This window comes from Phacochoerus africanus, chromosome 9 (genome assembly GCF_016906955.1).
Source record: "Phacochoerus africanus isolate WHEZ1 chromosome 9, ROS_Pafr_v1, whole genome shotgun sequence".
NCBI classification, from domain to species: Eukaryota; Metazoa; Chordata; class Mammalia; order Artiodactyla; family Suidae; genus Phacochoerus; species Phacochoerus africanus.
In genome coordinates, this window is record NC_062552.1 from 78,438,191 (window position 1) to 78,509,512 (window position 71,322).

Below are 71,322 nucleotides of genomic sequence, written 5' to 3' on the forward strand. Positions count from 1 at the left end.
CTTTCACTTTAGGAGCCCTCTAATGTGTTACACGCTGGCTGACAATAAAAGTTAGAGGTGCTTTTCAGAGTTAGGAAAGTTATGTCTCATTTGCCAAAAATAGAAAAAGAAAAGGGACCAATGCAACCTATCTCATAGGGTTTGTGGTATTTAAATTAGACCGTGCATCCGAAATGCCTACAACAGTGCCTGACATATACTAAGCTCAATAAATATCAGCTTTCTATTTTCTTCCATCACCTGCCCTTCCATCACTGCCCTGGTCCGTGAACTGTTACCTGCTTGTTCTTTTCTTCACATCAGTTCGATGCTGGAAGCTTCTCAGAGATTCACTTCATCATGTATTTTCCTAGAGACAGTCACTATTTCCACTATCCTCCTGAGGTCCCTATTCTCCTAGTACATTGATACACTCAGGGTGCTAAAAGGACACAGATGGAACGCTCGGATGAGGTTTTATTTTCAATTCCCTGATGAATAATAATAATAAGAGTTTTGTGTATTTATTAGCTGTTGGATATCATATTTCTGAATTGGAGCTCCAAGATTTTGTCATTCTTATGAACTGCTTCTATTTTATTTATATGAGCTCTAATATAGTCTGCAATTGAGTCCTTTTTCAGAAATGTGAGTTGCAAATATAGTTTACTAGTCTGCACTGACTTTCTATACTCTTAGAAGTCTTTTTTTTTTTTTTTTTTTGCTTTTTAGGGCTACACTCATGGCATATGGAGGTTCCCGGGCTAGGGGTCCAATTGGAGCTGCAGCTGCTGGCCTATGCCACAGCCACAGCCATACCAGATCCGAGCCGCATCTGGAACCTACACCACAGCTCATGGCAACACGAGACCCTTGACCCACTGAGCGAGGCCAGGGATCGAACCTGCATCCTCATGGATGCTAGTCAGATTCGTCAACTCCTGAGACACAACAGGAACTCCAGCAGTCATTTTTTAACAAAGACAATTTTAAAATATACTTTCATGTTCATAAGAAGCTAGCTTGAGTTTTGTTTAAGAGATGAACAATGCTTTCTCTTGGTGACTTCCATTGCTTCTGATGTGAAGTCAGTATCACTCTTAGTGATGTTTCCAGAATAAAATACATCCATTTTCCCTGGGTATTAGCACGGTTATTTCCAATTAAGTAGTGCCTTGGATTTGCCCTCAATGCCTTGCAAATACAGTGGTGAACTTGCAGAATTCCTTATTTGTCTTTACGGCATTCCACACAGCATTGCTCTTCAAAAAGGAGCTTGTTTTATAGGAAGTCAAGCATAGCAGTGAGTGGAGGTGCTTGCTCTGAACAAAAAGGTTAGGGAATGGTTAATGGAACAGGTAGTTATAAATGCCAGCTATAAATAGGTGGTCACTTGAAGAAAAAAATAACTATAGTAGTAATGCAAATTTATTTTTCATTTCGATATGATTATACTTATGTATACATTAACCATTTTCAACACACCTCTCCTGTTTGTCAACATGTAGTAACATAAAATGTACTAGTATAAGCTAATCTTACATCTCTTTTATCTCAGTAGTTAAGACACAGGATTCAACAGGAGAGTGTGACTCTGCTGAAGAGGAAAGAACATGACTCCAAAATGGAAAAAATGAACTTGGTATACTCTTGGCAGGAGAGGGTTAGTTTGTTTTTGGTTGAATGGGAAATAATTGCATCATACTAGAAGGAAGTATTGTTTTTTTTGCTGTCTTTACCTGAAAGCTGAATTGTTAAAAGAGGTACAAATGGATGGATGGATAGTAAGTTGACAAGGAGGATACTGTGGTAGCTTTTTTTTTTTTTTTTTTTTGACTGCTCCTGCTGCATGTAGTATTTCCCGAGCAAGGGACTGAACCACACCAAAGCAGTAACCAAGCCACAGCAGTGACCACACCAGATCCTTAACCTGTTGCATCACCAGGGAATTCAGACAGTGTGCTAAATTAAGTATATAGAAATCTATTGCCCCAAATGTCCTTGCCTGTATTGTTCTGGGTAAGGGTTGACCACACACACACACACACACAAAAAAAAAAATGTGTATGGAGTTCCCGTCATGGCGCAGTGGTTAACGAATCCAACTAGGAACCATGAGGTTGCAGGTTCAGTCCCTGGCCTTGCTCAGTGGGTTAAGGATCTAGCGTTGCTGTGAGCTGTAGTGTAGGTTGCAGACGTGGCTCGGATCCCGCGTTGCTGTGGCTCTGGCGTAGGCTGGCTGTTACAGCTCCGATTAGACCCCTAGCCTGGGAACCTCCATATGCCGCGGGCGTGGCCCAAGAAATGGCAAAAAGACAACAACAACAACAAAAAAGATGTGTGCAAGATTTGGAATGTACTTGTGATGAAGTAGCCATACTTTTTATGTTCTGCTGGTTGGTGCAGGGCTCTAGGCACCATTGCAACTCACACACTTTACTGTTGATCTGCTAGCTCACCCTGTTGTTGACTCACAACTCCTCTACTTCCGACCAGATCTCCTTCTCATTTTCTCTCTGTCTGGTCAAGCATGCATGTAGCATGATGACAGATGACACTGACTTCTCCTGAAGGTCAACCCACTACTGTGAGACTGAAGAAGGTGAAAAACAGACAACTTTTATTGTGTCCTTGTGGGTTCCAATTGTCCTTATGGTTCTAGTATGTCTTTATGAGTCAGTTTGTCCATGCTTTTTCCACATCCAACTTTTCTTCTCAAATGATACTCTAGTTGACTTATGGTGAACTGTGGCTCAATACCAGATACACAGGTAACAACTTTGTATAGACTCACCCTCCAGCTCAAGCAGTTGCATGAGTTCTAATTCTTATAATTAACCTATTATTCTACACCACTGCTTCTCTGATTATACCCCGGCTGACAAGAAGCCTAAGAGGAAAGTTATAAGGAAATGATTTTCATGTTGCTTCTGGAAAAGTAGATCCAGGTTGTGATGTGAGCGACCTTAGGTGACACTGCCACCGCAATTTATAATGGGGCAAGTATTCAACTCTATACTTTGACAAGTTTATGCAAGTTTTATATGACGGATTTAAAGCAACAAATTCAAGATGGAGACTGTATTAGTAGAAAGATACTTGGGAAACCTGCTTCCAAATGACATAAAAGGAGCTTTTATTCAGAAAGAAATCTTCTCATCCAGACCACAGATGAATCAACCACAGGACGACCACTTCTTGTCTGGAGTCTGCAGGTGTGCATTTCAGCTTGGGTCCTGCAGCAGGGGGGCTCTCTCTTATTGAGCTCTGGGGTTTTTGTTCAGCTTTTCCTATTACTTCAAGCACCGTGAGATCTCGGAGAGCACAGAAGTACATTGCAGAATCTTCTAGTTGTAAGACTGAAATGGTGAGACTGATGAAATTTTGTGCTTTCTGGAAGTTTACGGAGTAGCGGCCATCCCTTTCATTCTGTTTACTAGAATACTGACGAATAAGGAAAGTCATCTCTCCACTGGGAGGCTGTTTATACCAAAAAAGGTAGTAAGTGGTCTGAGATGTTTCATACCAACAGTTTAGGGTGACTGCCTCCCCCATTCTCCTGGACACAGCTGACTGGTCCTGAGTAACTTTCTGGGCCATGTCGGATCCTGTGGGAAAAATCAGAAAACAGAGATAAGCAGTGAATAAAATAATGGAGGAATTAGACTACTTTAGGACCCAAAGACAAGCCCAGTTGAAATCATAATATGCTTGCTTTCCTGCTATCCCCCTTCCTCCCCAAGTCCACGTGAAGCACCCGGGCCTGTGTGCAGTCCTTTCCCCCTGAACCTTCCCCCCATGTGTGGGACCATCCCTACCAGAGAAGACGGAGGCCAGGAAGAGCCAGAGCAGGCTGGAGAGCGGCATGTGGCCCGGATTCCCCTGCACAAGTGTGTTTTGGTGTGCCTCAGGCTGAGCGTTCAGTGTCTTGGAGTGTCTGGCAGCTCATATACATAGTCCCTGGGTTCCTGTGTGACTCCCCCAGACAGGAAGCAGGGCTTGTTATGTTCATAGCCCACGTGTCATATGCACAGATGAGAAAAAGTCTGGCTCCCCACAAACCTTTACGTGGTCTACTTGTCTTTCCCTGGTCATGAATTAACTGGTCACTAGTGACCTACCCAATATACAAAAAGAAGCATGGAAAAGGCCGTTAGTTCTTATTAAAGTTTAAGCTGAAGAGAATTGAAGATTAAAGTTTACATACATTGACAATCATTCAGCAGAAGAATTTTGCAAGTCCATTTATTTATTTATTTTTGGTCTTTTTGTCTTTTAGGGACACACTTGCAGCATATGGAGGTTCCCAGGCTAGGGGTCCGATCGGAACTGTAGCCACCGGCCTACATCAGAGCCACAGCAACATGGGATCCAAGCCACATCTGTGACCTACACCACACCTCATGGAAACGCTGGATCCTTAACCCCCTGAGCGAGGCCAGGGATCGAACCCGCATCCTCATGGATGCTAGTCGGGTTTGCTAAACACTGAGCCACAATGGGAACTCCTGAAAGCTCATTTAAAAAAGAATTAAGTATAGGCTGTGAGCTCTTCTTAGAATCTACTTATTGGTCATTCAATTAACCTATACTTACTTTTCTCCACCCAGAGTCTAATGACTCTTTAGAAACTCACGGCCCTTCAGTTTTCTTGGTGAAAAGCAATTTCATCCAAGTAATTAATATTTCTCTTTTTTACTGGGTTCTAGGGCTCTATTGAGGTTTTTCTATAACTAGGTTACTTCATCAGTGATAAAAAAAAAAAATCAGTCCTTCTGACCTTCAGAATCTTATCAGTTATGTTTTTGTGAAATTATAACAGGATTAAAATATTATTCTTTTGAAATCTGACATTGAGTCATACTTATTAGACTTTGAAGAGCATCAGGATATTTGGAGATGTTGCCTCCACAAGTATAATTGTACTTACTAGATCATATGTCCTGGAACTGTCCTCATCTCACATTTTCTATCCCATTGGCCCAACTTGTTAGTCTCACTTGTTGGTGGCTCATTATTTCTCTCTTTTGAAATAAAATCAAAATAAGCATGTCGGATCTTTCTGTGACACAGTGCTACAATGCACTCCTACAAAATGTGGTATCTACAGGCTTCAAACACTCAGCCCATGTCAACACCACAGAAGTTGGTGACTAAAATTTGGTAAACTGTTACATGATCCTGTGGAATGTAGCTGTCAATCTTCCATTTGGCTTCATTGTTTTAATGAATGAATTATTTAAAAAGACCAAAGACAAATAGACAACCGGAAAGGAAAGTACAGACCAGGTCCCTAAAACAGCCAGTCCTTTGATTTTAAGGTCAAAAGAACTCACTAATGAGTGATGCAGGAGGAGAGTTGATATTTGGTTGAGACATCCCTTCCTCTGTCCCATTTCACCTCTGAGAGCTGACAGGCAGCAGATGTCCTAGTATGCAATGTTTTGTCACTAAGCAGAGGAGACCTTGAATGCCCACAGCCTGGAGAGCAGCATAATAATACATATGTATATAGCAGGAAATTGATATTGATGAAATTTTGTTAAGATACTGAACTTACTCTGATTCAACTGTTTTTATACGTGATTTTTTTATTCATAGCTCTATGAAATTTATCACATGTTTAAGTTCTTGCAACTTCCACTGACATCAAGATACAGAACTCCTCCATCACTCTGAAAAACTCCCTTTGCACATCCTTCCTACCCCTGCAATCCCTGGGAGCCCCTGGCAATGACTGATCTCCTTTACATGTCTATAGTTTGTCCTTTTGAGAATGTTGAATAAGCAGAATTGTCCATTATATATGGAATCATATTAATTCAGTTAAGTGTTGGCACATACTAGGTAGCCTTCTGAGACTGGTGTTTTTTTCACTCAGCACAACATCCTTGGGATCCATCTAGTTTATTGTATGTATCAGTAGTCTTTTCCTTTTAATCATTATAGAGTGTGCCCAACTAATGGTAGTCCAATTTAAGATCACTGACTCTATAGTGGTGAGAAAGCTATATGCACTCAGTTGAAACCATACTTTTAATTTTGAATTTTGATCTCTTCCAGGGCCAGCAGCAGGCAGTATATTTTCTGGTGCTGCTGAGCAGCAGCAGAGAACTGAACTCCTGGACATTCCCAGGATCATGAGAGTAAACAACCATTCTGTGCCCACACAACTGTTCTTATTTTCACTTTCAGCACAGCACTCAGTAAATTACATCAGATTTTCAACACTTTAGTGTAAAATAGACCTTGTGTTAAATAATTTTTCTCAACTGTAAGTTCATGTAAGCGTTGAGCATGTTTATGCTAAGCTAGGCTAGGCTATGACGTAGGCTAGATGTATTAAATGCATTTTTGATTTATTATGGTATTTTCAATTTAGTATGGTTTATTAGGGATCCAGCTGCATCATAAGTTTAGGAAGTTCTGTAAATAAAAGGTCATGGCACCACAAAACTCCTAGAAGAAAACATAGGCAAAAAATTTTCTGACATAAAATGTACCAATGTTTTCTTAATAGATGGAAAGATATACCATGCTCATGGATTGGAAGAGTTAATAGTATCAAAATGACTTATACTACCTAAGGCAATCTACAGATTCAATGCAATCCCTATCAAATTACCAAGGACATTTTTCACAGAACTCGAACAAAATATTTTAAAGTTTGTTTGGAAGCACAAAAGACCCAGAATAGCCAAAGACATCCTGAAAAAGAAAAATGGAGCTGGAGGAATCAGGCTCCCAGGACTTCAGACTATACTACAAAGCAACAGTCATCAAAACTGCATGGTACTGGCACAAAGACAGAAATATACATCAGCGGAACAGGATAGAAAGCCCAGAATTCAACCCACGCACCTACAGCCAACTCATCTATGACAAAGTAAGCAAGACTATACAATGGAGAAAGGACAGCTTGTTCAGTAAGTGGTGCTGGGAAAACTGGACAGCCACATGGAAAAGAATGAAATGAGAACACTCCCTAACACCCTACACAAAAGTAAACTCCAAATGGATTAAAGACCTAGATATAAGACCAGACACTATCAAACTCCTAGAGGAAAACATAGGCCAAACACTCTCTGACATAAACGACAGCAACATCCTCTCAGATCCACCTATCAGAGTATTGACAACAAAAACAAAAATAAACAAAGGGGACCTACTCAAACTTCAAAGTTTCTGCACAGCAAAGGAAACCCTAAACAATACAAAAAGACAACCCACAGAATGGGAGAAAAGCTTTGCAAGTGACTCGACTGACAAGGGATTAATCTCCAAAATTTAGAAACACCTTCTGCAGCTCCATACCAAAAAAACAAACAACCCCATCCAAAAATGGCAGAAGATCTAAACAGACAGTTCTCCAAAGAAGACATACAGATGGCCGAGAAACACATGAAAAGATGTTCAACATCACTCATTATTAGAGAAATGCAAATCAAAACCACTATGAGGTGCCACCTTCCACTAGCCAGAATGGCCATCATCCAAAAGTCTACAAACAAGAAGTGCTGGAGAGGGTGTGGAGAAAAAGGAACCCTAGTACACTGTTGGTGGCATTGTAAATTGGTGCAACCACTGTGGAAAGCAGGATGGCGATTCCTCAGAAAACTAAACATAGAACTACCATTTGATCCAGCAATCCCACTCCTGGGCATCTACCCAGAGAAAACCATGACTCGCAAAGACACATGTACTCCAATGTTCATTGCAGCACTATTTACAATAGCCAAGACATGGAAACAACCTAAATGTCCATCGACAGAGGAGTGGATCAAGAAGATGAGGTACATTTACACAATGGAATATTACTCAGCCATTAAAAGGAACAAAATACCAGCATTTTTAGCAACATTGATGGACCTAGAAACTATCATGCTAAGTGAAGTCAGCCATACAATGAGACACCAACATCCAATGCTTTCACTGACATGTGGAATCTGAAAAAAGGACAGATGGAACTTCTTTGCAGAACAGATGCTGACTCATAGACACTGAAAAACTTATGGTCTCCGGAGGAGACAGTTTGGGGGGTGGGGGGATGTGCCTGGGCTGTGGGATGGAAATCCTGTGAAATCAGATTGTTATGATCACTATGCAACTACAGATGTGATAAATTCATTTGAGTAATAAAAAGAATGGAAAAAAAATGTTTTCTTAGGTCTGTCTCCCAAAGCAATAGAAATAAAAACAAAAATAAACAAATGAGATTTAGTCAAACTTACAAAATTTTGCACAGCAAAGGAAGCCATAAAAACAATGAAAAGGCAACATACAGAATGGGAGAAAATACTTGCAAACAATGGAACCTACAAGGGGACTAATCTCCCTAATGTATAAACAACTCATAGAACTCAACAGCAAAAAACCAAACAGCCCAATCAAAAAGTGGACAGAAGATCTAAATAGACATTTCTCCAAAGAAGACATACGGATGGCCAGTAGGCACGTGAAAAAATTCTCAACATCACTAATATTAGAGAAATGCAAATCAAAACTACAATGAGGTATCACTTCACAGTGGTCAGAATGGCCATCATTAAGTCTATAAATAACAAATACTGGAGAGGGTGTGGAGAAAAGGGAACACTCTCACACTGTTGGTGGGAATATAAGTTGGTACAACCACTATGGACAACATTATGGAGGTACCTCAGAAAATAAATATAGAAATACCATATGATCCAGTAATCCCACTCCTGGGCACATATCTGGACAAAACTTTCATTCAAAAAGAAGAATGCACCCCTATTTTATTGCAGCGCTATTCGCAATAGCCAAGACATAGAAACCAACAACAGATAAGTAGATTAAGAAGATGTGGTATATATACAATAGAATACTATTCAGCCATAACAAAGAATGTGATAATGCTATTTGCTTCAACATGGATGCAAATGGAGATTCTTATACTAAGTGAGGTAAGTCAGAAAGAGGCCAGGTACATATGATATCACTTATATGTGGAATCTAAAATATGGCACAAATGATCCTATCTACAAGACAGAAACAGATCACAGACACAGAAGAAAGACTTGCGGTTGCTGCCATGGGGTTGGGGGGAGGGGAGGAAGTAGGATGGATTGGAAGTTTGAGGTTAGTAGATGCAAACTATTACATTTAGAATGGATAAGCAATGAGGTTCTGCTGCACAGCACAGGGAACTATATCCAATTACTTGTGATAGATCATGATGGAAGATAATATGAGAAAAATAATGTATTTATATATATGACTGGGTCACCTTGGCTGTACAGGAGAAATTGACAGAACATTGTAAATCAACTATAATTTAATTAAAATTTTTTAAAAAGAAAAGGAATGTATATATAAAAAACGATAATACATCATTGTATGAATTACTACAGTATATTTATTTATTTATTTATTTTGTCTTTTTTGTCTTTTTGCTTTTTCTAGGGCCACTCCCGCAGCACATGGAGGTTCCCATGCTAGGGGTCTAATTGGAGCTGTAGCCGCCGGCCTACACCAGAGCCACAGCAATGCAGGATCCGAGCCGCGTCTGCAACCTACACCACAGCTCACGGCAACGCCAGATCCTCAACCCACTGAGCAAGGCCAGGGACCGAACCCGCAACCTCATGTTTGCTAGTCGGATTCGTTAACCGCTACACCACAATGGGATTTATTTATTGATTGATTCACCCAATGAATACATTTGGGTAGTTTCCAGATTTGGCTGGCAGAGATATAGCCACTATGAATATTTATGTAGAGATTTTTGAGTGAACATAAATTTTTCATTTCTCAAGCATAAATACCCAAGAGTCACACAAGAGTGTGACTGCTGCGTTGTAAGGTAGGTGGATATTTAAGTTTATGTAAAACTACTGAACTGATTTCCAGAGTGACTGTACTATTCATGGATGAGCAATGTATGGGTGATCCACTTTCTCTGCGTCGTTGCCAGAATGTGGCAGTGTCAGTATTTTTAATGTCAGCCATTCTGATAGATGTGGAATGCTATCTCATTGTGGCTTTAATTTGCATTTTGCTAATGGCTAATGAAGATGAACATCTTTTTATATGCTTATTTATATGTTTATTTCTCTGCTATACATGCTCTTTGGTAAAGTGTCTGTGTGAATCTTTTGCTCATTTTTCAACTGGCTTGTTTGTTTTCTTCCTGCTGGGTTTAGGAGCTCATTGCATTCTGAATACCAGTCTTTAGTGAAAAGATATTTTGCAAATATTTCCTGCCATTCTGTTATCTTTTTCATTCTCTTAATAGTGTCTTCCACAGGAAAAAATTTGATGAACTCCAAGTTATGTAGTTCCTATTGTGGCACAGGGGAAATGAATCTGACTAATATCCGTGAGGATCAGGGTTTGATCCTTGACCTCACTCAGTGGGTTGGGGATCCAGTGTTTCTGTGAGCTGTGGTGTAGGTCACAGACATGGCTGTGATGCAGGCCAGCAGCTGTAGCTCCAACTAATCCCCTAGCCTGGGCCATCTCCATATGCCACAGGTGTGGCCCTAAAAAGCAAACAAAACAAAACAAACAAAAAAAATTGGGGGAAAAAATCCAAGTTGTTTATTTTTTATGGATTGTGCTTTTGATATCATGTCAAAATCTTTTTTGTAAAACCTTAAGTTATATATGGATTTTCTTCTGTTTTCTTCTAAAAAGATTTGTAGGTTTACATCTTACACTTGAAAGTATAATCCATTTTGAGACTATCCTCAGATTTTTGTATAGGGTATGAGATTTGGGCCATGTTTCAATCATTTGCCTATGAATATCCAATTGTGTCAAAGTCTTTTGCTGATAAGACATTTCCTCCGTTGAATTGTCCTTGCACTTTGTCAAAAATAAGCTTTCTCCATTTGTGTGGGTCTACTTCTATACTCTTACTCAGTGGCATAAACTTGTTAATGATGTTCTTTTGTTACTCTCTCAGCATTGCAGAATCTATGTATGGTTTTCTTTTACATTCTTCATCTTTATAATTGTGCTTACCTTCATTTAGAATGTTGATAATTCTCTTGATAATTCTAGCTAGGAACAGATCAATTTTATTAATCATTTTAAGAAAATTAACCACATATTTCATGGTTATCTCTATTAGTGTTTTCCTTAAGCTTTGGCAATTTTAATTTTTAATTTTTCCTTCCTTTAGATTATGTTGAGTTTTATTTTCTTCTTTTTCTATCTTCTCTTGTTGAAAATTTAGATAATTGTTTTTCAACTTTTTTCCTTTGGTAATAGAAATATTTAAAAAGATAAATTCCTTTTCCTGTATTCTTTTAGCTGTGCCTCATACATATTTATATGTATGTGTTCTCACTATAATTTCTTTCAAAGTATTTTCTAATAGCCATTGTCATTGCTTTTTTTACCCTATGACTTATTTTAAAACTTAGTGCCTAAATTCCAAATCTTAAGATTTTCTAGAGACATCATGTTGTGTTTTTTCCAAATCAATTCCCTTTTGGTCAAGTAATAAATTCTGTATAATTTTAGTTTTCTTAAATTTACTAAGACTTTTTACAGCCAAATGGAGTGTGTGTGTGTGTGTGTGTGTGTGTGTGTGTGTGTGTGTGTGTGAGAGAGAGAGAGAGAAAGAGAGAGAGAGAAAAACTGTTTCATCTACACAGCAGCGTTTGGCTGGAGCCTCAGCTGCAGGTTTGGGTACAGGCTGCAGGTGCCTGGAGAGCACTGTGCACTTGCTGCACAGAAGTAGGTGGCTGAGTCTCCAGGCTGGGAAGCCTTGATGTGCAAGGACACATGTTTGGCACTTTGACTGAGGGAAACTCTCAATCTTCCATCTTCTTTTGCATTTGAACCAGAACGTATGGCGATCAATAATTCAGGTCCTTTGCCAGGATGTTGCCGGTACCATGGGAAGTAGTCGAAGGCACTGTTCTCATAAGTACAGTTCAGAATTGAAATGTCTCCTTCCTGGACTGTCAAAGGTTGAGAGCTCTGTTTCACCTGCTGCTGGTCCCTTTTTTCCTTCTGCTGGCCGCTCACCCCTGTTTAAAGAGATAAAATACCATCAGGTCCCCACATTGATATTTCCTTTTTAAAGTTTCTACTTGCATGAATTTTTCTTATTCTCCCCAATTGACAACATATCCTAGGGTTTCTTCTTTGCAACTCACAGCCTAGTTGAAGCCACAGAACCAAAAATGATGCTCCCAGAATCTTGTCCATTGTTCCTGGCACCAAGGCTCAGTGACAGCTCAGGTGATCATCTAGTCTTCTCAGCCAGCTTGAACTCTGACTTTAAGTTCACATCTGCTATAATTCTTTCAACAGGCCCCACCCTCTCACAAGTCATTTCACCTAAAGCTATTTCTCAAAAGCAAGCATTTCCCCCTTTTGCCCTAACATAGAATTTGGTGAAAATCATTTTCGCCGAAAATCAGAAATCTTCTGCTTACACATGAATAAAGAGCAGTTTAGAATTTCTCTCCCATTCCCACCTCTTCCTTTTCCTGACACCTCCTAGAAGGTTAAAAATCATGTATCAGGACCTCCTCTTGAAGTGTTAATAGGGATAACATTATTTCATTATGAGGGAGAAAACTCCCATGAAGTTTTATAAGTTAATCCCAAGATTAACATATAAAGTATCACTGCTTTTTTATTACAAATACTAATTAAAGTCTATTGAAGACATGCAATGGGCATAATACACTGTTACAAGCTATCATGGATCAGAACAGAGAGAATGTATATGCCTTTTGCCCTCATAGAACTTGAATTTTAACACGATCTTTCAGATATGTTCATAGTTTACATGGACCTAAGAAATGATAGAAGGTTATTAGGACAATGTTAATGTCTTTGTGTTTCTGCTAAAATGTAAATCCGTCAAATGAAATATTTCTAAGAACATACATGAGGAAAATTAATTAAGAAGCACTGAAATTATCTGTTCTGTAGGAGCTTTAATTTCTAAATGGATAAGAGAGCCTAGAAAAAGTTTTCAGAGTTCAGTATATGGAACCATGACTGTTCAGGAATGCAATGTTTTTGGTAGTTCTTTTCCTGAGTTTGAACATTTAACATTTTCTTCACAGTTTATCTTCATAGGAAAAATAAAAAACATAAAGAATAAATTTGGCTTTCGATGCTAACACAGCAGGATATAGAGTCAGAAATGCAGGATAAATTCCAAGGCAGCCCGAAAAATAGTAGTGATCTACATTATAAATAATAGAAGTTAAAAGAAATAAGGAGCTCATTTTTTTTTGAAACACGGAGAGAAATTTTCTGTTTCTATATTTGGTGTCATCTTAAATCCAATCAAAGAAAAACTCTGAGCTCTTGTCATGGCTCAGTTGTTAACCAACCTGACTAGTATCCATGAGGATGCAGGTTTGATCCCCAGCCTTGCTCAGTGGGTTAAGGAGCCGGCATTGCTGTGAGCTATGGTGTGGGTTGCAGACACGGCTTGGATCCTGCATTGCTGTGGCTGTGATGTAAGTCAGCCACTACAGTTCCGATTCAACTCCTAGCCTGGGAACCTCCATATGCCACTGGTGCAGCCCAAAAAAGACAAAAGAAAGAAAGAAGGAAAGAAAGAAGGAAAGAAAGAAGGAAAGAAAGAAGGAAAGAAAGAAAGAAAGAAAGAAAGAAAGAAAGAAAGAAAGAAAGAAAGAAAGAAAGAAAGAAAGAAAGAAAGAAAGAAAGAAAGAAAGAAAGAAAGAAAGAAAAGAAAAGCCCTTCATCATCCAACCGGACACAATGATAAGACAATGATAAAATATAATCCTATCTACTCCGGTACTCTAAGGGGATTTTTTCAATTGTTAAACTTTTGATGTTTTTTTCACTTATTAATTTTTTAATTTAAATTTTAATATTTTTCTTTTTATGGCCACAGCTGCAGCATATGGAAGCTCCCAGGATAGGAGCTGCATTGGAGCTGCAGGTACAGGCCTATGCCACAGCCACGGCAACACCAGATCCAAGCTGCCTCTGGGACTTACACCACAGCGTGCTGCAATGCCAGATCCTTAATCCACTGAGAGAGGCTAAGGATCGAACCCCCATCCTCATGGATACTTCAGGTTCTTAACCCACTGAGCCATAATGGGAACTCTTCACTTATTCATTCATTAATGCATTTTTTCAATATATTTTTAATGAATGTTGCTACCTGCCTACTAATAGGTCAATACTTGGGTCTCATTAATGAAAGAGACAGAGTCCCAATCTTCAGCCAACTGGGTTCCAGTACTCAAGTACAGTCAGATAAAAGCTACCAAAGAGAAATGTGCATTTCTGTGATGTGACAAAGAAAACAGTAAACAACTGTACTTCTGGGCCCAGAATGGTTCTGATGGAGAAGATGCTTGAAAATTAGGCTATGTTTGGCTGACAATATCATAAATTTATATTATAGAAGCTAAATGTGGCCATGACTGTGAGGACAACATGTATTATTCAAAGAAGCATTGATTTCCAAAGCCATATTTTTCAACCCATTAGATTAGAAAGTATTCAGATACTACTTAGGTAGATATGTTTGGATAGATGCATACATATCTAGCCACCCACATACATATTTGACAGAGATTTAAATTGAAGCAAAGTAGGAGATAATAATTTATTAGATTGTAAAGGATAATTTCTTGAAGATGTGTATGTGGGACGAATGTTAATTTTCTTTGAAGCAGCATCGCCCCCCTGTGGCCATACGAGAAGTCACTCTGTAAAATTGTGCACAACATCTTAAAAATTCAGAGGACTGAATGAAATAAGGCAATTACTATCTCAAGTAAAGATTATACCTGGGCAATTTACTATTTTTTTTGAATGAAACAGCTTGTTTATTATAATAAAGCAATATAACCAATGTTCAGGAGTTCCCGTCGTGGCGCAGTGGTTAACGAATCCGACTAGGAACCATGAGGTTGCGGGTTCGATCCCTGCCCTTGCTCAGTGGGTCAAGGTTCTGGCGTTGCCGTGAGCTGTGGTGTAGGTCGCAGACGCGGCTCAGATCCTGCATTGCTGTGGCTCTGGCGTAGGCTGGCAGCTACAGCTCCGATTCGACCCCTATCCCGGGAACCTCCATATGCCGCAGGAGCGGCCCAAGAAATGGCAAAAAGACAAAAAAAAAAAGTTCATTTTTCCCATGAGTTGTAAAATTCCATAAAAAACAATTTGAGAAGGAACTACTACTCCCCTATACCACTTAACTACTGTTAAATAACTGAATTATATATGCACTAAATATTTGTACATTCACTCACCATTCCTTAATCTGTGTAATACCAAGAAAATGCACATAGAAAAATTTATTAAGTACTAAACTTAGAAGGTACATTTTTGTCATTGATATCTTGCTGTTATCTAAGCCATGGAAATACCACCCATCCAGATCAGAGCTTAAACATTCTGGGTAAATATCACTTGACCATTGTATGAATTTTTCTTCATGTATGTTTACAAGTAAAATTATTTCGTAATTTTTTGTTGCTATTTGTTGTTCAAGGGCTACTCTACATCCAGTTTTATTATCAGAATTACATTTGTCTTTTAGTATGAATGAAGAGCTCTTCTACAGGATTTTTTTCCTTCAGGGGTAGTTTATAAAATTATCTTGTTCTACGTGTTTTAAAAGTAAATAAAAATAATGATTTTTTCCAATTGGCTGTTTTTTAACTCTCAAATTTTAATAATTTAAGATAATGTTTTCCTAGAAAATAAACTATATGTTCAGTATTTAAAAACTGCATCTAATACAGTTTGTATATTTACGTGACCTTTAAGAATTCCTCTAGAGCTCTCAGAATGTCAGCAACATCAACGGAAATCGGCCCCTTGTTTGGCCTTTTCCCCTTTTCCTTTTTAAGTGCAGGAATCCCTATCTCAAGCTCTGAGCCTGGGGAACAGGATCTGAGGTAGTATTTAAATAACTTGTCCATTATTTTCATTTGTGAGAAAATTGTAGTACTTCTCATAATTATAATATCTTCAATAGACATGACAGTATTAAACATTGTAAAAATTAACACTAATAATGTTTTCAGTTAAGGAATTAGTATATATGAGTTTTAGTCTTCCTTTACTATGGATAATAGCTCTAAGCACAGCTAGTGTTTGACTTAAGAAAAGATATGATGTTTCTGTTTTTCATTATTAACACTCTCAGAATACAAGGGTTTGTACATTAAAAAAAAAAATTTTGGGATTCTTTTTTTCTCTTTTCTAAGGCAGCACCTGCGGCATATGGGAGGTTCCCAGGCTGGGGATCTATTCGGAGCTGTAGCCACTGGCCTACACCACAGCCACAGCAACGCAGGACCTGAGCCACGTCTGTGACCTACATCGCAGCTGCAACCTACACCAAAGCTCACAGCAATGCTGGATCCTTAACCCACTGAACGAGGCCAGGGATCAAGCCCGCAACCTCGTGGCTCCTAGTCGGACTCGTTAACCCCTGAACCATGACAGGAACTCCCCTAAAAAATTTTAATTTATTTAATTATTTACTTCTTTATTTTTTGCTTTTTAGGGCCACATCCATGACACATGAAGTTCCCAGGCTAGGGGTCAAATCTGAGCTGCAGCTGCAGGTCTACATTTCACAGCCACAGCAACACAGGGGAGAGCTGCATCTGCACCATATACCACAGCTCATGGCAACACCGGATCCTTAACCCACTAGGCAGAGTTGGGGCTCGAACCCGCATCCTCATGGATACTAGTTGGGTTCGTTTCTGCTGAGCCACAATGGGAACTCCACAAGGGTTTTGTTTTTTGGTTTTTGGGTTTTTTTTTCCGTTTTATTTTTTAAACTTTTTTTATATTACTCAAATGAATTTATCACATCTGTAGTTGTATAATGATCATAACAATATGATTTCACAGGATTCCCATCCCACAGCCCAAGCACATCCCCTCCACTCCTCAAACTGTCTCCTCCAGAGACCATAAGTTTTTCAATGTCTGTGAGTCAGCATCTGTTCTGCAAAGAAGTTCCAGTCTGTCCTTTTTTCAGAGTCCACATGTCAGTGAAAGCATTTGATGTTGGTGTCTCATTGTATGGCTGACTTCACTTAGCATGATAGTTTCTAGGTCCATCCCATTTTTTGTTTTTTAATAATGGTAGTATATGATGTGTTTGAGGATATTTGACTCCAGAAGAGGAAGGAGCTGTGGTGGTGGAAACAAGAGGTAGGAGTGACTCAAGAAGGGGTCGTGAGCCAAGGAATCCAGGCGGTCTCCAGAAGCTAGAAAAGGCCAGGAGATGTTTCTCCCTTGGAGCCTCTGGAAGGAATCAGGCCTGCCAAGACCTTGCCTGGAGCCAGTGAGCCTGATTTCAGATTTCTTGTATCCAGAACAGTAAGAGAAAGTATTTGTTTTAAGTGACCAAGTTCATATTAAACACTGAGCACACACTTCTTGTTTGCTTTGCAGCACTAGCAGGATGGGATGTATTTGCAATTGCCCCTTGGGACACATGTGGTGAGGCAGACCTGAACATTCCTGACACCCAGCTAAGCTGGATAGCATCTTTACTGGAGTGAATTTTCTTTTTTTTTCTTTTCTTTTCTCTTTCACTTTTTACCATTTTGGAGTCCAGCATATTGTGGTTAAATATTCACTTTCGTTCTGTTCTCTTTCCAGCTACTCTGCTAGTTCCAAGTTAGAAGTTTCTAGAGCAGAAGGAGATTCAGTTTGAGAAGGAAGTAAAAGACCAAAGTCCCAAATCCCTAGGGCTAAGTGTCAGTGGCTAAAACTGTACCAGTGTAGGTGAGGAATAATGAGCAATGTGAATGCCCTGTAGTGGCCCCGTGGTGTGACTGTGGCTGGAGGAGGGGCTGAGCCCTGCGGAGGGTTCCTGTACAGGCTGCAGGTGCCTGTGGAGCGCTGTGCTCCCCAGCACAGAAGTACGTGGCTGAGTCTGTGATCTGGGCAGAGGAAATGTACAGCGAGCTGCGGCGTTCTGTAGCGACTGTCGTGGCGTTTAATCTTCCATTCCGCTTGGTCCCCGAAGGAATGAAGAATAAGTGGACCAGGCTGCCACCTCGGTACTGAAGATGCCACTGCACACTGTTCACATTCATGGAAAAATTGCACCAGAGCGTGGGGCTGGCTCCCTCCTGGACACTCAGGGCTGGGGGGCTCTGCATCACATCCACTCCTCTCACACCTGATGAGAAACAGAGCGACAGTCACAGGCAAAGTTCATTGTAACTCTTACAAAACCCTGAAAGTGCCCCCCTGGAAGATGAGAAGGATGTGCAGGACTTGTCATCGTTCCCCCAAGCTCCTCAACAGTACAGCAGCTTCTCAGTCCTTGAGATCCCCCTGTGGGGCAGCCCCAACTCACAGCAAACCTGGGCCAACAGAAGCCCCAGCACAGGGCCCACTAGCCTCTTCATGACTCCTCCTTATTGCCAGGAAATATTCTCCTTCAGATTAACAGCTGAACCCCTGGGTTGGGAGTGGCATGACTTGTTCTGGAAATGTTCCAGTTCCTGCAGCCAATCAGCTCATCTAACAAACCCTGCTCAGGTGACACTCTGACATGAAGCCCCACCCTCTGGCTCAACTGAACTGAGAATGGGCTGGAGGAAGGTGGAATGGGAGTAGGGGTTAAAAAAAAAGAGGTAATTCTCAATGGTTTAGATGTAATTTTGAACATGTGACATGGAAGTTCATATTTTTCCCCTGCTATATAAATCCTAGGCAATAAAAATAAATAAAAATCAGAAAAATCTCATGTTTATACTTTGAACTTCTTCATCCTCCCTTTTGTTTATGACTCCCCGCTTATCCAGGAGTCTTTTCTGAGAGATATGGATAAAGATATAATAACATGAATAAAGATAATAATAACAATGTAAATGTAGATAATGCATCCCAGCCATAAACTTGAATCAGGGAATAAGGCAAAGTTATTAACTGAAAGGAATATTCAGCTAGGAACATGTTTTCCACGTGCTGATATGATTAAGTTTTTCTCCGCACACCATTATTCTCCCCTCTTTTGCTATTCTTAGCCCCATTTGTTCACCCAGGATTTCTCAAATACTTTGTTGAAAAAGAAATTTCAAACGAGTAAATCTGAAGATCGAATTGGCTTTATTAGGCAATTCATGAATCAAGCAGCATCCGTCTCATCCCACCTAGCATAGAAGGGTGCTCTGAGGGATTGTACGAAATGGAAGGTCTTTCTAGGAAAAAGGATGGTACAAGGGATCTATTAGGAAACAAAAAGATTATTTTTAAGCCGGGACGTCTTCTTTTGGTGGGGAAGGGAAGGGCAAGGGCTTTGTCATGCACCTTTATCGCCTCGTCTTCCTCTGGAGGATGGAGAAAGGAAGGTCAAAACTGCAACTGGTCTAAATGTTAAATGTAGGAAAGGCATCACAGGCTTTTAGCACAAGTGATGCCACTTGGGGCCCGTGTTTTTCATGTTAACACTTTCAACAGCTATTCTCAACAAGGTCTCTCAGGATAAGCCCTGGGTTTAAGTCCTATATTGCCTTCAATGGGCTAAAACCTTAAGAAAGGAATACTTCTGGAGTTCCCATTGTGGCTCAGCGAGTTAAGGACCCAACTTTGTCTCTGTAAGGATGTGGGTTCCATCTTTGGCTTCGCTCAGTGGGTTAAGAATCTGGCATTGCTACAAGCTGCAGTGTAGGCTGTAGATGCGGCTCAGATTTGGTGTTGCCATGGCTGTGGTGTAGGCCTCAGCTGCAGCTCCAGTACCATCCCTAGCCTGGGAACTTCCATATGCCTGTTTTTTCAAATTTATTTTTATTGAAGTATAGTTGATTTGCAATATCATGTTAATTACTACTGTACAGGATAGTGATTCAGTTATTGTTCACACATTACTTTTCATTCTTTTCCATTATGGCTTATAACAGGATATTGAATCTAGTTCCCTGTGCTATTCAGTAGGACCTTGTTGTTTACCAAAACTCTATATAATATTTTATAACTGTTAATCCCAAACTCCCAATCCATGCCTTTCCCCACCCCCTCCCCCTTGGCAATTACAAGTCTGTTTTCCATGTGTGTGAGTTTGTTTCTGTTACATAGATAAGTTCATGTGTGTCATATTTTAGATTCCACATATAAGTGGTATACATGATATCTGTCTTTCTCTTTCTAATTCACTTCACTTAGTATGAAAACCTCGACTAGGTCCATCCATGTCGCTGCAAATAGCAGTATTTCATTCTTTACTATGGCTGAGTAGCTTTCCATTGCATATATGTACGGCATCTTCTTTATCCATTCATCTGTAGATGAACATTTAGGTTGTTTCCGTGTCTTGGCTGTTGTAAATGGTGTTCCGATGAACATTTGGGTGTATATGTGTTTTCAAATTATAGATTTGTCTGGATATATGGCCAGGAATGGGATTGCAGGATCACATGGCAACTCTATTTTTAGTTTTGGAGGCGCCTCTATACTATTTTCCATAACTGGCTGCACCAATTTCTATGTTTACTAAAGGCATTGTGATGGAGGGTGGGGGGATGCACTGGGGATTTGGGATGGAAATGCTATAAAACTGGGTTATGAAGACTGTTGTACACCTATGAAAGTAATAAAATTCATTTATAAAAAGGTACTGTGAGAAATAATGTAGAAAAATAAGTAAAGATGATTAAAGGAGTTCTCGTCGTGGCATAGCAGAAACAAATCCCACTAGGAACTATGAGGTTGCGGGTTCAATCCCTGGCCTCACTCAGTGGGTTAAGGATCCGGCGTTGCCATGAGCTGTGGTGTAGGTCGCAGACTTGGCTCGGATCCTGTGTTGCTGTGGCTGTGGCATAGGCTGGCAGCTACATCTCTGATTAGACCCCTAGCCTGGGAAACTCCATATGCCGCAGGTGCGGCCCTCAAAAGACAAACGACAAAAAAAAAAAAAAAAGATGATTAAGGAATCACTAACTATTATTGGTCCCACAGTGGGTATTAAAGAAATTGAATTAGAAGGGAGGAAAGGGGGACAGAGGAGCCTGGCCAAGTCTGATAAAGAAAGGGAGGGACACTAAGAACCACCAACCCTAAGATTCCAAGTGGAACTCTCACATGACACTGTGTTTAACTTACTGGGTTAATGGGTTAACTTACTGTTACTGGGGACCAGTAGGTAAAGAAGACCTTTTCCCTTGTCAATCTGACTATATTGTCTTTGGAAAAGTTACCCTATGTACATCCTTAAGTGCCAGCTCTAATTAAGTGAACCAGTCCCAAATGCTTTAGTCAAAGAACTGAAGTCCTTTAAGGAAAGGAGCCTCTCGGGATACTAATAAAATAGTCTGGAGATAAAGCAGTTAGAAATAAGCAATTATCCTGGGTTTTCTGATGCTTGAGAGATGAGATGAATACTGTAAAGGAAATTCACCGACTGCCTTACAGCAACTCACACGGCCAATCTCAAGTTACCCCAGCCCATCTCTGTTTCAAATGACATGGGAGCAAGTAACTTCCTCCAGCTTGTTGAAAATCCCTTAGTCTCATTCCCTCTAGAATGCTGACTCTCGAGGATAAAAATGCCAAACTTAAAAAAAAAAAAACAGTTTTCATTTGCAAGATGAAAAAAAGAAAGGAAAAGAATATGATACCCATAGGAGCAAAACACCTCCAGAACTCTGTATTGTCTGTGCTGTTTGCCATCAAATAACACACTAACTTCCTGCAAATAACGCAGGCTGAGATGCTGGGTCTTTTAAGCTGCTGTGTCTCAGTGTGTTTGTGTTCAGCTCCCCCTGCAGTCTCAGTCACTGTGTCACTCAGAGCACAGAAGTACTTGGCTGAGTCACTCAAATGGACTGATGTTTTCCTCAGGTGGAAGGAGGTTTCATTCTTCCTGAATTCAGCCTCAAAACCTTTGGTGCCTTTAACCAGGGGGTTCCCTGATACATACTTCAGGAGAAGCTGGAGTCCTTGGTTGGGGTACTGCACATACCAGAAGAGATAGGTTGAAAAAGAAGATGAGTAGTTGCACCTCAGCTCCAGAGGGTCTCCTTCAGGGACAGTGATGAGGCTGTCAGGCTGGGTCACTGACTGGGCTCTGGTTCCTCCTGAAACATCAACGCTGAATCAGTGAACTTGGCTAAAACGAAAAGTCTCTATTCAAAGTCAAACTGGAGGAGCAATGTTCCCTGTGTGGACAAGGGAGTACAATGGAATGGTACTCACTCAGGAACAGGAACACCTCAAGCATCAAAGTGAACACCAAGATCATGGCATGGCAGTGAAGAGGCAGCAAGCTTCTTTCTGGGAGATTCCTCACAAACAAAAATCTGATGACCCAGGGACTTGAACCCAGGTTGCTCTGAGGTTGAGGAGAAATGACAGGGGATTTAGATTTCTTCTGCTGATGGGTGTTGTAATGACTGTTAGGAAGAGAGGCTGCCTTAACAAAACTGCCTGCCTCTGGCATCTGAGTGTTTTGTCACTGTGCCCAAAAAAAAAAAAAAAAGTGTGAGAATATCTCATATCTCTTTAAACTGTATGGAAGGAAGGTGTTTGTGAGCTTATTCTGATCTTTTACAGAAAAGCCATTTCCAAATTTAGACAGCAGCGCTCTCCAGGGGCCAAATAGAGAGCAGAGAAAAGGTTCACAATTTTTGTGAGGCTTCGCCTCCTCTTTTCTGCCCTTTTATGGTTGAATTTCAAAGCATTATGACTATGTACAGAAAAGGATTTATGTTTTGTAGGTCCTGAAATGTATTAAATTGGGCTTTTTAAAAGAACACAACATTGTGAATAAAAAATTTGTATACAAAATAATTTTTAGAATGAAGAGATAAAAATCACAACGAGGAGTTCCCGTCGTGGCACAGTGGTTAACGAATCCGACTAGGAACCATGAGGTTGCGGGTTCGATCCCTGCCCTTGCTCAGTGGGTTAATGATCCAGCGTTGCCGTGAGCTGTGGTGTAGGTTGCAGACACGGCTCGGATCCCACGTTGCTGTGGCTCTGGCTTAGGCCGGTGGCTACAGCTCCGATTCAACCCCTAGCCTGGGAACATCCATATGCTGGGGGAGCGGCCCAAGAAATAGCAACAACAACAACAACAACAAAGACAAAAGACAAAAAAAAAAAAAAAACACAACGAATTATAGTTTTTTTTTGGCTTCCAGATTTAACTATGAAGCCAGAGGAAATAACCCAGTATCTTTCAACTTCAAGACAGCCTTTAGTCCAGATTCATACACACATGAAATTATCCTTCAGGAATAAAGGGAAAATGGAGACATTCTCAGATGAAGGGAAACTAAGAAAATTTGTCACCAGCAGAACTATCCTAAAAGAATGTCTAAGGAAAACTCTCTAAACAGAAATAAAATCATAAAGGAAGGAATCTTGAAATAATGGAAAGAAAGAACACAATAAGCCAAAATGTGGATTAAAAAATAGGCTTTTCTTTTCCCCTTGAATTTCCTCAATTATGTTTGGTTTATCAGGAAAAGAATATATAGTACTACATAATGAGGTTCTAAACATACATGGAAGAAATAGTAAAGAACATTATTTTACAAATGGGGATAATAAATCATTCAAATAGGTTGAATAATATTACTAATGGACTGTTTTGTGTATATGTAATGTAATACATAGAGAAACCATTTTTTAAAAGCTATGTAACGAGACACATCTAAAACACTATAGGTAATTTAAAATATATTTCTAGAATATGTCGAATAACTCACAGGAAGTCAGAGGGAAAAATACAGGGAACAGGGGTTCCCGTTGTGGCTCAGCAGGTTAAGAACCCGACATAGTGGTTGTAAGAATGTGAGTCTTATCCCTGGTCTTGCTCAGTGGTTTAAGGATCCAGTGTTGCTGCAAATTGTGGCGTAGGTCACAGATGCAGCTTGGATCTGATGTTGCTGTGGTTGTGACATAGGCCAGAAACTGCAACTCTGATTTGAGCTGTAGCCCAGGAATTTCCATATGCTATAGATGTGGCCTTAAAAAAGAAACAAAACAGGAGTTCCCGTCATGGTTCAGTGGTTAATGAACCCGACTAGCATACATGAGCACACAAGTGGTTGCCAACATTGTAAATACACTAGATGCCACTTAATAATGCTCTTTAAAAGAGTGAACTGTGTGGGAGTTCCCATTGTGGCCCATCAGAATAGAATTCGACTAATATCCATGAGGACGCAGGTTCGATCCCTGGCCTGGCTCACTGGGTCAGGGAACTCGGGTTGCTGTAGCTGTGGCTAGACCAGCAGGTGTAGGTCCAATTGGAGCCCCTAGCCTGGGACCCTCCACATGCCATGGGTGTGGCCCTAAATAGTTAAAGGAAGGAAGGAAGAAAGGAAGAAAGAAAGAGAGTGAATTGTGTGGAATATTAACATCGATACAACTATGGTTTAAATTGAAGTTGATAAAAATCTGAAGATCACAGAATTCATTTAATTTCAGATCATTTTACCAGATGTTGTATAGTTAATTGCCTCTATCTGGAGGGAGAGTCAATGCAGAAAACCCCTTAATGGAAAAAGTTTCCTCAGCATCAAAATAGGGCGGTTAGAGTCCCAGATGCAGTGTTTGGGTACTGGTGACAGGTGTCTGTCATGCACTGTGCCTCACAGCACAGAAGTAGGTGGCAGAGTCGCTGGGCTGAGATGCTGCAATGTAGAAAACACTGTTTCTTGATGATTTATCCAATGAGGCTTTAATTCTTCCACTTATTTGTTCTCCCTGGTTCGCTTGAATTAACAGCAGAGAAGTAAGCCCTTTCCCAGGATACTGCCTAAACCACTGAAGGAAGTAAATAGCGCTATCGGTGTAACTGCAGTTGAGAACCAAGCCATCTCCCTCTCGGACGCTCAGGGCTTCGTGGCTCTGATTCACATGCTGTTTACTGCTCACCCCTGTTCAGAAAGAGAGCACAGAGAGGGACTCGTGAGCGGCCAATTATTCTTTGGAAACGAATTTTAAGATTCCTTTTCCACTCTCCACAGGAACTCCCAGAAGACCATGAAGGTACAACTCCCTACTCTTCTTTCTCTTTTCTGGGGAGAAATATCAGGGAATCTACCCATTCTCTGCCCATTTCCGGATCCCTCTAACTCACAGTCTAGTTGTAAGCAAAGGATGAACAAATGCAGGGATTTGTCCATCCTCTCCATCACTTGGATTCACTGAGAACTGAATTCTTGCATCTGTAATACTGACAGTCTCACACAGTAAAAGATCTCTTTTGCTGCCTCTTCTGTTCAAACATTTCTACAGGAAACAAGAGAACAGCTCAACCAATCAGAGATAAGGGAGGAGCCTGGACCAACTCCTTCCCTCACAGCCCCCAGAGGGAATCAGTCCTGCTGAGACCTTGATTTCAGACTTCTGGCCTCCAGAACTTGTGGCAATACACTTTTGTTAAGTCATCTGGTCCATGGTACTTGTTATGTCAGCCCTAGCACACCAGTATCCTGGATATGATGCAACTGCGACTCACACTGAGGATGTGACTTCCTTGTAAAGTATGCAGGTGTTATCTGAACTCTTGCTCTAAGCAGCTGACGGAGGACAGTGAAACAAATGGAAGCAATAGATCCCTCTTCCATTGCTTTGGTCTCAAATACTTTCCTTTCTTAGGCTCAAAAACACTCACTCAAGGCCAGGAGCACAGTCACTCCACCACCAGCCTCATGCTTGAAGCAGACACTAGACTCCAGGACCCCTAGCTGAGCCTCTGTGTCTGAACCTGGGCTGTGGGAACTCACAGAGGAGGCACATCAGCTGAGTCATTGGAGCCCAGCCCTTCACTTTGTGGCTGTCACTCCCAGGTCTGGAGTCAGCTATTGAGATAGTAATTCCTTCGTTAACACATCCCCACCCCAAGTTTAGTCATGTCACTAAAACTAGGATAAAACTATGAAATAGGCATCCACTCTCAACCCAGGGGTTCCCTTGAGAGCACTTTTAAGTTTTAAACTCAAAGAGGCTGATTCTCAAAGAGGAAAATAAAAATTGTAAGGATAGGATCCACCCAGAACACTTTTCATGTTGATTTTTCACAACCCAAGAGAAAGAATCGATCTTATTGGTGAACTGATGCTCTGAGGAGCTCAAAGCATTTTTCTTTAAATTCAGGAAAATCACCAAGACTTCTACAGCTTTGAGAGGATGGAGAAAGTCTACCTAAATGACAAGAAAGAGTAAATGAGACTCAGATGTCGAGGATGATATGCTCAAAGTGATTGAGGAGGTTAAGGTCAGAACCTAATCTAGAAGCCAAGTTGCCCTATTCTCTGGTCTCTTAAAATTCCTCTGGGATGGGAGTTTGTGGTTAATAGATGCAAACTATTACATTTACAATGGATAAACAATAAGGTCCTACTTATAGCACGGAAACTACATCCAATCTCCTGGGATAGACCATGATGGAAAATAATATTTTAAAAAGAATATATATATATTCTTACATATATTATAGAATATATATTAATATATAATATATAGTCTCATATATATTATATAATATATATTCTTATATATTCTCATATATATTCTTATATATATCATATATGTGTGTGTATATATACACACACACACACATGGCTGAGTCACTTGCTGTGCAGCAGAAATTGGAACATTGTAAATCAACTAATCATTGTAAACACATGATCCCATGGCCTCAAGGGATCATGTGTTTCTAGGAGGGCATTTATAGACAGCACACCCTGCTATAAAGGGAACAGGAGACTTAGAAATGCACCCATCCTTAGACTCCACAAACCCTGTTCATAACTGGCCTTTCCTCATTCTCTCTGTGCGCCCAGTGGTCCCACACAAAGTGGACCACAGATGAGAGAAAGGAGGGAAATCTGACACTACAAAAAAGAAGGAGGGAGTAGCCTTGAAAATGTTTTCTTGTTATCTTCCAAATTTAAGAGAACTGAAAGAGATTAACATATAGAAAGATTTAATTTTTTCATTACAAATAAAGGAACAAATAGTTAAAAAAATTTTGATTCAACAGTATTCACCATCATTACAATAGCCTTTGTCATTAAATTGGGACTTTCCCCTTTTCACTTTTTTTTTTTTGTCTTTTTGCCTTTTCTAGGGCCGCTCCTGCAGCATATGGAGGTTCCCAGGCTAGGGGTCTAATTGGAGCTGTAGCCACTGGCCTATGCCAGAGCCACAGCAACGCGGGATCCGAGCCGCGTCTGCAACCTACACCACAGCTCACAGCAACGCCGGATCCCTAACCCACTGAGCAAGGCCAGATATCGAACCTGCAACCTCATGGTTCCTAGTCAGATTTGTTAACCACTGTGCCACGACGGGAACTCCCCCTTTTCACTTTTGAATACCCAAAGTTACATAAAGCATTCCACTAACAGCAGGTCTAACTCTGTTAACATGGCAAAAACTGGCACCTGTTTTATACCAAATTTCACCATTCATTAAATCATGGATAAATTTATTGTCGTTGTTGGTGGAAAGTCATTACCTTCTTTATCATTAAAAAAGAGATGTTGTACTTAATCCAAAGAGGACATTGTTTAATCAGAATAAGATGTTCTGAGGTCCTCTAACCACCCCTTACTTGACTTAATACACAATACATGTGTGTTGTCCAACTTTCTGAAAAGCAGTGATCTCCCAGTTAGAGCATTTTTTCTATGCAAGATCTCCCAGTCACTTGAACCAAAATCATCAGGTAACTCACTAAAAAAAGCAGAATCCCAACTTCATGTCAGACCTATGGAATTAGAATCTGTAGCTCAGAATCAGACGTATTTTTTCTTCATATGATTCTTAAATGTACAGCAAAATTTAGGAATTTAAGAAACACTGTCCAATTGCTTAACCCCTGAGTTTGTTTGTTTTCTTTTTAGGGCCACCCCTGAGGCATATGTAAATTCCCAGGCAAGGGTTCGAATCGGACTTGCATCTGTGACCTATGCCACAGCTTGCTGCAAGCCGGATCCTTAACCCACTGAGCAGGGCCAGGGATGGAACCCACATCTTTGCAGAGACTACATCAGGTCCTTAACCCATTGAGCCACAATGGGAACTCTGAGTTTTTATTTTGTTAATCTCATTTTATATTGCCTGCAGCATTTTCTTTATCTCAGAAAGCCCTTCATCTTTAAAGATACTTAAGCCTCAGTTTCCTCACCTAAGGATGCATGAATATTACTTCATGGTTTTTGGATTATTAAATGAATAGGTAAAGTGCTGAGTAATGGCCTTGGCATTTGGTAAGGGTTCAATAAATGATAGTGAAAATAATGATGGTGACGATGAAAATGACGAAATGAGTCAAGCAGAAACAAGAATCCCATGATACTTTTTTGATCTCTTCTCCTGAATACATTGGGAAGACTGCAAAGCTATAAACCCATAGGTTAAAACTGACAAAACCAGATACTGTGGTTATAGGACTACTACCTCTGTCTCTCTCTCCCTAAATCAGGAAGCTTCTACTTCTGCTTCCCTCCTTTGCAGACCTTCTCCCTCTTCCCCTCCCTGCAAGGGAGGGGGGAGGAGGGCTGATTCTGTCATCCAGAGTCAATTTATCTGTAGGAGATTAGTCCTTAGTCTAACTTAAAATGTGGGGCTCCAGACTCCACTCATTCTACTCATATCCCTTGCATTTTTGTCTTTGTCTACCTGTGATAATAAGCATTTCTAAAGAGAGCTAATTTTTTCCCCTGTGATTGGTTACCTTTCTCTCCATTTCACCCAGGATGCCTGAAATGTCATCCTTTGGCCAGCTTGAGGCATGGTCTACATTGGGCCAACTTAAGGTATGGTCTACCTCTCCTACTTATCCTTATAGGAATTCTGAACTTGCTTTTCTGGATTCAGAAGGATGTAGGAAACTGTACTTGGGTCTGAACTTCAACCCAACTTTCCACTGTGGAAGTAATAAGATGCTGAGTCAGCTAAAAGTCTTTCCTCACTTTCCATTTGTATTGAGCTAAAACCTGTAGCATCCTCAGGAATCTTCCTAGTGGGGGGCAGGACAGGATTTGGACATTCTTGGGTGTCTGGCAATATTATCCTATGACATAAAATTCCCAATTCAAGTGGAAACTAGCAAATACTTTAGCTGAATAATAACAACTATGTGATATACCAGATGTGGAATACAGCAAAAGCAGTACAGATCCCTGACTTAGAGTTTTCTGACTGTATAATGGTATGAAACTGACATGCATTCAGTAAAAAATTCAGGAGTTCCTGTCATGGCTCAGTGATAATGAACCCAACTGGTATCCATGAGGATGTAGGTTCAATCCCTGGCCATGCTTAGTGGGTAAAGGATCCACCATTGCTGTGAGCTGTGGTGTAGTTTGCAGATGTGACTCAGGTCTGGTGTTGCTATGGCTGTGGTGTCAACCCCTAACCTGGGAACTTCCATATGCCATAGGTGCAGCCCTAAAAAGACAACAACAACAACAAAACACACTCATATTTTGAAACTTGATCTTTCCCTGGGCCAGTGAAATGCAGTATGATGCACTCATGATACTGGACAGCAGCAGCAGCCACAGCTGCAGTCAGCCACACAATCACAAGGGTAAACAACCGACACACCTGCAACCATTATGTATCCAGACAACCACTCTGTTTTTCACTTTAAGTACAGTGTTCAATAAATTACATGAGATAGTCAGCACTTTGTTATAAAATAGGCTTTGTATTAGATGACTTTGTCCAACTTCAGGCTAATGTAATGTTCTGAGCACTTTTAAGGTAGGCTAGGCTAAGCTATGATGTTCAGTAGGCTAGGTATATTAACTGCACTTCTGATTTAAGATATTTTCAACTTACCATGGGTTTATCAGGATGTAAGCCTGTCATAAGTTGAGGTAGATTTTTAATTAGAGGCAAGTTTATGGACTTAAATACACTTGTTAGGAAAGAAGAAATGTTGAGAATCGATGGTCAAATTTTCAAGACAAGAACTAGAAAAAGTAATGAGCTAAGAGAACATAAAGGTAGCAAATAATAAGACACGAGCAGATAAAAAGCATACTTTACCAGCTTTCACAAGAGATAAATACATGAACCTCTTAACTGAAACTGTAATTTAATAATTATTAAGTTTCTCCCATAAGTGAAACTCTCTGCTTGGATGGCTTTACCTGTGAACTTTCTGAAAACTAAAATAAATAAAATAAAATAAAATAAAATAAAATAAAATAAAATAAAATAAAATAAAATAAAATAAAATAAAATAAAAACACTAAAAACTCTACACAAATTCCTCCATAGATAAAAGGAGCCATGAATTGCAACTTATCTAATGAACCATTGCAAACTTGATGCCAAAATCTGACATAAACTTTGAAAAGAAAGAGTTGAATACCTGTATCACTCAGAAAAATGGAAACAAAATTCCTCACCAAAATAATAGCATAGCGATGCTGTAATATACGAAAAGGATAATACAACATTCCTGGTGCATTTTATTCTAGAAAGTTGATTGAACATTTGGAAACCAATTTAATTTGCAGCACTAATGATTATCATCCCAACTTATAGGGCAAGAGATTTTGATGGGTTGATGTAATTCATTATACATTCATGAAAACAACTCTCAGCAAATTAGAAATCTGAAGGAACTTCCTCAATAATTAGATTAGACAAAAATATTTATCAAAATCCCTGCTGAAATGAGTAGTTTTTCCCTTGGGTTTGGGAATAAGAAGAATTCTATTCAACATTTTGTAGGTGATCTTGGCCAGTGAAGTAGGATTTACGATATCATTTGTGGGGCTCACTGCAAAGTGAAAGTGCAGAACCTCAATTGGGATGGGGAGGTCAGTCTCCCCTTCCCCCAGGTCCACTGCCCAGACTTACAGAGGACCAGTGAGAGGGATCTGAGAGCTTCTGGGCTGATGAACACATACAGGTGCTGGGAAAATGGTCCTTGGAGAGGACATGGGAGCTCAGCATTTCTTGCTACACACCACTCCCTACACACATCTTCCACGCAGAATTTGTCTGTATCCTCTATTATATCCTTTGGTAATAAACAGGTAAAAGTAAGTAAAATGTTTCTCTGAGGTCTGCGAGCCACTCCAGCAAGTTACTTTAAACCCAGGGTTTAGTTTGGTTCTGTTTTTTAACCTTCAATCTTCAGTCTGTTGGTCAGAGGCAAGGTCACCACCTGGGCTTGCGACTGAATATAGAAATGGGGTGGGGGGGAGGTGAAGTCTCATGGGACTGAGGCCTGTGGTATCTGATGCTTTTCTGGGTAGAAAGGGTGAGAATTAACTTAAATGGTAGGACACCCTGCTGGGGTTGCAGGGAACTGTTTGGTACTGGGAAAAACCTCCACAGATTGGGTGACCAGAAGTCTCAGAAGTGTGAGTATTTTGGGTGAGTAGGAAAGGAGACTCACAGGAAAGAAAGAGAGTAGGGAAGAACTGGGGTTTTCCATACATAAAAAGAAAAAATATTTTTATGATACACAGCTTTTTTCATAATGGCACCAAACTGTAAACAATCCAAACAAACCCAGATGTCTATTTCAAAGAGAATGGATAAATAAATTGCTAGATATTCATACCGAGGAAGCCTACACATCAATAAAAAGAACAAACAAGGGGAACACAAAGCAACACTAATGAACTGCAAAGATACTGTTTCAAATGAAGAAAACCAGATATGAGAATATATACTCTGCATATAGACATTAACAAGTGTGAAATTTCATTGAGCTTTAAGTTTTTATTATATGCACTGCATCTCAGTTACAAAGAGAGAGAGAGAGAGAGAGGAGTTCCCATCATGGAGCAGTGGTTGATGAATCCTACTAGGAACCATGAGGTTGCGGGTTCGATCCCTGGCCTTGCTGACTGGGTTAAGGATCAGGTGTTGCCGTGAGCTATAGAGTAGGTCGCAGACGAGGCTCAGAACCCGAGTTGCTGTGGCTCTGGTGTAGGCCGGCAGCTACAGCTCCGATTAGACCCCTAGCCTGGGAACTTCCATGTGTCACGGCAAGTGGCCCTAGAAAAGGCAAAAAGACAAAAAAAGAGAGAAGAAACAGCGAAGACTCAGTAATTTGAAATATTTAATATTTTAAATATTAAGGTAAGAGTACCAGCAGGGAGTGCTCTTGTGGCACAGCAGGTTAAGGATCCAGTGTTGTCACTGCTGTAGTTTTGGTCACTACTGTGATGCAGTTTGACCCCTGGTCCAGGAACTGCTGCATGCCATGGTTGAAGCCAAGGGAAAAAAAAAAATTAGTCCAAGCCATCACCTGAGGATGAAAAGCAGTTCTATTGGGGAGGCAGGACTGGAATGCGTGGAGGAAGGAAACAAAAAGCAAGTGCTATTTGATTTTGTAAATATATGAAAGTATTATTTTGATAAAAAGAAAATTTATTTTTAAAAAGAAGAGAAGAGAAAGTGCTGAGAATCTCAGACAAGGTGGTGCTGAAAGATAAACTTTGGCTTTATCACTAATAAAGCCACTGGAGCTAAGTGAGCGCTTTTCTTGGAATGATGCTCACAGAGGCCAGGTTCAAGGAGGGAGAAAAAGGAGATGGTAAGTACAGACAGTCAGCTAATGTGATTATTAGGAACAAGAGAAATGTATAAATGGGCACTGGTGGAGATGTGAGCTTCAAGAACACGGTATTAAAATGGGAAAGATTCACTTACAGACATGGAACCAGACTATTATAAGAGAATGAAAAAAAAAAAACTTATTTCAGGAGTTCCCTGGTGGTGCAGTTGGTTAAGGATCTGGCCTTGTTACTGCTATGGCTTTGGTCGCAGCTGTGGTGCGGGTTTAATCCCTGGCTCCAGAACTTCCACATGCCATGGGCAAGGCCAAAAACAAACAAAAAAAAACTTATTTCAGAGAAGCATGTGCATTCCTGTGCACATGGAAGTTTTAGAAAACATAACAGGGAAGTGCTGTGTACTTTTTACCTGGTCTCCTCCAGGGGCATCTAAACCAGGAAATGAACATTGGTACAACCCACAGGGCTTATCTAGAAGTTCCCAGTTTTGCATGTAGTCAGTGTGTGTGTGTGTGTGTGTGTGTGTGTGTGTGTGTGTGTGTGTGTGTAGTTCTATGCAATTTTACACATGTTTAGATTCATGCCTGCATGTACACCACACACATAGGTTCACCACCACAATCAAGAGCCACAAATGTTTCATCACCACAAGGTCTCCTCACGCCAGCCCTCTGTAGCCACACCCATCCCCCCCAGTAGGTTAACCCCTGACAATCTATTCTTCAACACTACAATTTCATTATTTTAATAATGTTCTATAAATGGCATTATATAGAAGTAACATTGAGTTTTTTTCACTCAGTATAAGTAATGAAAGCATGAGATCTATCCAAGTTTTGGAGTGTAGACAATCTGCTTTTTTTTCGTTTTATTTCTGAATAGTTTTCTGTGGTATGATATGCCACAGATTGCTTAACCCATGCCTCACCAAGGGACCTTTGGGTTGTTTTCATATTTTGGCTGCTATGAAAAAAAAAAAGGTGTCATGAATATTCAGATACAGGTTTTTATGTGAATATAATGAAACTGCCAAACTATTTTTCAGAGTGCCTGTATCATTTTGTGAGTGATCCAGTTTCCCCATGTGTTTGCCAGAATTTGGCGTTATCGTTATTTTTTATTTTATCCCCACTAAGAGTTGGGTACTAATATTTCAGTGTGGTTTTTATTTGCATTTCTCTGACAGCTAATGATGCTGAACATATTTTCATGTGCTGATTTGCAATCCAGATATCCTCTTTAGCGAAAGAGGATATCTAGATTGATTTTCTTTGCTTTTTAGGATTTTCTTTGCTTTTTAGGGCCGGACCCATGGATATGGAGGTTCCCAGACTAGGGGTCAAACTAGAGCTACAGCTGCCGGCCTACCACAGCTCACGGCAACGCCGGATCCTTAACCCACTGAGCAAAGCCAGGGCTTGAACTTGCATCCTCACAGATACTATGTTGTGTCCTTAACAGCTGACCCACAAACGGAACTTCAGAAATGCATATTTTAAAAGGTTTATAATTAAAATGTATAATTAAAAATATAATGTATATTTTTAAAGATTTGTAATTTTAAAGAATTATAATGTGTAAATTAAAGATTTCTTTAAAAAGAGGAATGTGTCATTATTTCTGTCATAAACTTTCCCTATTTGCAATTATCAAATAAATAGCTCAAAGCAGCATAACTATCATGTAGGCAGAGGACTTCTCATAGCCGAGTGAGAAAACCTTTTATACTTTGAGCCTGTGAGTTTCCCTTTTTCTACTTACTGTGATTTCTCTACATAAAAGTAAAGTTCAAAATATAATACCCAAACCAAACCCCTTCCCAACTTATCAGCCTCTGGAATCCACTGTCGTGTATTACAAGGCAACATTTTCTAGTATCAATCTGGAAAATGGTTACATCTATCATATGATCAAGGGTAACTGTAACCTTTCCTAACATTCACATTCTTTTAAATTTTAAAATTCTCTGAGAAAAATGCCTATCCATCTTTAAGTCAACAAACTGAAATAAAAGATTCTCCTTCCTTGTCCATAACTTCTTTCCTATAGCTGAGCATGTGTTTCTTACAGAGAGGCTATTCTCTACAAATTGTCCCAAGAATGAAAATTACCTCTTTTTGTTCTTACTTATTGCTAAAATTGCATGCTTCCATCTACCTTTTTTTCAGTCACTGTTCCAAGGTCAACTAGTTCACTTCCCCAAGGATGTAGTTCATTTCCTTCCTACTCTCCCCAGGGCAGAGTCTTGATTCTGCTCTCATGGGAAGATTCTGGAAAAATCAACATTACAATTGAGGAGAATACTTGCTGAAAGTTTTCTTAAGGACTGAGAATCCAGGAGCTTAAAAGGGTTCATGAGTGGTATACTTCAGCCCTTGGGACCAGAATCAGGAAATAGGCAAAACAGGTTCATTTTTCTTGTCTTAGGCTAGGACTCCCCATGGTAGGAGTTCTACCCCAAATCTAGGTCACTAGACTTGAAAGATGCCAAGAAACAGAGCAAGTCATGGCAACAGAAAAGATAAATGGTAGCAGATATTCGATACCTTCTGATTGGATCATGGGTGACATTTACGGTATGGGGAACACCTACAGTACAGAGGTCATTTCCCTTGCACCCCAGAAACTAGGATGGAAAGGAAAAGTACCAGGACTCAAAGAGAGCTAAATTAATTGTGATTTTCTTTCTGCCTGGACCTCTTCCCCACTCCCTGCGCATGACCACCCTTAGCTTGAAAGGACTCATCTCTCTAGCCACTGCAAGTAAATACTTGAGCTTGAAATTCTACAATAAAAACTCTAGAGATGAAATCAGAAAAGAGATAATACAGGGGGACATTATCACAGGCTGGAATGAAGAATCACCAGTAAGAGGGACTTCCAAATCCACAAGAAAATGAGTTAGATATATACCTTCCTATAGACTCACCCAGGTAAAGAAGATGGCTCTGTCTATGCCAACAGGAGGAGACATCTCCATCCAATTGCAAACATGGAAATAGTGCCATATGGGAAATCTGTACAAACAGAAAGGGGATTTACGGCACACACAAACAGAAGAATTCTCACAGTGGTGAGAAATGGACAAATACAAGAAGTGACTGATAAATAATCATCCAACAGCAACCATAGGGTAAAAGCTCTGTATCTTTTGATGGTATTGATTCATTTATTCTTCATCCATCAGCAAATAATGTTCAACCACAGTGGGCTATGAAGTCCATGATATACAATAACACAAACATTTTCTGGCCCTGTGGAGTTCATAGTTACAAACATAACAGGCATTTTTAAAGTCTATATATAAGTATAGACATCAATGTAGGATATTAAAAGCATATTGATCACAAAATTTCCTTTTGTCTTGGACTTTGAAGAGAGCCTTCAATGTATGAGAACACATGGAGAGAGCCCACCATACATGCTTGGGGACACTCATAAAATATGTATGACGCCCATTTTTTTTTTTTTTACTTTCCTTAGCCTATTAGCCACAGTAATGATACATGAGAAAAATGATGATTCATTAAAGAGTTAGAATTGAAGTGAAGCTGTAGTGGTGTGGCTTTTTCAATCCTCCTCAAGACAACTTACAAGAGATTCAAAAGATTGGCTCAAGAGTTTGAAATGAGTCCTTTGAAGCTTGGAGGATTTAGAGGGTCACACTAGGTTGCAATGGCAATTTCTCTCCCTTTGCTATGTTTATGCTCAGAATTCTGATTATTCTGTTATTTTTATCTCTGTATATACATGACAGAAAAGTGACTCGTACTCTTTAAATTGAGCAAAAGGCTAGAAAAAGTGATGGTGAGGCCTGGTACAGAGGCATATAGCATGAGTAAAATGTGTGTGTGTGAGAGAGATGGAGCAGGGGAGAGAAACATAAGGAGAAGAGATAGCCTAAGGCTAAACCTTGCAGATTTCTAACAGTTAATGACTGGAAGGGAGATGAAAGTGTTTGCAAGACTCAAAGAGGAAACAGCCCAAGAAGTAGGTACAAATCTCAGAGAGTTTTGTCAGAGAATCCTAAGGAAGTGAGGGTTTAAAGCAAAATAGTCTCAATTCATGTGTCAAAACTTTCTAAAGGTCAGCTCTGATCAGAACAGCAAATTTCTGTTGACTTACAACACAGAGGTCATTAGCACTCTTGGAGGGTTTAACTGGTGGAGGAACTAAAGCCAGATATAAGCATACCCTTTAATTCAGAAATTCTAACATATATTCCCAATAGCAGTGTGTAAATCTGTTCACCAAAGAATATTCATAATAATGCTATTGACTGGAAAAAATCCAAGGAACCATTTAAGTTTATGGCTAAATAAACTGGGATATATGCACACAGCAATAACACTAGGGAAGCTAAACGGTACACAACATACATGAGTTGAAATATGATGTTAAGAGAAGAATCCAGACAGAAAAAAATCCAAACCATATTATTCTATCTGTGTAATGTTCAAAAACAGACAAAACCAATCTGTCTGTGGGATTGTGGTTTCCTTGGAAGGATGGTAGTGGCCAGAAGGGGATAGAAGGGGCTTCTAGAGAGCAAAACCACAAGCAAGAAAAAAACAGCAGACCCAGCTCCCATGTCTGGGAATTCCTACATCTTTCAAATTAAGCTTCTCAAAGTCCCTTATTCAATACCAGGAAAGATGTGAGGTGCAGTGACAAGCATCAACTGTAGCAATACAGGTTGCAACAGGAAGTCATTTAGGTTTGAGGTCTTCTAAGTTTTATACCTTTGCTAATCACAGTACCTAGAGATACTACATTTATTGACTTCCATTTCCAATCGGATGTATCCTGTGTCCATAAATTCTGGTTTATTTGCAATGAATAATCTAGAAATACCCTGGATGTCCTGCTAAGGTCAATTTGGATAAGAGCTTAGTACAGAATAACACCTAAAAGCTCCTCTTTAGGAGTTCCTGTCTTGTGGCTCAGTGGTAATAAACCCGACTAATATGCATGGGGATTCAGGTTCAATCCGTGGCCTCACTCGATGGGTTAAGGATCTGGCTTTGCTGTGATCTGTGGTGTAGGTTGCAGACACACTCGATTCTGCTTTGCTGCAGTTGTGGGTAGGCCGGCAGCTGCAGCTCCAATTTGACCCCTAGCCTGGGAACTTCCATATGTGTGGCCCTAAAGGGCAAAAAAGTAAAAGCAAAAAACCTCTTTATCTTTGAAGCATAAATGTAAGTACTGAAACCACAAAGAGGTCAGGTCAGGTGACCTCAAAGGAGGCAGAAAATCAGTTACACGCACACTGTGAAGGCATTCTTTCCCAGATGGCATTCATTCACTTGTTGGCAAAATAATCTGATGGAGATATTAGAAGAATTAGAGTTGTGAGACAATCGAGAACTTTTTGAATAAGTGTTATGATAAGAGAACTCATTGGTTAAGGAAACAGGGTATCATTTGGTGATATCAGGGATTAAGTAGAGATTAGAGACCAAGATTTTACAGTGGCTTCAGTTGGAGCTGTTATGCAATCTTCTCCAAAATGTCCTAGAAGAGTCCTCACACTTTAAAAGCACAAATAAATTGAAATACTTTTTGAACAAGATAGGCCATTGAATATTTTGGGTCTGATATTTTATATTTTTTGCCAAATAAAGTTAGGAAGATTCTTTTGACTATTTCTCACCAATACTTTCTCCTGCACCAGATTCTAGGATACATTTTTCTTGTGTCAAATCCTTGATTTATTCCCTTATATACTACTTGTACCTATGTTCTTCATTAAAAGTTGTTTCTGGAGGACTCTACTTACTATCTTCCACCATACTTTACAAAATTATCTGTTTTACTAGTTAATTACTTGATAACTGGCTACATAATTTTATTGTTTCTCTCTCTCTCTCATATGCACACACATCCACACACACACTTTCTTTTCTGGAAAGTTGTTCTGTATTGGGATATTGCTACTTGTACCATGGGGAAAGAAAATCCCACACAAGGTAGATGTCTTTCTTTTGGGAATTCCAGATAAAAACAAGTTCACGAGGTTAATTTTCACCTGGTATAATCCAACAATAGCACAGAGACATTCCCTTTTTTGGATGTTATAATGACAGCTAGTCTGCACATCTGTGGTGTAGAATTGCCTGAAACTGAAGCCATCTGGAGTCATTAGGAGCTAAAGAATAGAGAAAAGCCTTCATATAAGAGAACTTTGTGGATCAGGGCAAATATGAGTGTTTAGTAGTTGCAAAGTGAAAATGTGCTCTGCTCCAGGGTCCCAGAGATGATCAGGGGGCCCATACCTGAAAGGCTTAAAGGGAAACTCCTATTCAACTCCTGGGGATTATCAAGGCGATCATCAAACACATGTGTGTTCCTGTCAGCATTGTTACCTGTGAGTAAAACAATCTAAAAAGCTAGTGAGATGGGAGTTCCCATTGTAGCTCAGTGATAAGGAACCCGACTACTGTCCATGAGGATGTGGGTTTGATCCTTGGCCTCGCTCAGTGGGTTAAGGATCTGGAGTTGCCACGGGCTGTGGTGTAGGTTGCAGATGCAGCTTGGATCCCTCTTTACTGTGGCTGTGGTGTAGGCTAGCAGCTGCAGCTCTGATTCGACCCCCGGCCCAGGAACTTCTATGTGCCATAGGTGCAGCCCTAAAAAGAAAATAAATAAAAATTTAGTAAGATGGAATTCACCCAAAAAGTATTATAAAATCATACATTGGAATATTACCATTAGAATGTGTGATGTTGATCTGTAAATAATGTTGTGACAATAGTTACTTCGTGTCCCATTGGGTCAAAATACAGAATATAAGACATCCTATAAGATATGATTCTATAAGAGAGTTTTTCCTGACTGGTAGAATTTTTGAGTTGTTTTGTTTTAGCATTCCTTCTTTGGCTAGTCACTTTTTTCTACCTTAAACATGCATAATTTTGTCGTTACATATAGAGAATGTGATCAGGTGGTGAGGTTAGTTCTGAGCAAACTAAAAAGCTTCATTTTACCTTAGTGTCAAGACTTGTGGTGACACTGATTCTCTGTACATCATTCCTAGTCATTCATGAGGATCCAAGAAGAGCCATTTCAGAGATATTTCAGAACTAACACAGTGGTCAGACTTAGAAATGAATAAAATATCTGTGCGGTGAACTTAAAAGTCTAACAATTCAGGTGCAGATTTGGCTAAGTATTACTGAATTTTTTTTTAAAGCCAAGTCTCTTACATTAAGATGTAATCACCACAACATTTTAAAGATTATCTTGCTGCATGATCTACTTCAAGGAAAAGAACTGCAGCTAAAGATGCTTCAGATGAATAACACTGTTAGCTAAGTTCTCTGAGCCAGAAAGAGGGCATTTCCCTTAGAGTGAAATTTCCACTTCTCATCCTCCTTCCCCAGCTGACAGAGCCCCTGCCTTCTGTCCTCACGGAGATTCTCCACCAGGTGTTCATAGCTGGGGAGTCAGGTTGAGATCTGAGGTTTCTATTGAGCTCCCACAGGCACCCGCATCACTGTGGTCTCTCAGAGCGCAGAAATACACTGCTGAGTCCTCGAGTTGTGAGGCTGAGATGGTGAAGCTGATGGAACTGACTTTCTTCCGGAAGTTCAAAAAATATCGACCTTCTGTTTTATTTAGCTCATTGTAAGACTCCTGATGAAGTAGGAAAATCATTTCCCCACTTGGTGGTTGTTTGTACCAGAATAAATAATAACTATAACTACTACCCTTGTATGCACAGTCCAAAGTTACAGCCTCCTTCTCCAGCACAGACATTTCTGGCTGATCTTGAGTCACGTTCTGGGCCTTGATGGATCCTAGAAGACAGACGAGAGAGAGAGAGAGAGAGAGAGAGAAATAATGAATTAGGCTGATTCTCCTGGTGGTACCCAAAGGCTGCAAGAGCTGCAAGGAGTAAATGCCACGACTAAAGAGTTCCGATTCCCCTGCCCATTAACCCTCCTAAACCCACCAGACTATAATAACCTGCTCTACCCCCAAACATGGGGCTGAGCGGAGCTGAATCTGTTGTGACCATCTTTACCAGCCTTACCGAGGCAGGCAGAGGCTATGAAAACTCTCAGCAGCAGGTCAGGGAGCTGCATGTTGACAGCTCTTCCTCTGAGTGAAATGTGCTGTGCTCTGTCTCAAATTCAGGTCTAAGTGTCTGCCCTGTATCTGACGGAGCACATATCCAATTGCTGCACAGTGAAATGCTTCTGCACCAGAACAGGAAATGGAACTTGGTGACAACAGGTTGCCTGTGTCATGTCATGGCTCGGTGACTTGGTTGGTGATTCTAACCTGCCTTCTGAGACTTGTAATTAAATTAACAGTTGTATCAGGGCTGCAACCATTTGCCATATTGGACTTAAAAAGTTTCATGATGAATACTATTTATTATGATTATAGCGACCTCTGAGAACAAATTGTCATCCACATTTTTGTCTGGCATTTTTTTTTCGGTCTGCAGCCAAAATCTATAGTAAAATAAGCTCACAGATTTTTCTTCCAGACAGGAAGATAAAACAATTCACTCTCAATCATCATAATTTTCTTCCTACACTCCAAGGCATTGGTTCCTGGGGAAATTTATAGCAGATAAAGTTCTTTGGCTGCTTAATGCTATCACAGCAAGTTTCCTGATGGACAAAATGGGTCCAGCTGTACATGTCTAACAGCAATCAATAATCTAGCTAGAAAAATCTTGCTTTCAAATATTGAATCTAGAGCCCAAAAGAGTACAAACTCACCAGACTGTGCGTTCTTATTCCCTTAGGTCAAAAATACAGCAATTCAAATTTTTCAAATGCCTTTTCGTCCCACTGTGGTAGAAGCTCTGGCTCAAAGGCTTTCACTGGGACCAGTACCTCAATGGCTTTATGTCTTGGCCACATGGAAGTCGGCATCTGATTTGCTTGGCCTCCATGTGCTGGTTTATGATTGTGATTTATCTCATGCAGTTGTTTATCACCTATTTCTTTTCTCTCCCCTAAATGAGTATATTAATTTCATGACATCTAACGTCCAGGTTACATTTGGAGACAACAGAATTTGATAAAAGTCAGTCTGGAAAAGAGAGGAGTCCTTCTGGTGGAACATGGGCACTGCCGGGAATCAGAGCTTGGGTTTTCTTGAAGATGCGACCTGCAGAGCAACTGCCAACCACCTAGGTTCCTAGGAATTAGCCCTGAGTTTTGGTTCATTTTCCAGAAAAACTCTAAAGTCAACCCTGCCCAAGAAGCAAATGTAATTCTCACTCCTGAGGCTGCTAACTTCAGCCCTTCTGCTCCCCTTGGGTTTGTGCTCGGCTCCCCCTGAAGCCCTTCTCACTGTGTCCCTCAGGGCACAGTAGTACACAGCCGAGTCTGATGTTTGCACTGAGCGTTTCTGCAGGTGGAAGGTCCTGTCACTCTTAACAACAGTGGCCTGAAAACCGTGATGCTCTCCCCTCAGGTTTGCGGTTGACCCCTTCAGGAGGAACTGAGGAGCTTGGTTGAGATACTGAACGTACCAGAAAACATAGAAATCTGAATAGGTGGTCTGGTAAGTGCAGTTCAGGATCATAGTAGCCTCCTCCTGAAAGAATCACTGGGACTTCTGTCTGGTTCACTGAGTCTCCGCTGGTCCCTCCTAGAAAAGAATCACTTTGTTACGTTAGAAATGTACAGAAGGAGAGGTTTCAACCATAGAGGACAACTAAAATCTAACTATGATTATAGAAAAGTAAAAAATCATTAACATTTAGGATAAAATATTACTTACTGAATACTAAGAAGATCATAAGAAGCGAGTGAGTGACAGAAAGCATGTTGGCAAAAGTAAATGATACTTTCTCCCCAGAATACACCATGTCTAATAAGTATAGTCTCCTGGTGGATATTATAGAAAATCCTCACTCAGAAACTAAGAGCTCCTTTTTGCACAGCCACAGTAAACTCTTCTTGTGCCTGCAAAGTAGGCAAGTCAAACCAGCAGCACCTAAAGAAAAACGGGAACCACATCTGAAGGAAGCCCTGCCCCCTGTTGGCCATTTTACAAATTGCACCACACCCATGCCTGCCCTACTCCTCCCTGTAATAATAGCCTGAGAGATAAAAGAGAATGAGACAGACTCTTAAGAAGAGAGTCCTAAAAACAAGTATGCTTAGTGAAACATTCAGTTACTACTTCTATCATTTTATGCATCGTTCAGGTATCTATGGGTTTCCAAATAATCCCAGACACAACTTTAAGTGGAAGAGTCAGAGGTCTTCCCTGCCAATGTCACCATGATTCCCATGGGTCAGTGAAGGATCCCTCTGCATAGAAAATGCTCCCTACTTTCCTCCAGTCCTTTACCTGAATTATCTCTATTCATCCCTCAATTAACATTATGTAACTGGATTCTCAAATAATTTGGGGATGAATGATAAGATTTCCCTCCCCCCATTACATGGAATGATCTATCTGTAAAGCACAATAAAAATAAGTTATTGTGACTTCTGCTTCACTGATAAAGGTAGACTTGACCTTCCAACTAGAAAACTGGACAAGATAAATGGAACAATTTTTGGACATTGGACTAACAAAGCATGAGAGAAGGAAACAGATGAGATGAGCCAGAACATTGTCCAATTTACATCGTGGAGGCAGACTCTAGGCACCAGTGCAGGAAGGATTTCCCAGAAAGAGCCCAGTTGTCTCACTGTGAGATTGAGACAAGGTAGGCATTTGGGGGTCATGAAGAAAATTTGTGGACCAGGGGACCAGAGAGGAGGGGTAAATACAGAGAGAAGGAAAGAGAGAGGAGAGCTTGGGGTTACTTTGAGTGTTTACCTGAGGATTTATCTGCAACAAAAAAGGGGAAAATCACTGAGTCTGATGAGATGCCTTGAAAGGGTCTCTTTTGGGATCCCTGGACCACACCTGGATGACAGCAGCCTTACACATCTAGCCTTGTGAAGGATAGGTAACCTTATTAGGCAACTAGGTCTAGAAAACCAACTATTTACTTCTCATAGCTTGTTTCTAGTCAACTAGGTATTTTCTTATAGAAAGTCAGGTTTAGATGCTTAAAAGTATTAGCCAGGATCTCTTCATTCCAGGGGTATGTGCATGGTATTTATCTGTCCCTTGTTTACTTGTCTTATGAGGGAATTCAGGAATTTCTAAGGCAAGCACTGTTTGCTCCATGTCTGTTAGCTTGTTTGTCTAGTTTCCTGTGTAATTATTTATGCAAATGAAACAAAGAGAAGATTCAACAGGGTCATTTTCATAGCTTGTTATTTCTCTAGGATTAAGTTTACTTTACGCAAAGTCCTGTTGTATTAAAATAAGAAATCAAAACATTCTTCCTTTCTCGGAGTTCTCTTGTGGTGTAGCAGGGTAAGGATCCAGCATTATCAGTGCAGTGGCCTGGGTCACTGCTATGGCACAGGATCCACCCCTGGTCTGGGAACTTCGACAAGCTGCGGGAATGGCCAAAGAACAAACAAACAAACAAAAGTTGTTCTTTGCTCCAATTATTTTAAGGCTTCAGTCTTGGTTGCTGCAGAGAGCTGTGATGTTGCCTTACACAGGCTCTCAGGGCAGCACTGGCAATTGAAGAACAATGGCTGTGAGCAGAACAGTTGAACGTAAGAAGCATCTTTGTCAAATGATGAATCTTCACCTACCTAGATTTTTCACCAGTTAAAATTAACTTTGTTTTAGTTCTAACATGAGGGTCTTAGGTAGGGTTGTCATGCTGGCAAGATTCTCAGGCTAAACAGATCTACTCATTGCTCTTAAACTAGATAGATAGATAGATAGATAGATAGATAGATAGATAGATAGAGAGAGAGCGAGCTTTTGTTTAGGGCTACACCTGCAGCATATGGAAGTTCCCAGGCAGGGTTTGAATCAGAGCTGCTCCTGCAGGTGTACACCAACAGCCACAGCAATGCAGGATCCGAGCCATGTCTGAGACCTACACCACAGCTCAAGGCAATGAGGATCCTGAACCCACTGAGTGAGTCCAGGGGTCGAGCCCACATCCTCGTGGATACTAATCAGATTCACTTCCCCTAGGCCACAACGTGAGCTCCCGTTACTCCTAAACCATTGTGCAAGATCAGGAATCCCTAAGCTCAAGCATTCATTTGGGATTTACAGAGTTAGCCACAATGTGGAACCCTCTGGAAGAAACACATATATCAAAAGCAGACAGGATTCCTATCTCGAATTGCTTTCAGTGAAGTGAGGAGCAGGTAAATAAAACAGATCCTATGCTCTGGCTGGTGAAACTCGGCCAAACACCCAATCCTGGTCTGAACTGTAAAATACAAGCACTAGCTTCAAGGTCACACACATTTGTCAATGAACTATGTGCCATGGGCATTTTCCTTAACAGCTTGTGGAATATTTCAGCATGTATGTCTCGGAACAGACCTAGTGTCACTTCCTTGGAATTCTGTGCCATCTGGAGGAAAGAGGCTGGGCTGAGAAGAGAGGCATTTCTGAGACGAGCTCTTAGGTTCCTCTTAAACTGCCCTGGCCTAGAGTCCTCTCTGTCCAGCAATCCAAGAATTCCAAGGATCCTGGCTCTGAGCATCAGAGCTGGAAGTACCCTGAGGATGCCTCCAGCATGCCAGAGCAGAGATAGAGAAGAACCCCCCTCCCAGGGCAGCTCACAGCCAGTCCCCACCTGTGCCCTCTGGGTTTGTGCTCAGCTCCCCCTGCAGCCCCTCTCACTGTGTCACTCACGGCACAGTAATACACAGCCGAGTCTGATGTTCGCACTGAGCGTTTCTGCAGGTGGAAGGTCTTGTTACTCGTATCCAGAGTGGCCTGGAAACCTTGCTCCTCTGCCCTCGGGTTTGCAGTTGACCCCTTCAGGAGGAGTTGAGGAGCTTTGTTGAGATACTGGACGTACCAGAAAAGATAGTCCGAATAAGTGGTCTGGTAAGTGCAGTTCAGGGTCATAGGTGCCTCCTCTGGAAGAACCACTGGGACTTCTGTCTGGTTCACTGAGTCTTCCTTGGTCCCTCCTAGAAAAGAAAGACTTTGTTACATTAGTGTTGTACAGAAGGGGAGGGTTCAGGAAGAGAGGACAACTAGAAATTAACCATGATTAATACAGGAAAATACAAAACCATGAGCATTTAGGAAAATTGTTACTTACCGATGATTAAGAAGATCACAAGAACGGAGTGAGTGGCAGGAAGCATGTTAACAAAAGAAAATGGTCCTTGCTCTCTGGAATATACGGAATCTAACAAGGCTAAAATCCAGCGAGAGCCTCTATAAACAAACTCCTCCCTCAGAAACGGCGACCCCTCCTGCACAGGAGCAGGCATCTATCTATCTGCCTTGTGGCTGCCAAGCAGCCTCTGAGTACAAACCTGAACCACATCTGAAGGAAGCCCTGCCCTCTGGTGGCCATTCTGCAAGGTGCACCACACCCAGGCCTCACCTATTCCTCCCCATGTGACAGCTTAAGAAGTGAAGAACAGGACAGGACTCTAAGCAGAGAGTGCTGACAAGTATGTTACATTAATGAATGAGCTCACATCACGCCTCCTAAATTACAAAACCTGTCAAGAATGTGAAATGTTCAGGTAGTAGCAGGGGAAAAAATACATATATATATATGTGCAGACATTATACCTGTGTGTAAACAAAAATAAATTCAGAAAATTCTACTCGGTGCCTAAATAAAAGAATTCCTGTGAAAACCCAATATATGCATTTCTCAAATACCCCCTCAACTTCCAAAGCACATGCTTTACGTATGGTAGAAATTGGATTAGAGAAAAATCCTAAAAATATAAAACTGTGGAGCCAAAGCAGTATCAAAACAACAGAAGTGCTATTGAAAGTACCAGCAGAGTTCAATCTTCAGTGGCATTTGTCCTTTGCATCATAGTCATCAAATTCTTTGTAGCCTTAAATAATGGGACTTATGGTCACTGCTCTAGATAGAGGTCCGTGAGAGCAAGTAATTTCCAAAAGAGGAGTTGCATCTAATTTTATTTTATTTTATTATTTATTTATTTTATTTTATTTGTTGGGCTGCACTTGCAGCATATGGAAGTTTCTGGGCTGGGGTGGAACAAGAGCTACAGCTGCCAGCCTACACCACAACAATGCAGGATCCAAGTGGCTTCTGTGACCTACACCACAGCTCATGGCAACACCAGATCCTTAACCCGCTGAGTGAAGCCAAGATCAAACCCTCCTTCTTACGGATACTACTCAAGTTCTTAACCCACTGAGCCACAACGGGAACTCCTCATCAAATTTTAAATGTAAATGTTTGTCATAAATCAATATGTTTAACCCTAGATATGAAGATAGACTCACATTCTTTTTAGCCTCTCTCTCTGCTTTACCAGGTAATTTTAACTTGAAAACCTGAGATATGTTGAAGCCACTAAAATCACTTCTGCTGAGACTAGATTTAAGGCTTTTTTATTGTGAGAAAATTGCCTCTGGTAGTTTTTTCTTTGGCACAAATTATTAATGTGCTTAGAAAAATCAGAGAACCAATGAAATGTCCCCATCATACGACATCATACCTGTATTTGCTAATTGTGGGGAAAAGGGCCTGTTTCCCTGAGACATACACTGTAGCAGAACAGAAAATGCTGTGTCCTACACCCTCAGTGAGGAGACACATTTGCCACATCAAGTATTTTTGTTTCTCTTGGAAAAACACAGTCCCTGTTTCCATGGCAAATACCTGTCTGTCTCCTGAAAACAGCCAGGGAGGCTCAGCCGTGGCCCCTAGAATAGCCAGGCGGTTCAAGCAGAGAGTGTGTGAGCGACTTTATGTCTCAGGAACATAAAAGAGAGGGACCGCCTTTTTTGGCTGCAACATATATACTCCTGTGATGGGCAGCTGAGGAAAGTACAGCTTGGATTATTGCATTACATTCTTTTTCATCAAGTGAAAACTTCCCAATCATGAAATCTTAGAATGTGAGCATGTTCTGGGGAAGAGCAGACACATTTCTTGACGGGTCTACCCCCAGTTGCTCAGAGTACTAGTCATGCATCCGCTTTAGGTCCTAGCCCCAGCTCTGCTCCTCACTGGCTATGTGCCCTCGATGAGGTTACTTAGCATCTCTAGACCTCAGGTTTGCCATCTGTGGAGTGGGAGTGTGATCCTGTCTCCCTAGAGAGGTGTGTGTGAGGGGGAAATGAAATGCTTTTCCCATTATCCATAAAACAATTGGGGCCACAAAGTTCGGTGGGTGAATAAGGTGATCGTGAAAGAAGCATTATTTTCAGATGTTTGTGTTACTTGGATGCACTGTGTTCTAAGATCCTAAAGCTGGACTCTGTCACGTAAACTATAGTCCCAGCATTTCTTCAAATGACTAAAAAATACAAGTAGGTGCTCAAAAGATTTTCTTGAATCAACATAGGTGCATCTCAGGCCATCGTATGTTGGTATAATTCATCATTTATAATATTTTTTCATGTATTTACTCATTTCATACCCATAAGGAAATGCTGGTATCAAAGAAAATGAAGCAAAGCAAAACAAAACAAACAAAAAGCCTACAGGTCTAACATAAAATGTATTAGAGTTTAGGAGTTCCCATTGTGGCGCTGTGAGTTAACAATTCAACTGCAGCAGCTTGGGTCACTGCAAAGGCCCGGGTTCTATTCCTGGCCCGGTGCAGTGCATTAAAGGATCTGGCACTGCCACAGCTGCAGCATAGGTCACAGCTGTGGCTCCCTTTCAGTCTCTGGCCTGGGAACTTCCATATGCTTGTGGGAGTGACCATAAAAATATATATATGTGCCACATCAAGTATTTTTGTTTCGGTCAGAAAAATACAGTCCCCATTTCCAGGGCAAATACCTGTCTGTCTCCTGAAAACAACCACAGAGGCTCAGCCATGGCTATACATATTTATATAATGAGAGTTTATATATACTAGAATTTAGAGTAACAGAGCACTTGCACATGGATGCTCATAACGGCATTGTTCATAATGTCTAAAAAGTGGAAACAACTGAATGAATGGCCAACAGGTGAAGAATAGATAAAGAAATCTGGGGTTTTCAGACAGTGGACTGTTAGGCTGCCACCAGAAGTAGTGAAGTACTGTTACCTGGACAGACCTTGGAAAGATTCTACTGTGGGAAAGAAGCCAGGCACAAAAGGCCAGACACTATATGACACTCTTTCCATGAAATGCCCGGAAGAGACGAATCCATAGAGACAGGAAGTGGCTTAGTGGATGCCAGTAGCTGAGGGAAAGGGGGTCTGGGTGATGGCTCAGGGGCTCGGTGTTCTGGAACCAGACAGTGAGGACAATTGCATGCTCTGTGAACACGCTAAAAACCACTCAGTTACACGCTTACAAAGATGACGTTTATGATCCGTGAATTCTCTTAAGCAATGCTGTGATTTTAAAAGGGGTAAAATGTTTTAAGAAATAGAAATGAAAGAACAAAACTAATAGAGGTGAAAATACTCAAATTAATAATAGGTGAAGGGAGTTCCCACTGTGGCTTGGTGGGTTAAGGATCTGGCATTGCTTCAAGTGCTGCCGATCACAGCTCTGGCCCATGTTCAATTTCTGCCTGGGAACCATCATATGCTGCGGTGGTAGCCAAAAAGTTAAAAAAAAAAAAAGATTAAATGCTGGGTGAAAGAGGCCTATGTGTAAAACACCTGAAAATATCAAGACAAAAATAAGACAAATATATTTCACTTTTTAAAAATGTTTTGAATGAGTTTTATTTTTCCCATTATATTTGGTTTACAGTGGTCTGTCAGTTTCCTACACAGCAAGGTGACCCAGTCACACACATAATATACACATTCTTTTCTCACATTATCCTCCATCATGCTCCATCACAAGTGACTACATATCGTTCCCAGTGCTATACAGCAGGATCTCATTGCTTATCCACTCCAAATGCAATAGTTTGCATGGATTAACCTCAGATTCCCAGTCCATCCCACTCCCTCTCCCTCCCCCTTGGCAACCACAAGTCTATTCTCCAAGTCCAGGAGTTTCTTTTCTGTGGAAATGTTCATTTGTGCCATATATTAGATTCCAGATATGTGGTATTATATGGTGTTTGTCGTTCTCTTTCTTATCCACTTCATTTAGTATGAGAGTCTCTTGTTCCATCCATGTTGTGGCAAATGGCATTATTTTGTTCTTTTTTACGATATGTCTCAGTCTTGAAGAAGAAGGTGACCTTTATAAGACCACAGGGGCTGAGTTAACATGGATCAAAATAGGCTTGTATTTCAGGACCACTTATTATCCTGGGACTCAGAAATGTGTATTTCTAATTTTAAGTTTTTTTGCTGGAAAAAAAAATTCTGAAATCAAAGAAGCTTCAGGCCCTGCAAAACCTGTATCCAGACCTGTCAGGCCCAGAGAATCATGCAAGATGGATGGAGGAGTGAGTGGTTCAGAGATCTGCAGAATGTTAGGACAAGCGTCTCTTGCTGAGCCACATCCCCTGAGGGTTTCCGTGAGAGGCACACATTTCTCTGGTTTGTGTTCCTTTGGTGGAGAAACTAGGGACTATTGTAAGCCCTTGGGGTCCCAGTGAACAAGGGTCCATGTGTGTCCTCATCTCTGCATAAACAAACACCTGAGTGTTTCCTTGGCCACTGAATCGGACTCACTTCAGAAGGACCACAGGCATAAATGCCATGATAGAAACAAGACATTAGGTTACGCAGTCCTGGCCATGTCCAGAATCCAGAGTTTCTCAAGGTACAGATCTCAAGTCCACGAGTGGGATGATTAATGAGTGTTCTGTAAGAGCTGCTGTGATGACAGGAAGACGGTGGATGTATGAGAGCACAGTTAAGACATACACGAGTGCAGTGTTTACTGACTAGGCTGATCTGATCCCCACTGACCTAGAGAGAAGGAATATGTTCTCAGGAAGCTCGCCTCATGGAACTTACTTAGGCAGCAGCATTTCTGGAGCAACCACAAAGGAATGAAAGGTCCAGGCAAGAGAGGAGTTCCTGTTGTGGCTCAGTGGAAATGAACCCAACTAGTATCCATGAGGATGTGGGTTCCATCCCTGGCCTTGCTCAGTGGGTTAAGCATCTGGCATTGGCATGAGCTGAGGTGCAGGTCACAGAAGAGGCTCGGAACCCACGTGACTGTGGCTGTGGTATGGGCTGGCAGCTACAGTTCTGATTCAACCCCTCGCCTGGGAACTTCCATATGCTGCATGTCCAGTCCTAAAATAAGAAAAAATTAAGAATTCAAGGGAAGAGAGAACAAATTTCTGAGTTGCTAGAGAGAGATGCAGTGTCTGCTGGTCAAACTCAGCCAAACACCCAATCCTGGTCTGAACTGTAAAATACAAGCACTAGCTTCAAGGTCACACACATCTGTCCATGAACTATGTGCCATGGGCATTTTCCTTAACAGCTTGTGGAATATTTCAGCATGTATGTCATGGAACAGAGCTGGTGTCACTTCCTTGGGATTCTGTGCCATCTGGAGGAAAGAGGTTGGGCTGAGAAGAAAGGCATTTCTGAGACGAGCTCTTAGGTTCCTCTTAAACTGCCCCAGCCTACATTCCTCTCTGTCCAGCAATCCAAGAATTCCAAGGATCCTGGCTCTGAGCATCAGAGCTGGAAGTACACTGAGGATGCCTCCAGCATGCCAGAGCAGAGACAGAAAAGAACCCCCCCCTCCCAGGGCAGCTCACAGCCAGTCCCCACCTGTGCCCTCTGGGTTTGTGCTCAGCTCCCCCTGCAGCCCCTCTCACTGTGTCACTCAGGGCGCAGTAGTACACAGCCGAGTCTGATGTTTGCACTGAGCGTTTCTGCAGGTGGAAGGTCTTGTTACTCGTATCCAGAGTGGCCTGGAAACCTTGCTCCTCTGCCCTCGGGTTTGCAGTTGACCCCTTCAGGAGGAGTTGAGGAGCTCTGTTGAGATACTGGACGTACCAGAAAAGGTAGGTATCCAAATAAGTGGTCTGGTAAGTGCAGTTCAGAGTCATAGGTGCCTCCTCTGGAAGAACCACTGGGCCTTCTGTCTGGTTCACTGAGTCTCCTTTGGACCCTCCTAGAAAAGAATCACTTTGTTACATTAGACGTGTACAGAAGGAGAGATTTCAGGAAGAGAGGACAACTAAAAAGGAATCATTACTACAGGAAAATACAAAATCATGAGCATTTAGGATAAATTGTTATTTACCGATGATTAAGAAGATCACAAGAACTGAGTGAGTGGAAGAAAGCATGTTAGCCAAAGAAGCTAGGCCTTGCTCTCTGGAATACACCGAATCTATGAAGGCTAAAATCCAGCGAGAGCTTCTACAAACAAACTCCTCCCTCAGAAACGGAGACCCTTCCTGAACAGGAGCAGGCATCTATCTGCCTTGTGGCTACCAAGCAGCCTCTGAGAACAAACCTGAACCTCATCTGAAGGAAGCCCTGCCCTCTGGTGGCCATTCTGCAAGGTGCACCACACCCAGGCCTCACCTATTCCTCCCCACGTGACAGCTTGAGAAATGAGGGAGAATAGGGCAGGACTCCAAGCAGAGATAACTAAATGCCACACGTGCACAGGGGGCATAGCAATTATTACTCCCATCACTTTCAGCACCGTTCAGGTATCTCTTACTTCTCAAATATTCCCAGACACAACTTTGAGCGGAATAGTCAGCGGTCTCTTCCTTGCTTATGCCTCCATGACTCCCAAGGGTCAGAGAAAGATCCCTCTGCATAGGAAGGGGTCCCTACTCTCCTGCAGCCCTTTGCCTGCATTAACTCTTTTCATCCCTCGGTTCACATGCCATGGAGGAAACATTATGTAACGTGATTCTCAAAAAATCTGAGGTTAGATGATGAGCTTCCCCCTCCCATTATTACAGAAGGAAACAGTTGTAAAGTACAATAAAACTAATTGCTGTGACTTCTGGTTCACTGATAACGGTACAGCTGGCCTTCCAACTGGAAAGCTGGACAGGATAAATGGAACAATTTTTGGACATTGGACTACAGGTAGCAGGAGAGAAGGAAATAGATGAGATGAATCAGGCCATTGTCCCATTTAAATCATGGAGGCCGGTTGGAGGCACCTGTGCAGGAAGGAAGGATTTCCCAAAAAAGAGCCCAGTTGTCTCACTGTGAGATTGAGAGGTGTAGGAGTTTGGGGGTCACGAAGCACCTGGAACTTCTGGACTTAGGTACCAGAGAGGAGAGATGTGTACAGAGAGGGAGAGAACAGCAGGGGCGGGGTGATCTGGCTCCTTAGCCAAGCGCTTTTCTGCAGCAAAAGAGGGGAAAACACTGAGTTGGGAGACCTCCCTGAGATCATCTCCTTTGAGGTCCCTGGACCAATCCTGGAAGACAGCAGCCTTCCACCTGTAGATTTAGGAGCGATGGGTCAACTTCCACAGGCAACTTGGTGCTGGAAACACCATCTCTTCCTCCTTGACCCATTCCTGTTTTAGTCCACCTAAGTAGTTTCTTTTGAAAAGTCAGGATTAGATGCTTAATAGTATCAGCCAGGCTCATTCAGTCCGTGGGCATGTGCTGGTATTTAGGTGTCGCCTGTTTATTTGTTTTATTAGAAATTCAAGACTCTCCATGGAAAGTACTGTTGGCTCCATGTCTGTCAGCTTGTTTGTCTAGGTTCCTGTGTAATAATGTATGCCAATGCAACAAGCAGGAGCTTCAACGGGGTCATTCTCATCGCTTGCCCTTTCTCTGGGATTAGGTGTGCTTTGTGAAAAGACTTGTTTTATTTTCTTAATGAAAAAGAAATCAAAACATTCTTCCTTTCTCAGCGTTCTCTTCTAATGTAGCAAGGTAAGGATCTGGCACTGTCCCTGCAGTGTCTTAGGTCATTGCTGTGGAAAGGGTTCAGTCCCTGGCCTAGAACCTCCCACATGCTGGTTGCATGGCAAACCAAACAACCAACCAACCAACCAAACTGAGGTGAATTTAGGTTCTCTTGCCCAACCCTACCTGTGCTGACACAGCCCTGCCTCTTCCTGGCTCTGACAGTCTATTTCTCCAGGGCAACTATCTCATACCCAGGAGTTTGTGGGGCTCCCACAGGCCCCCACAGGCCCCCAGAGCCCCATGGGGTTTCTCAGAGCACAGAAATACACTGCTGAGTCCCTGAGCTCTGAGGCTGTGACCGTGAGGCTGATGGCCCTGGCGGCTTTCTGGAAGTTCAAAGAATACCGACCCTCTGTTGAGTTCTGCTCATCATAAGATGACTCCTGACAAAGAAGGAAAATCCCTCTCCCGCTTGGCAGTGTTGGTACCAGAAGAAATGGTAACTGTAAATACCAGCTTCATATACACAGTCCAAGGTTGCCACCTCCTCCTCCACCACAGAAATTGCAGGCCAGGCTTGGGCTACATTCTGGGTGGTGCTGGATCCTGCAGGAAAGAGGAAAGAAGGAGACCGAGCCCTTATGTGTAACCATGAGGGGAGAAGGGATGTAGTGTCCCAGGACCCAAAGCCCCGATTCCTCTGCCCATTATCTCTCCCTTCGTAGCCTCATCTACCCCTTCCCATGACCTTGGAACTGAAGGTGTTGCAGAAACTGCAGAAACTGTGGCAGTGGAAGGAGACAAACAGCACTCAGAGATATGGAAAAGCAAGGTTTATTCAGCACTGGTGCGGGCTCAGAGGAGTCACCTCCATAGTCTGAGCACCAGGTCTTTGTTTTCAGTAACTTTTATACACTACAAGGTCTTGATTTTCCCATGTAAGCATCCCGGACCTCCCCCATCCCCAAGCAGACAATCTTCCTCCCTAAGAAACTGAGTGGGCAAGGTTACAGAAGTGGAACTGATAAGCAATGTTGGGTACCTGATTAGCAGGGTTGCTGGCTTGGATACAGGGTACACAGTTGTTACATTATTACAAGAAGGGTGGTATAGTGATGAGCATAGCTGGAAAGGCTTGCAGCTGCCTTCTTAGCCAAGGGGGGGGGTCATTCTTTAGTTAAAACTCTATGTCATTCCCCCCTCTTGATGTTCAGGGTGTATCTGCACCCTTTAGAGATCATCATCAGTCATAACCCTTTGGAAGCCTCTGATAAGTAGCAGGTGGGAGGCCATTTTTTTTAATCATGGTTTTTATAAAATCTTTTATAATATTTATCAGGAGAGGTACAAGGCAGGGAACAAGTAGGCATCCTGCAAGTATAACCATGATTATTCCGACCATTGTCTTAATTTTTCCCAACCAAGAGAACCATTTACCAAAGAGATTGTCTGCATCCCATCCTTTCCAAGTTTGTACAGGCACATGGGCTAGTTTAGTCATGTGGTCAGCAATTTCTTCTACCACCTTTCCAGTGTTATCTATTTGTAGACAGCAATTATTTAAGTTGAAAATTTCCACAAACTCCTCCTTTAGAAGCAAGTAAATAATCCAAGGCCAAGTGATTTTGGTAGATTGCACTGCGTATTTTAGTTTGTTATTGGGCCAATATAGTCAAGGCCCTTGCAGTGTCATTTGTTATAAGTTCCAAAACTGCCTGTAGTCTGATGATGCGGTTCAGCATATAGATAGGGGTGCGATATCCCCAAGAGCCATCCTCTGTCCAGGTGGCAGGCCCATAATATTGAATTATCTGTTCTGGGGGCCATTTATCATCTTCCCAGTTTCCAATTTGGAGAGCCCTCCGGTCTCTCCAGGCACCCTGTGCCCTATATATAGGAACCCCCAGTTGTTTCCCTAGTGATAGTGGGAGCAGGAAGAAGGAAGGCCTGATTGTTTCCAGTACATATGCCCCAGCCCAATTGGGGGGGAGTATGGAATAGGCCATTTTTTCACAAATCCAATATAATCCCTTTGGTGCCCGCCACTGGATATTAGCACTGATATCTCCCCATGCTTGTTGAAGGAGGGAAAAGTTAGACAAGGGATTAGGCTTGGGCTCTGAGAGATTGGAGGATGACCACCATTGAGTCTTTTGGGCAGTCAGATTGTAATACCTTAGACCTAAACATGTTAGGCTTTCAACTGAAACATTAAACCGTCCTCCCCACCTCGCAAGACAATTTTTGCCTCTAATAGCAGTTCTGAGGAACCATACCCCATTGGTGAGTTGGGGGTATGCAGTCTCATTATGAGGCTCTAATGGGTCCATTTCTCTGGCTTGCCAAGGCCAGTGGTCTCCTGTGTTCGTTCCCCCTGCATACATAACAAGAGGAGACCTTGAGAGTTTGTGTAATAGTTTCTGCCAGGGCTAAGAATAAGTTCTTAGTTGTGGCCGAAATGGGAGGTGGGGTGTTTCTTATCTCTTTATAAAAGGAATGAAAGACTCTGTGAGAGGCAGCTTGGAGTGTAAACGTGATTCTCTGGAAATGTAGCACAGCTCCAGGGTCAAGGCCTCTTCCATCAGTGCGAATGCTTATTTTGAAACCCTCCTTCCATTTGGGCTCACAGGCAGCTGATTCCTCAAGCTTCAGCCGTGCGTTGACTGACCAGCTTCCGGTGTGGTCAGAGCAGGGCTTTGAGATCGTCCTCTCCGTCTCTGTGTTGTCAGGTGAAGAGGTCTCTCCGGATCGAGGGCAGTCTCCCACTCTCCACGGTCGTCAGCTGGGCCAGCTGGTTTAACTCTGGAATGATGGATCCAAGCATCTATTCCTGTTACTTTAAGCGCAGTGAGGGTGGTTAGAATTACAGTATAGGGGCCCTTCCATACTGGCCTCAAGGGCTCCTTTTTCCAGTCCTTTATCCACACCTGGTCCCCTGGCTTGTGGGGGTGTACTGTTATACCTAAGGACACAGGTATTCTGTCTGTGGCCCATTTATGTATCCGAGAAATAGTGAGCCCCAGTCCTTGTAATTGTTTATGTAATTCCAAGTCTCCCAACTCCCGGGTGTTTGCTTTTAAACTGATTAGTGGAGGTGGCCTTCCATATAAGACTTCAAATGGCGAGAATCCTCTTCCCGCTCAGGGTGAACATCTCACTTTTAAGAGGGCCACCAGCAAACATGTCTATCCAGGGCAAGCCAGTTTCCTGACATAGCTTTGCCAGTGTCTGTTTTAGAGTTCGGTTCATGTGTTCTACTTTCCCTGAACTTTGAGGGCAATAAGCAGAGTGTAGTTTCCATCGGATCTGTAAAGCTTTTGTCACCTGTTGTACTGTTTCAGCCACAAATGCCAGTCCATTATCTGACCCAATGGTCAGAGGCATTCCATATCTGGGAATAATGTCTCTCAGGAGTGCCTTGGTTACTTCCCTTGCCTTTTCAGTTCAGGTAGGGAAGGCCTTTACCCATCCTGAAAAAGTACAGATAAAAACTAGTAAATATTTGTACCCCTTACTAGGGGTGACCTCAGTGAAGTGCACTTCCATATCCTCAAATGGGGACAGTCCACAGTGCTGTGCCCCAGCTGGTCTATGGGGCCCCTCTTCATCTGGCAGAAAAGTGGCTGGGTTCAGAGTTCGTACAACCTCCAGTTTTACCCATGGATTTTCACATAGTAACCCTTGATATTGAGTCATTCGTGCATGTATGAGCCAATGGTGGCCCCTGGTATCCATTAGGGTTACAACTGAGTGTGGGACTTTAACATTGAGATTTTGTCCCAGGGTCAACTCGTCAGCCTCTCTCACCAAGAAGGTGGTAGCTGCCAGCGCTCGGAGGCAGGGAGGCCATCCGGCTGCAACTGAGTCAATTTGTTTAGACAGGTATGTCACTGGCCTCTGCCAAGGCCCAAATTCTTGAGTTAAGACTCCCAAAGCCATCCCATTTTTCTCATGAACAAAAAGGTTAAATTCTCTGGTTACATCAGGAAGTCCCCAGGCTGGAGCCTCAGTGAGTTTGGTTTTGATTGTCTGAAACGCTGTCTCCTGGCTTGGTCCCGATTCAAGGGGAGCCTTTTCTTCCCCTTTTAGAGCCTCATACAGAGGCCTGGCCAGGTCTGAAAACCCGGGGATCCATATCCGGCAGAATCCTGCTGCCCCTAGGAACTCACGAACCTTCTGGCGGGTGGTAGGGACAGGAATGGCACAAACTGACTGCTTTTTTTCAGTCCCCAGCATTTGTCAGCCCTGCATGATGTTGAAGCCCAGATACTTGACTTGTTTTTTTGCAGATTTGTGCCTTTCTCTTTGATACCCGATACCCTGCCTCCATCAGTAGGGAAAGGAGAGCTCTTGTAGTATCTCACTGATCTGAGCTATATTAGGGGGCCTTTTAGCCCCAGCTTTTGCCCCCTGTAGGAAGGCCTGCTGGTACCTCTCTAGGTTACATTTTCCTTCTTCAGTGTCATAGTCCCAGTGGGGGTTTTCTTCTGGGAAGGCTTCCCTCACCCAGTTTGCCAAGTCTGCTCGACCCCCCGCATTGGCCTGAAGCCGTTTTTGGGCTTCTGTTACAATTCGCCAGTGCTCTTCAGTGTCAGAGTAAAAAGGAGTTGCCGGCAGTCTATCCAGGTGGGACAGTGTGTCTGGAAAATGAATTCTAAGAGATCAATCAGCGCCTGAGGCTTTTCAGAATATGAGGGAGTATGGTGTTTCCAGTGAGGAGATCAGCAGTGGAGAAGGGCTGGTAATAATAAAAACATCCCCCTCTTGTATGGTCCCATCGGGGGCGACTTGCTGTGGTTCCCGTGTCTCCCGTAAGGGCATTTGCAATGCTGGAGTGGCTGCTCCCTGAGCTGACCGGAGACATCTGCTCATAGGTTCTGGAGAATCTGGCTGTGGGGGTGATATAACCTCGGGAACTTCAGAAGCAGAAGGAGGAGGAGAAACAGAAGGCGGTGGGCTATCTGGCATCTGGGGACCTTCGGCTCCTGGAGGTGGGGCCGGCAGCACATAAGGTGGTGGCATAGGGGGCGAGTCCTCAGGTTCCCCTTGATAAGTAGGTGGCACCTTCTTTTGAGACAAGATTCTCTTCTTGGACTGGGCTACTAGCACCTTACACTGTTCCTGGTCTGCGGTGCAGAACCGAACCCATGGGGGCCTCAAATAGGTAATTTCCAACCATTGATCAATATACGGAAAATGGTCTGGGTGTCCAGGGTCTCCTGTTATAACATTAAATACTGCTGTAACTGTGAAGACATCTAAGATCCCTTCTGGAGGCCAGGCAACACCAAAGGAGGGCCACTCTAGGGTACAGAGGATACAGTTTTCCAAGACTCAGTTTAACACCATAATCTCTAGGAAATCCTTTCTTAAAACTCTTAACCATACACTCTAAGACAGTGGGCTTGGAAGCCGATTTACCCATTGTGTGAAGTCCCACCCTGTGCCGGTGACGTGACGCAAGACAAACAGTGAGGACAAGGCCTCAGGTAACAATCACTTTGTCCGCCTGACCGCTCCCCCAGAGGAGATATTTCAGGCGCCTCTTAGTATAGGTGGGACTGTATAAACCCCAACGTCAGGATCCCCCCGAAGAGGGCCACCATAAGCCGTATGAGGGTCACCGCGGAACCGCAGGTTAGGACTCACTCTGGCTCCGTAGTCCAAAGACGGTGGAGCATGGGCTCTTGTTTTCTCCAGTCACTCACTCACACACATACACACACACACATACACACACACACCAGAATTGACAAGCCTCCCAATCCCAAGGGAGCAAACCCTGACATGAGTGACCCTTTGGTCACTGAGAGGTGATCAGTCTCTCCTTTTGCCATATGGTGGGGCCTGACTTGAGCAGATGTCCCTGGGGCACTCACCAGTCTGATGTCCTGTCCTGGAACCTGTTTCCACTATCCTTCTGAGTCCGTTTGGGAAGCGGTGTGGGCCAACAAAATGGCCGGTGCGTGCTATCCACCTGTCACCCATCCAGCGATCGTGGCCTCCCCTGGTTCCTTGACAACGGTGGCACAAGAGGCCAGCTCCGTTGTCGGCTTCCCAGCCAACGCACCAAAAACATTGCGGAGACTGCAAAAACCGTGGCAGTGGAAGGAGACAAACAGCACTCAGAGATATGGAAAAGCAAGGTTTATTCAGCACCGGTGCGGGCTCAGAGGAGTCACCTCCAGAGTCTGAGCACCAGGTCTTTGTTTTCAGTAACTTTTATACACTACAAGGTCTTGATTTTCCCATGTAAGCATCCCGGACCTCCCCCATCCCCAAGCAGACAATCTTCCTCCCTAAGAAACTGAGCGGGCAAGGTTACAGAAGCGGAACTGATAAGCAATGTTGGGTACCTGATTAGCAGGGTTGCTGGCTTGGATACAGGGTACACAGTTGTTACATTATTACAAGGGTGGTATAGTGATGAGCATAGCTGGAAAGGCTTGCAGCTGCCTTCTTAGCTAAGGGGGGGGGGGTCGTTCTTTAGTTAAAACTCTATTTCAAAGGGAGCATGAGTCCTGTGCGTGTGGCCATCCTTACCAAGATAGGCAGAGGCCAAGATGCCCTCAGCACGCTGGCAATCAGCATATTGTGAGCTCTTCCCCAGGGGGAAATGTCCTCTGTCCTAACTCAAGGGCAGGACTTAATTCCGTCCCCTGTGCTCAGAGGTGCAGACCAAGTTACTGGGCTGGGTGAGGCTTGTGCCCCCACCCAGTAAACTGAGTCAGCAGATACAGGGCACATTTGTCTGTGTCATGACACACGCTCCCTTCCTCCCAGGGAGGAAATGCTAGGCTTTTGCACAGCAATTTGTCTAATGATAACTCTCAGGTTGGAAATAAACATGGCAGATTGAACCCTCTTCCGTCAGTTCCTCTTGGATCAGGAAGTAACAGAGAACAGTATATGGGGTTTTGACTTGCCAGCAGAAAAGCAAAAGACGTGTTCTGACTTTGCATGGAATCCAATGTGAGTTCCCTGAGCATCATGTTGTTGCTAATGAATGATTTCACATCACACCTCTTGAGTCACAAAATCTGTCAAACCTGTGCTATGTTCACACAGCAGCAGGGGAAAAAGACACGCGTATGTACACTCATGAGGTGTGTAGAACCCAAATAAATTAAGAAAATTTTACTCAGTGTCTGAAGACAAGAATCCCAGTGGAAACTCAACAGGTGTTTCTGAATCACTACAACTCTCCCAAACCACCTACATGAAGAACGGTGCAAACTGGGCTAGAGAAATCCCTAAAAACCGACAATGTAGGAGCCAAGGCACTGTCAAGAACAACAGAAGCCTTCTTGTCCAATGTCAAGGGTTCAGTCTCCAGGGGCATTTGAGCTTTGCATCAGATTCAGAAAACTCTTTGCAGCCTCACAAGAGTGGGACTTGGGGCTCACTGCTCTAGCGAGAGGTCCATGTGAACATTTCCCAAAACACCAGGTTTGTCAAATTTTAAATGTTACTCTCTTCACAGACTAATGTGTTTAACATTAGACACGAGGATAGACTGGAATTCCTCTTATCCTCACACTCAGCTTTGCCAGGTAACTTGAACTTGAAACCCCTAGAAATTCGTGAAGCCACCAAAACCGATTCTGCTAACACCAGAGTTGAGGCTTCTTTATTGTGAGAAAATTGCCTCTGACAGTCTTTCTTTGGGCACAAACTCTTTATGTGCTTAGAAAAATACCAAGAATCAATGAAACATCCCCATCATGTTGCCATCATTCCTGTATGTAGAATTGGGTAAACAAATCAATTTTCATGAGATATTATCCTGTAGCAGAAAGAAAATGCTGTGTCCTACTCGCTCAATGAGGATTTTTTTGGGTGTATTTCTGTTTGTATTGGGAGTAATTTTAGCTTGTTTTTGAAAACTATAATTCCCATTTCCATGACAAGTACATGTTTGTCTCCAGATAACAGCCCCAGAGGCTCAGCCATGGCCCCGAGAATAGCCAGACTGTTCCATCAGAGAGCATCTGAGCTACTTTGTGTTTCAAGAGCATAAAAGCTGGTGACTTCCTCTTCTGGCTTCAACATGCACGCATTTACATAGACTCCAGTGATTGGCAGTTGGGTAAAGTATTGCTTTGATTGTTGCCTTAACTGCCTTTTCATCAAATGAACACTTCAAAAATGATGCGATCTAAGAATTCCAGCCTATTTGGAGTGAAGAGAAGAAAGACGTCTTGATGGCTCCATCAACTGCTTGTGGAGAGCATTAGTCATGCATCAGACAGATTTAGGTCCGAGCCCAAGCTCTGCTCCTCCGTGGTGATGCAAACTTGAGGAAGTTGCTTGATGCACCTGCAACTTCATCATCTGTCAACTGGGACTGTGACAGTATTGACCTAGAGAGGTGGGGACTGATACAAAATGCTTTGCCCTTTGCCTATAGAACGGTAGTGCCACAAATACAGCTTAGTGAGTGAATCAGGTGATCTGCGAAAGAAGCATTGTTTTCTGACGCATGTGTCATTTAATGCACTGCGTTCTAAAGTCTTAAAGCTGCAGACTCTCTGTCGTGTAAACTCTAGTTCCAGCCTTTCTGCAAGTGACTGGAACATATGAGTAGCTGATCCAAAAGATTTCTTAAATGAATGCAGATATAACTTGGAATGGTAATATCTCCCATTGGTGTAAAGCATTATTTTAAAAGAGTTTCTTCTCAGGCATTTACTCATTTTATATCAAGAGAGTAATGTTGGTACCATATAACACAAACAAAACTAAAGAAAACAAAACATAAGAGAAAACAAAGCAAAAAGCCAAAACTCATAATTCAAAGTTTATTAGAGTTTAGAGTGACAAAGAGCTGGGGTACACGAATGTTCATTGCAGCCTTGTTCGTAACATCTAAAAAGTGGAAACATCGACTGAATGGCCAAGGGATTAATGAATAAAGAAACTGGGGTTTTCAGACGGTGGACTGTTACGCCACCACGAGAAGTAGTGAAGTACTGTTACCTGGACAGACCTTGAGAAGATTCTGCTCTGTGAAAGCCGGTCACCCAGGGCCAGACACCATGTGATTCTATTCCTGTGGGTACTAGAAATATCAGGACAGAATGAGACAATTAGGAAGGTGGGTCTTAAAGAAGATGGTGATCTTTATGGGATCCCAGAGGCTGAGTTCCCATGGGTCAAGATAGACGTTATCCTGGGGCCCAGAAACATGTATTTGTAATTCTAGGTTCTGCTTCTTAGGGAGAGCCTCAGGAATCAAAGAACCTTCAGGCCCCAAACACTGCATGCAGACCCATAAGGCCCAGTGAATCATGCAAGACGGATAAAGGAGAGAGGACGTGCAGGGATCTCCAGGGTGTTAGGACAAGCATCTCTTGCTGAGCCACATCCCCTGAGGGTTTCCGTGAGAGGCACACATTTCTCTGGTTTGTGTTCCTTTGGTGGAGAAACTAGGGACTATTGTAAGCCCTTGGGGTCCCAGTGAACAAGGGTCCATGTGTGTCCTCGTCTCTGCATACACAAACACCTGAGTGTTTCCTTGGCCACTGAATCGGACTCACTTCAGAAGGACCACAGGCATAAATGCCATGTTAGAAACAAGACGTTAGGTTACGCGGTCCTGGCCATGTCCAGAATCCAGAGTTTCTCAAAGCACAGATCTCAAGTCCAGAAGTGGGATGATTATTGAGTGTTCTGTAAGAGCTGCCGTGATGACAGGAAGATGCTGGAGCTAGTGTCACTTCCAAGAAATTCTGTGCCGTCTGGAGGAAAGAGGCTGGGCTGAGAAGAGAGGCATTTCTGAGACGAGCTCTTAGATTCCTCTTAAACTGCCCTGGCCTAGAGTCCTCTCTGTCCAGCAATCCAAGAATTCCAAGGATCCTGGCTCTGAGCATCAGAGCTGGAACTACCCTGAGGATGCCTCCAGCATGCCAGAGCAGAGACAGAGAAGAACCCCCCTCCCAGGGCAGCCCACAGCCAGTCCCACCTGTGCCCTCTGGGTTTATGCTCAGCTCCCCCTGCAGCCCCTCTCACTGTGTCACTCAGGGCGCAGTAGTACACAGCCGAGTCTGATGTTTGCACTGAGCGTTTCTGCAGGTGGAAGGTCTTGTCACTCTTAACCAGAGTGGCCTGGAAACCTTGCTCCTCTGCCCTTGGTTTTGCAGTTGACCCCTTCAGGAGGAGTTGAGGAGCTCTGTTGAGATACTGGACATACCAGAAAAGATAGGGAGCTGAATCAAGGGTCTCATAAGTGCAGTTCAGAGTCATAGGTGCCTCATCTAGAAGAACCACTGGGACTTCAGTCTGGTTCACTGAGTCTCCGTTGGACCCTCCTAGAAAAGAAAGACTTTGTTACATTAGTGTTGTACAGAAGGGGAGGGTTCAGGAAGAGAGGACAACGTGAAAGTAACCAGGATTACAGGAAAATGCAAACCCATGAGCATTTAGGATCAACTTGTTACTTACCGATGATTAAGAAGATCACAAGAACGGGGTGAGTGGCAGAAAGCATGTTAGCCAAAGAAAATGGTCCTTGCTCTCTGGAATACACCGAATCTAACAAGGCTAAAATCCAGCGAGAGCTTGTGCAAAGGGAGAGGCCCTCCTGCCCAGGAGCAAGCAAATGCCTTGTGGCTGCCAAGTAGCAGCCCCTGCAGCCAAACCTGCACCGCATCTGAAGAAAGCCCTGCCCTCTGGTGGCCATTCTGCAAACTGCACCACACCCGAGTCTGACCTATTCGTTCTGATGTTAACAGCCTGAGCAATCAAGGAGAACAGGGCAGGACTCTAAGCAGAAATTGCTGACAAACATATTGCTCTTATTGAATGAGTTCACATCATGCCTCCTAAGTCACAAAACCTGTCAAGAGTGTGAAATGTTCAGGTAGCAGCAGCAGAAAACAACAACAACAACAACAATATATACAAATATCATACACGTGTGGAAAAAAAACAAATTCAGAAAATTCTACTCAGTACCTAAATACAAGAATTCCTGTGAAAACTCAATACATGTATTTCTGAAATACCCCCTCAACTTCCAAACTGCATGCATTAAGTGTGCTGGAAGTTGGGATAGTGAAAAATCCTAAAAATAGAAAACTGTGGGGCCAAAGCATTACCAAAAACAATAGAAGTGCTATTGAAAATACCAGTAGAGTTCAATCTTCTGTGGCATTTATCCTTTGCATCCTACTCAGCAAATTCTTTGCATCCCTTAATAGTGGGACTTGCGGCTCACTGCTCTAGGTAGAGGTCCATGACAACAAGTAATTTCCAAAAGAGGTGTTACATCAAATTTTCTTTTCTTTCTTCCTTTTCTTTCTTCTTTCTTTCTTTCCTTCTTTCTTTCTTCCTTCTTTCTTTCTTTCTTTCTTTCTTTCTTTCTTTCTTTCTTTCTTTCTTTCTTTCTTTCTTTCTTTTTTCTTTCTCTCTCTCTCTCTTTCTTTCTTTCTTTCCTATGGTCTCACACACACAGCATACCCAGGTTGTCAGGCTAGGGGTGGAATCAGAGCTATAGCTGCCAGCCTACAGCACAGCCACAGCAATGCAGGATCCAAGCAGCATTTGCCACCTACACCACAGCTCATGGCAACGCCAGATCCTTTTCCCACTCAGCGAAGAGAGGGATTGAACCTGCAACCTCATGGATTCTAGTCAGGTTCATAACCTGCTGAGCCACGGGGGGAATTTTTCATCAAATTTTAAATGTAATTGGTCATTGCAAATCAATATGTCAAAAAAAATCAATATGTTTAACCCTAGATGTGAGGATAGCCTCACATTCTTTTTAGCCTCACTTTCAGCTTTACCAGGTGATTTTAACTTGAAAATCTGAGATATGTTTGAAGCCACTAAAATGAATTCTGCTGAGACTAGACTTAAGACTTTTTTTATCATGAGAAAATTGCCTCTGGTAGTTTTTTCTTTGGCACAAATTATCAATGTGCTTAGAAAAATCACAGGGAGGAGTTCCCATCTTGGCTCAGTGGTTGATGAACCCGACTAGTACCCATGAAGATGCAGGTTCGATCCCTGGCCTTGCTTAGTGGATTAAGGATCTGGCGTTCCCGTGAGCTGTGGTGTAGGTCACAGGTGCAGCTTGGGTCCCACATTGCTGACGCTGTGTTGTAGGCCAGCAGCTACAACTCCTATTCCACACCTAGCCCGGGAACTTCTGTATGCCGCAGTGTGGCCTTAAAAAAAGACAAAAGACAAAAGACAAAAAAAAAAAAAGGAAAAATCACAGAGATCAATGAAACTTCCCTGTGATATTGACATCATACCTGCATTTGCTAATTGTGGGGAAAAGGGCCTGTTTCCCTGAGACATACACTGTAGCAGAACAGAAAATGCTGTGTCCTACACCCTCAGTGAGGAGACACATTTGCCACATCAAGTATTTTTGTTTCTCTTGGAAAAACACAGTCCCTGTTTCCATGGCAAATACCTGTCTGTCTCCTGAAAACAGCCAGGGAGGCTCAGCCGTGGCCCCTAGAATAGCCAGGCGGTTCAAGCAGAGAGTGTGTGAGCGACTTTATGTCTCAGGAACATAAAAGAGAGGGACCGCCTTTTTTGGCTGCAACATATATACTCCTGTGATGGGCAGCTGAGGAAAGTACAGCTTGGATTATTGCATTACATTCTTTTTCATCAAGTGAAAACTTCCCAATCATGAAATCTTAGAACGTGAGCATGTTCTGGGGAAGAGCAGACACATTTCTTGATGGGTCTACCCCCCAGTTGCTCAGAGTACTAGTCATGCATCCGCTTTAGGTCCTAGCCCCAGCTCTGCTCCTCACTGGCTATGTGCCCTAGATGAGGTTACTTAGCATCTCCAGACCTCAGGTTTGCCATCTGTGGAGTGGGAGTGTGATCCTGTCTCCCAGGAGAGGTGTGTGTGGGGGGGAAATGAAATGCTTTTCCCATTATCCATAAAACAGTTAGGGCCACAAATATTAGGGAACAAATACAGTTCGGTGGGTGAATAAGGTGATCGTGAAAGAAGCATTATTTTCAGATGTTTGTGTTACTTGAATGCACTGTGTTCTAAGATCCTAAAGCAGGGGACACTGTCATGTAAACTACAGTCCAAGCCTGACTTCAAATGACTGGAAAATATGGGAAGGTGCTGCAAGTTTTTTCTTAAATGAATGCAGGTATAACTTAGAGTGATATTCTTATACATTAGAGCAAATCTTATTTTAAAAGAGTTTTATCTCATCTTATTATTCACTTTTAGAATTTCACTTTTGTTATTCACTCATTTTATATCAAGGAAGAAATGTTAGTATCATAGAAAACAAACAAAAAAACCCAAAGAAGAAAAAGCCAAGAGAAAACAAAGCAGAAAGTCAAAACTTGTAATTCAAAACATCTTAGAGTTTAGACTGACAGAGCTAGTGTACATGAATGTTCATTAAAGCATGGAACATAATATCTAAAATGTGGAAACAATGAATGAATGGCCAACAGGTGAAGAATAGATAAAGAAATCTGGGGTTTTCAGACAGTGGACTGTTAGGCTGCCACCAGAAGTAGTGAAGTACTGTTATCTGGACAGACCTTGGAAAGATTCTACTGTGGGAAAGAAGCCAGGCACAAAAGGCCAGACACTATATGACACTCTTTCCATGAAATGCCCGGAAGAGACGAATCCATAGAGACAGGAAGTGGCTTAGTGGATGCCAGTAGCTGAGGGAAAGGGGGTCTGGGTGATGGCTCAGGGGCTCGGTGTTCTGGAACCAGACAGTGAGGACAATTGCATGCTCTGTGAACACGCTAAAAACCACTCAGTTACACGCTTACAAAGATGACGTTTATGATCCGTGAATTCTCTTAAGCAATGCTGTGATTTTAAAAGGGGTAAAATGTTTTAAGAAATAGAAATGAAAGAACAAAACTAATAGAGGTGAAAATACTCAAATTAATAATAGGTGAAGGGAGTTCCCACTGTGGCTTGGTGGGTTAAGGATCTGGCATTGCTTCAAGTGCTGCCGATCACAGCTCTGGCCCATGTTCAATTTCTGCCTGGGAACCATCATATGCTGCGGTGGTAGCCAAAAAGTTAAAAAAAAAAAAGATTAAATGCTGGGTGAAAGAGGCCTATGTGTAAAACACCTGAAAATATCAAGACAAAAATAAGACAAATATATTTCACTTTTTAAAAATGTTTTGAATGAGTTTTATTTTTCCCATTATATTTGGTTTACAGTGGTCTGTCAGTTTCCTACACAGCAAGGTGACCCAGTCACACACATAATATACACATTCTTTTCTCACATTATCCTCCATCATGCTCCATCACAAGTGACTACATATCGTTCCCAGTGCTATACAGCAGGATCTCATTGCTTATCCACTCCAAATGCAATAGTTTGCATGGATTAACCTCAGATTCCCAGTCCATCCCACTCCCTCTCCCTCCCCCTTGGCAACCACAAGTCTATTCTCCAAGTCCAGGAGTTTCTTTTCTGTGGAAATGTTCATTTGTGCCATATATTAGATTCCAGATATGTGGTATTATATGGTGTTTGTCGTTCTCTTTCTTATCCACTTCATTTAGTATGAGAGTCTCTTGTTCCATCCATGTTGTGGCAAATGGCATTATTTTGTTCTTTTTTACGATATGTCTCAGTCTTGAAGAAGAAGGTGACCTTTATAAGACCACAGGGGCTGAGTTAACATGGATCAAAATAGGCTTGTATTTCAGGACCACTTATTATCCTGGGACTCAGAAATGTGTATTTCTAATTTTAAGTTTTTTTGCTGGAAAAAAAAATTCTGAAATCAAAGAAGCTTCAGGCCCTGCAAAACCTGTATCCAGACCTGTCAGGCCCAGAGAATCATGCAAGATGGATGGAGGAGTGAGTGGTTCAGAGATCTGCAGAATGTTAGGACAAGCGTCTCTTGCTGAGCCACATCCCCTGAGGGTTTCCGTGAGAGGCACACATTTCTCTGGTTTGTGTTCCTTTGGTGGAGAAACTAGGGACTATTGTAAGCCCTTGGGGTCCCAGTGAACAAGGGTCCATGTGTGTCCTCATCTCTGCATAAACAAACACCTGAGTGTTTCCTTGGCCACTGAATCGGACTCACTTCAGAAGGACCACAGGCATAAATGCCATGATAGAAACAAGACATTAGGTTACGCAGTCCTGGCCATGTCCAGAATCCAGAGTTTCTCAAGGTACAGATCTCAAGTCCACGAGTGGGATGATTAATGAGTGTTCTGTAAGAGCTGCTGTGATGACAGGAAGACGGTGGATGTATGAGAGCACAGTTAAGACATACACGAGTGCAGTGTTTACTGACTAGGCTGATCTGATCCCCACTGACCTAGAGAGAAGGAATATGTTCTCAGGAAGCTCGCCTCATGGAACTTACTTAGGCAGCAGCATTTCTGGAGCAACCACAAAGGAATGAAAGGTCCAGGCAAGAGAGGAGTTCCTGTTGTGGCTCAGTGGAAATGAACCCAACTAGTATCCATGAGGATGTGGGTTCCATCCCTGGCCTTGCTCAGTGGGTTAAGCATCTGGCATTGGCATGAGCTGAGGTGCAGGTCGCAGAAGAGGCTCGGAACCCACGTGACTGTGGCTGTGGTATGGGCTGGCAGCTACAGTTCTGATTCAACCCCTCGCCTGGGAACTTCCATATGCTGCATGTCCAGTCCTAAAATAAGAAAAAATTAAGAATTCAAGGGAAGAGAGAACAAATTTCTGAGTTGCTAGAGAGAGATGCAGTGTCTGCTGGTCAAACTCAGCCAAACACCCAATCCTGGTCTGAACTGTAAAATACAAGCACTAGCTTCAAGGTCACACACATCTGTCCATGAACTATGTGCCATGGGCATTTTCCTTAACAGCTTGTGGAATATTTCAGCATGTATGTCTCGGAACAGACCTAGTGTCACTTCCTTGGGATTCTGTGCCATCTGGAGGAAAGAGGTTGGGCTGAGAAGAAAGGCATTTCTGAGACGAGCTCTTAGGTTCCTCTTAAACTCCCCAGCCTACATTCCTCTCTGTCCAGCAATCCAAGAATTCCAAGGATCCTGGCTCTGAGCATCAGAGCTGGAAGTACCCTGAGGATGCCTCCAGCATGCCAGAGCAGAGACAGAAAAGAACCCCCCCTCCCAGGGCAGCTCACAGCCAGTCCCCACCTGTGCCCTCTGGGTTTGTGCTCAGCTCCCCCTGCAGCCCCTCTCACTGTGTCACTCAGGGCGCAGTAGTACACAGCCGAGTCTGATGTTTGCACTGAGCGTTTCTGCAGGTGGAAGGTCTTGTTACTCGTATCCAGAGTGGCCTGGAAACCTTGCTCCTCTGCCCTCGGGTTTGCAGTTGACCCCTTCAGGAGGAGTTGAGGAGCTCTGTTGAGATACTGGACGTACCAGAAAAGGTAGGTATCCAAATAAGTGGTCTGGTAAGTGCAGTTCAGAGTCATAGGTGCCTCCTCTGGAAGAACCACTGGGACTTCTGTCTGGTTCACTGAGTCTCCTTTGGACCCTCCTAGAAAAGAATCACTTTGTTACATTAGACGTGTACAGAAGGAGAGATTTCAGGAAGAGAGGACAACTAAAAAGGAATCATTACTACAGGAAAATACAAAATCATGAGCATTTAGGATAAATTGTTATTTACCGATGATTAAGAAGATCACAAGAACTGAGTGAGTGGAAGAAAGCATGTTAGCCAAAGAAGCTAGGCCTTGCTCTCTGGAATACACCGAATCTATGAAGGCTAAAATCCAGCGAGAGCTTCTACAAACAAACTCCTCCCTCAGAAACGGAGACCCTTCCTGAACAGGAGCAGGCATCTATCTGCCTTGTGGCTACCAAGCAGCCTCTGAGAACAAACCTGAACCTCATCTGAAGGAAGCCCTGCCCTCTGGTGGCCATTCTGCAAGGTGCACCACACCCAGGCCTCACCTATTCCTCCCCACGTGACAGCTTGAGAAATGAGGGAGAATAGGGCAGGACTCCAAGCAGAGATAACTAAATGCCACACGTGCACAGGGGGCATAGCAATTATTACTCCCATCACTTTCAGCACCGTTCAGGTATCTCTTACTTCTCAAATATTCCCAGACACAACTTTGAGCGGAATAGTCAGCGGTCTCTTCCTTGCTTATGCCTCCATGACTCCCAAGGGTCAGAGAAAGATCCCTCTGCATAGGAAGGGGTCCCTACTCTCCTGCAGCCCTTTGCCTGCATTAACTCTTTTCATCCCTCGGTTCACATGCCATGGAGGAAACATTATGTAACGTGATTCTCAAAAATCTGAGGTTAGATGATGAGCTTCCCCCTCCCATTATTACAGAAGGAAACAGTTGTAAAGTACAATAAAACTAATTGCTGTGACTTCTGGTTCACTGATAACGGTACAGCTGGCCTTCCAACTGGAAAGCTGGACAGGATAAATGGAACAATTTTTGGACATTGGACTACAGGTAGCATGAGAGAAGGAAATAGATGAGATGAATCAGGCCATTGTCCCATTTAAATCATGGAGGCCGGTTGGAGGCACCTGTGCAGGAAGGAAGGATTTCCCAAAAAAGAGCCCAGTTGTCTCACTGTGAGATTGAGAGGTGTAGGAGTTTGGGGGTCACGAAGCACCTGGAACTTCTGGACTTAGGTACCAGAGAGGAGAGATGTGTACAGAGAGGGAGAGAACAGCAGGGGCGGGGGTGATCTGGCTCCTTAGCCAAGCGCTTTTCTGCAGCAAAAGAGGGGAAAACACTGAGTTGGGAGACCTCCCTGAGATCATCTCCTTTGAGGTCCCTGGACCAATCCTGGAAGACAGCAGCCTTCCACCTGTAGATTTAGGAGCGATGGGTCAACTTCCACAGGCAACTTGGTGCTGGAAACACCATCTCTTCCTCCTTGACCCATTCCTGTTTTAGTCCACCTAAGTAGTTTCTTTTGAAAAGTCAGGATTAGATGCTTAATAGTATCAGCCAGGCTCATTCAGTCCGTGGGCATGTGCTGGTATTTAGGTGTCGCCTGTTTATTTGTTTTATTAGAAATTCAAGACTCTCCATGGAAAGTACTGTTGGCTCCATGTCTGTCAGCTTGTTTGTCTAGGTTCCTGTGTAATAATGTATGCCAATGCAACAAGCAGGAGCTTCAACGGGGGTCATTCTCATCGCTTG

General features: G+C 42.3%; 1 protein-coding gene and 9 gene segments (V, D, J or C); all 10 read right to left on the reverse strand.

The window, feature by feature from the left end:
* Window positions 1–3,135: 3,135 nt before the first annotated feature.
* On the reverse strand, window positions 3,136–4,015 carry LOC125136665 (T cell receptor delta variable 1-like). The segment is given in 2 exon segments: window positions 3,136–3,587; window positions 3,798–4,015. Coding segments are annotated over 2 exon segments (501 nt in total).
* Window positions 4,016–11,598: 7,583 nt separating this feature from the next.
* LOC125136666 (T cell receptor alpha variable 23/delta variable 6-like) lies at window positions 11,599–12,260 on the reverse strand. The segment is given in 2 exon segments: window positions 11,599–11,984; window positions 12,114–12,260. Coding segments are annotated over 2 exon segments (438 nt in total).
* A 5,253-nt stretch (window positions 12,261–17,513) lies between these two features.
* On the reverse strand, window positions 17,514–18,453 carry LOC125134948 (T cell receptor alpha variable 22-like). The segment is given in 2 exon segments: window positions 17,514–18,121; window positions 18,302–18,453. Coding segments are annotated over 2 exon segments (486 nt in total).
* Window positions 18,454–20,505: 2,052 nt separating this feature from the next.
* LOC125136667 (T cell receptor alpha variable 8-6-like) lies at window positions 20,506–22,356 on the reverse strand. The segment is given in 3 exon segments: window positions 20,506–20,525; window positions 21,561–22,019; window positions 22,138–22,356. Coding segments are annotated over 3 exon segments (525 nt in total).
* A 2,059-nt stretch (window positions 22,357–24,415) lies between these two features.
* On the reverse strand, window positions 24,416–25,136 carry LOC125134962 (T cell receptor alpha variable 21-like). The segment is given in 2 exon segments: window positions 24,416–24,830; window positions 25,034–25,136. Coding segments are annotated over 2 exon segments (357 nt in total).
* Window positions 25,137–39,887: 14,751 nt separating this feature from the next.
* LOC125136668 (T cell receptor alpha variable 19-like) lies at window positions 39,888–40,543 on the reverse strand. The segment is given in 2 exon segments: window positions 39,888–40,255; window positions 40,492–40,543. Coding segments are annotated over 2 exon segments (420 nt in total).
* LOC125134940 (T cell receptor alpha variable 18-like) lies at window positions 40,198–45,783 on the reverse strand. The segment is given in 4 exon segments: window positions 40,198–40,255; window positions 41,953–42,071; window positions 45,106–45,448; window positions 45,583–45,783. Coding segments are annotated over 3 exon segments (588 nt in total).
* A 4,833-nt stretch (window positions 45,784–50,616) lies between these two features.
* LOC125134944 (T cell receptor alpha variable 18-like) lies at window positions 50,617–51,779 on the reverse strand. The segment is given in 2 exon segments: window positions 50,617–51,475; window positions 51,608–51,779. Coding segments are annotated over 2 exon segments (543 nt in total).
* A 10,261-nt stretch (window positions 51,780–62,040) lies between these two features.
* Window positions 62,041–64,107, reverse strand: LOC125134939 (uncharacterized). The gene is made up of 2 exons (XM_047794524.1): window positions 63,646–64,107; window positions 62,041–63,512 (listed from the first exon to the last, which is right to left on the reverse strand). The coding sequence occupies exons 1-2, from the start codon at window positions 63,881–63,883 to the stop codon at window positions 63,019–63,021; spliced, it is 732 nt and encodes a 243-aa protein (XP_047650480.1). The 5' UTR covers window positions 63,884–64,107; the 3' UTR covers window positions 62,041–63,018.
* Window positions 64,108–68,823: 4,716 nt separating this feature from the next.
* Window positions 68,824–69,984, reverse strand: LOC125134942 (T cell receptor alpha variable 18-like). The segment is given in 2 exon segments: window positions 68,824–69,680; window positions 69,813–69,984. Coding segments are annotated over 2 exon segments (567 nt in total).
* Window positions 69,985–71,322: the final 1,338 nt, after the last annotated feature.

Coding starts and splice junctions, on each gene's coding strand:
- LOC125134939 (XM_047794524.1), bottom strand. CDS start 63,883: ATGGCCACCAGAGGGCAGGGCTTTCTTCAGATGCGGTGCAGGTTTGGC. Junction 63,513..63,645: donor TGTGATCTTCTTAATCATCG/GTAAGTAACAAG, acceptor TTTCTTTTCTAG/GAGGGTCCAACGGAGACTCA.